General features: G+C 39.4%; 2 protein-coding genes across 2 annotated transcripts; both read left to right on the top strand.

Annotated features, from left to right (window-relative positions):
* Positions 1-20,412: 20,412 nt before the first annotated feature.
* fgf8a (fibroblast growth factor 8a) lies at positions 20,413-25,965 on the top strand. The gene is made up of 5 exons (XM_017722889.2): positions 20,413-21,122; positions 21,225-21,261; positions 21,982-22,162; positions 23,843-23,949; positions 25,428-25,965. Exons 1-5 carry the CDS (start codon positions 21,091-21,093, stop codon positions 25,701-25,703), a joined length of 633 nt encoding a protein of 210 aa, XP_017578378.1. The 5' UTR covers positions 20,413-21,090; the 3' UTR covers positions 25,704-25,965.
* Positions 25,966-32,428: 6,463 nt separating this feature from the next.
* fbxw4 (F-box and WD repeat domain containing 4) lies at positions 32,429-63,347 on the top strand. The gene is made up of 9 exons (XM_017722901.2): positions 32,429-32,854; positions 35,440-35,535; positions 37,218-37,406; positions 37,963-38,095; positions 39,365-39,459; positions 53,171-53,236; positions 60,224-60,364; positions 62,246-62,387; positions 62,486-63,347. The coding sequence occupies exons 1-9, from the start codon at positions 32,670-32,672 to the stop codon at positions 62,618-62,620; spliced, it is 1,182 nt and encodes a 393-aa protein (XP_017578390.1). The 5' UTR covers positions 32,429-32,669; the 3' UTR covers positions 62,621-63,347.
* Positions 63,348-64,344: the final 997 nt, after the last annotated feature.

The raw sequence follows: 64,344 nt of genomic DNA, 5'->3' as shown, positions 1-64,344 counted from the left end.
GATACTGCATTTGAAAATTAGCTTATCTTACTGTGATTGGCCAGTTTGCTAGCAAACAGGTGAGTGAATTGTGCTGGGTCTCTTCAGCAATGCTGCTCTGTGATCAAAAATTAGTCAGCTACAATTGTTTATCATGCTAATTTATTTTTACAGTTGAATACATAAGTGTTGAAGATTCCCTTATAAAGTGCTCTAATCATTACAGTCATGTATAAGACTCTTATACATTAGACTCATGTATATGCTGTAGCGAGGGCTTAAAGTTACCATTGTGTACTGAAAAAAGTGATGCATTTAATTTACTTGGTTTAAATACATAATTTCTGCTACTCTAGTAAAATCTCTGGATCTAACCTGGCCACCCTCTTCTAAAATCTCTAGCTCCACCCCTGGTTGGAAGCTTTTTGGTTTCATAAGCCCAATGATGTCTCAGTGAATGCCTTCTTTTATTTACTTTTATTTGCCTCAATCCAATGCACAAAATATAGTTGTGGCCATTTCAAATAATTATTATTAGGTGATAGATAGATGTGAGAGGCCTAGTAGTAACTGCTTAATAAACCCAAACGCGATTCTTTATGAGGCCTGTACAAACACAGTTACTGCTCCTTCTGATTTCCTCTTTGCATCTCGCCCTCACTCCCCTCCCTCTCAGTCTTGTTTGTTTCATCCTTTGGCATTTTTTAGAGTCACCTCTCAGCCATTCCTTTTGTCTGCATGCCAGCATATTGCTGTCAAATGTGGCACATTCTTGCTATTTGGTAGCTGAGTGAGTGAAATGACTGTCAGAGTGTTTTCTGTCCTTTTTCCCAGACACGTCGAATGAGGCCAGGCTTTAGGCCGAGAGACTGTGAGTGCCAGTTTCACTCTGTTAATCACCCTCATTCTTTTCACATACATTGCTATGTAAGTCATTTTTTTTCCAATATCCATGCATGTCTGGTTTCATTGAGATACTATGAAATGATAATTTTCAATAAGCATTTGTGTCTGGTTTCGAAGAGATTCGGTTCCTGTTTTTCCAACATTCTTTTTGAATGCCTTTGTATAGTTTGACTTTCTTTAGTGATTCAAACCTACAGGAATTTGAACTGGTTTTCTTTTTGTTGTGTGTGTGTGTGTGTGTGTGTGTGTGTGTGTGTGTGTGTGTGTGTGTGTGTGTGTGTGTGTGTGTGTGTAGATTAGCATCTTAAACTTGTTGGCCCCACCGTGAATATTTCACACAAGCTTCTGATGTGCAGCTGTGTAAAAGCTTTGTAACATCATTGTGAACTGGCTCACCTCAGTCTCCTGTATTGTCATGACTGACATAAATCCTTGTGCTCACGGTAGTTTCATTGTTTGACAGTCTATAACATTGTTAGACCAATAATGGTCTGGACATGTCACCACAACATTCAAACAGCTATTACTGAAATACACAACACCTTTAACACTACGAGTAAACGTTTAACTTTGTTCTCTTCTTTGCTTTGTGTAACTGAGTGTTAGATGCTAATGGATGTGCAAACGTCTTCTTGAAAGAGGATGAACAGTATGGACTCGTTATACCATAATACAGTTATTCAGTAGAGACTGTTAAAATCCCACTCAGTGTCACATTTGTCATGACCCAGTATGCATTTTGCATGTATTTATTCATATTTGCTGTTCGGTTTTCTATTTGTGATGCCATATTCATATGGACACTAGAGGGTGCTCAGGGCACACTCATGCTCTGTCTGCTTAGATACTTAAAAACCCATGACCTGAAGAAAATCAAAGGTCACTTTTTCCAGGCTCAGATTCTAAAAAGCAAGTATGGTAATGAAAATATATTTATCTCAAAAGGAGAAAGATTTTCAGCAGTGCTTATATTATTATTTGCTCCTGAGATTTGCAAGCTGGCCTGTAAAACTGACCTGTCACATACTTATATGTAATATTATAAAAGTGTTCATCACTGGTTTAACTTAACTTTTTTATGTTTTTCCTTGCAACAGTTGGTATAGATTTCTGGAATCAACATCAAAGGCTTTAATGTTGCTCTGCACCTAGAAGCAAATGCCAAGATCACGTATGAAACCTTGGCCCTCTCTCAGGGGTCATGAGAAAACCAAGACATCGAACTTCCTTTCATTCACAAATTCTAGGAGACATTTTACTGTCTTAATTTACAACAGCAAAACAATAAGCCAATACACAGCTAGAATACGCAAGGTACGTGTGTCTGAGACCTGTCTTTCCTTTTATACTGCTCTAAAGGGAGTTTACCTAGAAACCTATTTGATGTCATTGTACTTCCATTCTTTTTGTGTAGTGGGCCGAAATTTCAACGAGTGGTGATAGTTCACAACTACCTGTAATAGTCGAGTACACCCAGTAAAAAGAGCACACTGAATGTCTGCCCGCTACGAATAACAATAAGCACAATTTCCCAGTTTGCATTGTGCTCTGTAGTCAGTGAGTGTGAGCGGGACTCTTTCTCAATCAGACAGGGCATTTCTTTCTCTCTTCAGGTGGCACTTTACAGCTCTTTAAAGTGAAAGCAATGAAAGGCTGTAATTGGCCAGGAGTTATTAAGTGTTCTTGAAGGCAAGCACTTTAACCTTTAATGGTCTGGGTCATCTGCTTGAAATGACCCTGCTTTCTAAGTACTTTTTTTTTTCCAAATTGTATTTTGGGCCGTGTTTTAGAGGTGACCACTTCAGTTAAAAAGTGTTTTAGTAAGTAGGAGCATGGTAATGGTTAACTTATTGATGAACTGGCCTTCTGTGCCATAGCTTATAAGAGTTTAGTAGAGTAACCTACATTGGTTAGATGTTTCAACCGTCGGTCAGTTGTGGTAGTGAAGCATTGGCAGATTGGCAGTCAGTGATAAGTCACTATGGTGGGAGCACCTCAGTTGGGGAATGCATGTGGTCACTGAGTGGAGCAGCTCTGCACTGTGAAGTCTGGATCTAATTAACACAGCCAAATGGGCATTCCCACTGCAGCAGGTGCTGAAAAAATGTCCTAATTGTCTAACGATGAATGGGTTGTGTTAAGAGGAGACATCATCTGCTGGTTAAGTGTGTGTTTGTGTGTGCGCGTGTCTGTGTGTGCATAAGATTACTTATGTGTAAGTAAGTATGAGAGAGATGTGGGTGTGTGAGGGTCATAGAACATCACTCGTTTATTAGCACAGAAATTCCCATAAAGGAGAGTGAGAAGGAAAGATAAAGCCTGTCAGAGGAGAGAGAAAGCTTCATTCTAGCCTGTGTTCTTTTGCCCAGAGTATACATACAGTTCCTCTCTCAAGCCCTAGTAAGTCACAAGGTTAGGAGAAACGCAAGAATGCACCTCGGCCACATTAAAACAGACATTAAATCAGACCAACACATACAGTACTGTAGTATTTCCCATAGCTGTGAAACAAACCTGGAGGGGGGTGGGAGAGGTTCCAAACATATCGTAGTATGTGTTTACATATCCAGGTGTTTAAATAAGGCATAGACAAAGTGAATATTAAAGATTTATTTTTCTAGACGTGAAGCACCTCAAGAACTTAGCTAAAATAAAGTTTTGAAGAACAAAAGTGATGCTTTATTTCAGTGGCACTGTGTGCCATTTTTTATTCATAACAATAAAATAACTATCTTTTTTTTTTGTAGAAATTTGTTAAAGTGGGACAAAATAGCATTTAGATATAATAGCATAGGCTAATTAAGAATATTTATAACATGCTTAAAGCTTAAAGAATATATTTAGACAGCCAATCAGCAGTAAAGATTTTGTGACAAGTGTACCTGTTGGCTCAGGGATGCTTGGACTGACTTCTTTATTTAAATTCAGTTTTGAATGACACATAGTTTTTGATACTCAGTAGTTTTGAATTAATTTGGTTTGCACCCTAAAGTTATTGTATTCCAAAGGCTAGCTTTATATAAGACATTCGATGTGTATGACCTCACATCCTGACACCCTCAAACAACTGTATGTATGTGTTAAAAAAGGGTATAAACTCAAGTCATCACCTAGGTGTAGATCAACTGCGGAAGAAGTATCTGAAATGCATTTGTGATATCTGTGTCATCTTGAACAGAGAGAACTCATTCTTGTTGAAACCATACAGGGGTGTGGAGGAAGTTTTTTTGGCTATCCACTGTTTGCCTTCCAAGTCCTCTGTGTTAAAACAGATGTTTATCACCCTCCTGGTATGTCAGAGGAATCTCCCAACAATTTGTCAAAATCATCTTTTTTGGAAGTCCATCACTTGAAAAGCAGCGGACAAGTTGGTTTTACACTAGTTTTGACAGCGGCCATTGTATAATAGCTACTGTTCTGAAGCTTTAGCACGTCAGGGATTGAAACCCCAGGATAAGGAAGCCCACAGAATTGTTAGTTTTTCTTCTTTTCCCTCATTTAAATCGCCATAATTGTTTCTGGTTCTGGAAACATTTCACATCACCGTTTCACTAAAACAGACTGTTTAGTAAGCTTCTAAAGCTTCAGACACCATGAAGCTGAAAGTCTTTCAGTTCAGCAAGAGACAGCAACAACCAGAAGTTGAGGGCAAATCATTTCCCGCTCTGTTTGTACAAAACAATTTCCCAAATAATAACTTTTTTTCCTCTCTTTAATTTAATGATCTGTCCCTTTTGTGTGGCAAGGGACACATCCTTAGTGACTACACAGACTCATTGTAATACTCCCAGTTGACTTTTTTCAAAGTAAGCCTAATAACATGTCTTTATACCCAGCAGGGGCCTTTTCATGTTGTATTTATGAGCTAGCTGCGCTTTACATATTCATTCTGCGGGTGTTAAACAATTGCCGGCGGGTTGCCTCTCTGTCCCCACAGCTTTTGCAAAGCCACCTACCACTCTGGGTCACAGCTGTGGGACTGGACTGGCACATCATTCAACCAGTGGGTGACAGGACCCTTGCCACTCCTCTGCAACACTGAGCACTTAGGGCTTGTAAAACATACTCAAGCGGTGAGCAGATATATGTAGCTCTTGTTTTATCTTTTGCCGGAACTGAAGTGGATTTTGAGTTAATGAGCTTGGATGTCCGGAGTTTGGGCATCCTTGGTCTTGCACTCATAACAGTATTGATTCCTGAATAGTTCTTGGCATAAACGTATGGTTCTAGGAAGAATATATCAAACCTTACCGTTACATTATGTGAAGGCACATCTCATTTACATTAGTATTTCCTGAAAGAACCACCCTTTGAAAGGTACTTTAGGGATCAGAAAGTGATTATTCCATGACATCACTCAAAAGGCACTTTTATTTTTAAGAATGTTTCTCTCTCTGGCTTCTCCTTGTCAGTCTGCAGAGGGACATAGTTAGGTGACATATTGACGTGAAGGCGACATCCACAAACATGGAGAGCTGAGGCCAGGAGTCGCTCTAGCCCAATCTGGCTGTAGAGTTGGAGGGGGTGGGTTGCTGTAACAGCACAGCCTTCAGCTTTACAGACCTCGTTGAACACAAACAGGGCATCCCCAGGCTCCGGGAAACAGGCAGGCAGATAGAAGGCCTGTGATTGATAAGTCTCCCCTGCTAGCACACTGACAGCTCATGTCGAGGATCCAGTGAGTTCCGTATCAAATGTATCAACTACTTGCCAAAACAGGTCTTATTTCAATGACTCCCCCCCTCCTCCTCCCCATTCCCTCCTCCTTTTCCCCATTGCCAATACATCAAAACTCCCATTCAGTCTCTCCATTTGTTATCCACATCTATTTCCTGTCAATATAATGTCAGTAATAAATCAAGTTTTGATAATGATGGAAGACTATAAATCGCTACTGTGGCTATGTTACCCGCTGCACTATAGAGTTATAGTCTGGTTATTTCAAATACACCACTACAACGTTAGAACAGCTTGAAATAACTGAACAATATTCACAATATCTAAATGGTTACTGTTGTTCTTAGGACTCTATTATGATTTCTTTTTTTCAGATTCCACAATTATCCTATCTTTAGTTTCTTTCTAAGGATAAAACACCATTAAATATTACCAAGTGTGAAAGGTATGGCAGTGACGACTTGTTTGTTGTCAAGAAAAAATGCAATGTTAATATTCCTTCAAGGTGGCCACAAAGTAGGTGGCAACAAAGATTCTCATTGACCCTGGGGGTCTATTTCTGGGGACTGTGATAAGGAGTTTGGGTGGTTGGGTGGTGGAGAGGGCAGAGGGCTTAGACCCAGAGACAGGGCAACATGAGAGGGAAAGGGAGAGAAGGACGACAGGGTCCAGTGCAGGGTTATCAGGACGTTAAAATATCTGGCTCCCTCTGTCAGCAGAGCAGGGTGATTAACACATCGACAGCTTCGAACTGGAAGACAGGCGGGCACAGGGGTGAGAGTGGAGAGATAACAAGACTGATTGACGTATGAAGGGTGAGAGAGAAAGAGAGCAAGAGAGAGAGAGAGAGAGAGAGAGAATGCCTGTGGAATGTTCTGTTGTTCCCCCACCCCTCTTGCTTTTACCCTGTCCAACTGAACATTCTTAAAAGCATTCCTGACAGTTAAGCCGCTGCCGTCCTAAATAGCACAGGTTTACCTAATTAGGTATTTGGAAAGATCATGATAATACACTGATATTTCATAACTCTGGCCTTGTTGTCAATAAATTGGTGAGATTTATTTTTATAGACAAAACCATGGCGCAGTATATATTTGCTATATTTATAGTAAAATGTTACATTTATACTCTGTTAATACACTAAATCTGATGTAATGAATCCACCATCATTCCTAAATAATATAAAGCAGGAAAAGCTCCTCTTCATGATGGGCCATGTTGACACATTTAACAAGCCCCTGTTGTTTTTAACAAGCTCTCTGTTCAGTAGACAACCTAGGCCCACTTGAGCTTTGGCCTCTGTGAGGTAGCTAGTTAAGCATGTCACTTAATCTGGCTTAATAGAACTTGCCTCATATCCCACTTAATCGCAGACCAAGTCTGTGCTAGAGATAAGTAGTCTTCTGTACCCAGTGGCCATTCACTGCCTGTTGTCTGTTCAAGCAGTTTCATTCCTGCAGCCTTTCCTCTTATTATAACTAGTTCTCCGAGGTTCTGACAACTGGTTCCTTCAGGATATGTCTTTCAGCTTCCCACATCATCTTGTACTAATATTGCTGACTTTTTTGTATCATGAAAAGTTAGGTGTTAACTCAAAAGTATGATCCATAGGGTAAACCAGAGGCTTTGTAATTCAGTGGTATGAAAGTGTGTAGTGGCCTGAAGTCCTCTGGTGAAGTGTAGCTGAAGTGTGTTGAGTGAACCCTGAGCATTCCCACACCTTGGCTCCCTCCTTAGCCTATTTGCTGCAAGGTCATCCAATACTTCAGAGGTTAAGGCAGAGCACATGGGGCTCATTCTGGGCCAGGCCTGTGTCACGTCTAATTGGTTCCCCAGGTTGTCTGCGTAGGTAACATCTTGTTTCCATGCTAATGATGCTTCAGCATGGTTTTACAGCTGCAAAGAGACAGGAGGGGTTGGGGGTCAGGCGAGGCGTGAGGGTGGCAGGGCCTCACCCTGCTTGGGTTGCCTCTGAAACTGACCTCAGAGCAATGTGGATACACTGGAGCTTTTACTGCCTGAACATTTGTGTTAGCTGGTGTTAGTGGCATGGGGTGTTATGTTAGCCTGACTTATGACTTAAATAGCTATGAGTGGGAATGTGGTGGCTGTTTAGGTGTACTTTTGCAGATATTTTCACAGCTTATTATTTTAAGTAGTTTAATAGTGTAAAACGTTTTAAAATAGCAGTACATTCTTTCATCATACAATCTAGAAAAAGAACATGAATGATCAAGATTTTCACTTTCACGGTGTTTAACATTGCCTTAAAGTCCCAGTTAGGAATGGTCAATGTGGGTCATCAAACATTTAGCTTACTGGTTACTAATAAAAATCATGGACAGAATACATTTTGCTGGAATTTGATTGGTGCAATAGCCTTGTTGCTGTGCTGTGTTACTGGACGCCAAATTGAGGCTGTAAAATGAGCACTTTGTAATTAAAAAAGAATGATATGCTCCGTGTACTGTAGGGTGGCATCATATATTTTTTTCCTCCTTATGTCACAGTGAATCATAGCAAATGATTTGAACCTACATGCAGTGCTGTTGTACTTAGCATGGAAAAATAATTAAGCTATCCTTTGAAGAGGACTACATAAACACAACAGCTCTCTACATGCTGTTTCTCCTTTTTCAACTCTCCTTTCCCTCAAATTCCTGCAAGACCTGCCATTCTCTGCTTTTTCAATCTATCCATTCTCTCACTCTGTGTTTCTTATGCATGGCTTGCAACCTTCTCTCATCCCTCTCTCTCTCTCCCCATACCCACCTTTTCTGCCTGTCTATCACCCATTTCTCTTCCTCTGTTCTCTTGCTTCTGTATTGCTAATTGGGGTTAAACTTTATTAGTGTGTAGCCAGCGAGGTGTCATGCAGAGTAGGGGACATCGCAGAAGTTGCGCTTCTTTCATCTGATTGTTGCAGATCTACAGTCTATGAAGACTACAACAATTTCTGTGTGTTTGCATGTGCATATTTCGCATTTAGCTTTGTGAGGATCAAATGTCCTCATGTTAATAGGAAAACATTCATTCATTCATTCAAAAGCTAGAACAGCCTAAAATTGTGTTTTGACTACTGAGGTTGCATTTATGGTTAGGTGTAGCATTGTTCAGATATGTTATTGCATGAGTTATTGGAAAACCTTACAAAAATAGTAATACCGAAGTGTGGGTTGGGGTGGTGGAGGGGGGTCTCGTGCTTGTGACGAGAGTGTGGAGAGGCCTCCAGCTGAAACATGATCTACAGAGCGGGGATGCACTGAGACATCTCTCTCTTTCTCTTTCTCTCTCTCTCTCCCTCTCTCTCTTTCTTCTTCTCTGTTTCTCTCTGCTCTCTCTGCAGCTCAGCCAGGGATGATTGAGAGACGAGACAGACTCCCAGTGGGCCACTGAAATCTCTTTCTTCTTCTTTGCTGCCTTTTTCCTCCCAGTTTTGTGGGAGTCACCCTTACCCTAACCCTGTCTTCACAGCTGCTCTGGCCAACTGAGTGTCTGTGAGGCCCGAGATTAAAAAGGTGACTTTTAATAGGGCAAGAGAAAAGGGCTGTGAAACACATTGGAGAGAGCGAGACAGAGAGAGAGAGAGAAAAAGAGAACATGATAGGTAGAAAAACAGAAAAATTGGCTTTATTAGAAGAAACAAAAAGTGATATCATGAGTCAAGGTGACAAAGGAGTGATAGAAGCATGTCGGAGGAGCTGCCGATGAAGGCCTTTGGGAATACACATAATCCAGTACCAGAAACACTAGCGTTATAGCCTTTGGAAAAACATTTTCAGTGCCACTTCTCTTGTGTTTACAAGACTGTAAATTGTGCTTCGTTCAGGAGACTTAGACCATGTAACAGTTCAAAGAAATATCTGGCCATCTGAGCCAGGAGGACAATAAATACTCACTTTGCTAACATGGCCATGTGTTATTGAAATGTTGCCAAGGGTATATCATTTTTCTTTGCATAGTTTGGCAGCTTGTTTCAAGTTGACACAAAGACATAAAACTGCATTAGTACTGTCAGAAAAAGGAATTTGGGGTTGTAGGGTTTGTACAGACGTCCCACTCATTAAAAATATGCAATGGAAGCTTGAAGAATGGTTTATTAATTAAATGTTACGCAAAGCTGTGTTTGGGACTGCAGTAAATGTATAAATATACAATGAATTGTGCAAATGTTCAGTGATGTCAAAATAAAAAATAAATAAATTTAGAATTTACACACAGATGTTTGTCCTGAGGGTCTGACAGTTGGTCAGAACATCACAGGCCAGCCCATATCTTGATTAAATCTATGCATTTTCAGAACAGTAACTTGACCAGGCCACCTGACTTGTAAAGCTAAAGGAGAGGCTGATTAAAGCAAGACCCACTAACCCAAAGACTGAGTCAAAGCAGTAAAAGCAGAAACATTTCTGGAAAAATATTATCTGCAAAAGTATTCTACCTGTAGTCTGTGTATATTTGTACATAAAAAAGAGCCCATTTCCTACATTTTTCTTATATTTTTGTTTTCGTCCTTGAGACATACACTCTTAAAGGGATGGTTCTTCAGGAATTAGTAATGAAAATAGTTCTATAACGAACCATTAACAATCAAAGAACTCTTTGTACACTCTTTAAAAGGATGGTTCTTCAGGGTTTTTTAGTAAGGACAATAGTTCTATATAGAAACATGAATACCCATAGAACCTGTTGCATGATTAAAGGGTTGTTGCATCATAAACATTTTCTTAAGAATGTGCTGTATAAGAACTGTATAAGAATATTTTTTAAAAGGGTTCTATATAGCACCTAAAAGGGTTCTTCTATTGTTATGATGTTAAGCTTGTAACAGTAGAAGAACCCTTTTGCTGCTATGTTTAACCCTTTAAAAAGGTTCTATATAGAGCCATCTACAGCACGTTCTTCATCAGTCTGAAGATCACCCTTTCATGATGCAAAGAACCCATTAATCATGCAAATGTTCTTTATAGAAATATTTTCTGTACTGAAGAACCTGTGAAGACCCATGTTTTTTAAGAGTGTATAATAAAATTATTCTTTGCATCATGAACAGGTTTTTCAGATTGATAGAGGATATGCTGTAGATGGTTCTATGAAACCTTTTTGAAAAGGGTTCAATATAGCATTTGAAAGCATGCTTCTATTGTAACGATGTCAAGGTTTTAACAATAGAATAACCCATTTGAGTGCTTTATAGAACCCTATATATATTATTTTACAAAGCAAGGAAATGTTTCATGTTTTCCATTATATGGGTCCTCCAAGTATCAAAAGTGAAAGGAATTTGTGTTACGGTAGACACAGTGTAATATTATGTTCATGAACAAGTTAAATTAAGGAGACCTGCATGACTACAGATGTGAACAATCAACTAATTTTTTTACATAGGCAGTCACTCTTTTCTCCATAAAGGGCCTATACCAAGAAAAAATTATTTCCCTTGCTTTTTTTTTAAATCCATTTGCTGGAATTTTCTTATAGTTCATATATATGGAAACTAAACTGCAAATAGACTATTTAGAAATCATTCATTTTGTGAGGTCACAACAATCAAAAGCCTGTTTAGCCTACAGCAGTACTTTTATTCAAATAATGTTTTACCAAGAATACCTCTACTTTTACCAAATCCAGAAGTATTGCACTTTGTCTGCTCAAATCTTTACCTCCTCAGTATCTTCATCTGACTCCTGTTTCATGATAAGTAAGTGCAAAGGGTTGGATGAGGACATTGAGTTCATACACTGCCAGTTCCAATTCATTTAATTCCTTTTATTCTGTTTTAATTCAATTTCACACATTTATTGCCACTTTATTGCACTGGAGCAGATTAAATTACAAATAATTCAGAATTCACAATAATAACTGAGGTGTCAATGAAATTAGACTGAGACAGCGTCACCGACCTGCATTCCATTTTTTCAATTTAGTTGGAAGATTTTGCAGAGAGACGCATTCAGAGATGAGTGTCCTATCCTTTTTTTTTTCTTTTCTTCAATTCAAAAACCAAAAAGTGAGGCTATGGAATTACATCTCCTAACACCCAGACCAAGCTTCCGATCCAACTTCCGTGATTGCCGTGGACAGTCCCCTCTCCGGACATCACAGATAAACTCCCCAAACCACGAGGCCTCACCACAGGGCCACTCTCTGCTCAGAGCATGCAGTAGCTGTGTGTTTGATTGCACTGTAGTTGTGCTTTGGCTCCACAGGAACTGAGAGGAATATAGCCAGGAGATCTTCATAATAGACGTGCATTTTAGAACACTGAAGGCGCACACATTCACAAATAGTTTTTTGTTTGACCTAAGCAGGCAGCAGGGACAGTCACGGGGCGAGTGTTCAATAGGATCTTCAGACACATTTGGGATTTTAATCAATGAAATACCTCAAGCACTAGCTCATGCTGGAGCTCTGCACTATAGCACGTTGGGGGAAAGCGAAAAAGCTTCCATCACTTTGTGGCTTTAAACCCACGCAGGTCTGTGCAACGCCATTTGCCAGCTAGTTGGAACAATTTCCCACGCTTTTTCCCCCAGCCTTGCTCCATCTACATAAAGGGTGACGTTCACCTTTGCCCGCACAGTCTCGTTTACCCTCAGAGCCTGCTCCTCGCACCCCTGTGGCAATGTGCCTTTTTATGTCACAGCTAAGCCCAGGGAGTTACACCGCTGTAAACTGAGTCTGCCCATAGCCGTCTCAGACATTCAGTCACTCCTCACTGCTAATATCAAGAAGTGGTGACCTGCCAGTGTTTTTACAGCCTCTGCCTCTGTGCATATGTGTGTTGCTGATCATGTAGGCATATTGTATTAGCAGAGTAAAGATGTAAAAAGCAGCCCAGCAGAAGGGCAGGGGGAGTGGAAAGCCGATGGGGAATGTGAATGGTCAATGTACTGAGAACAGGGCAACACTTGGAGGGAGTCCAACACAACATTCTCACAAATGGACCCCAGACCTGAGCATGTGAAAAATAGTGAAAGAGTAATATGTAGAGCCTGGTGTTGCCTTAGACTGAGGGGACAGAGTGAGGTGTTGGTCAGGGAAGTTAAAACGTGACAGGATGATTGTTGGAGCTCCTTTTATTCAAAGCCCCTTTCCTTATAATTTTAGCCAAGGATGTCCAGTAGAACTTTATCAAGCACTAATCCTCAAAAAATGGCTTTGGCTTTTATTTTGAAGTCACATCAGACATCAGCCATATTTATGACAGGTAAATTCCCACAGCCACAGGAGCCACAGAGTCAAGAATGCCTGCCTTGTCTAAGATCTGCTTTTCTTCTCTTAAGCTCGGGAGTTCTTCTCTGAACTGCTGACAGAATGAAACAAAGTTTTGTTTCAAAGTTTTCTTTTCTTTTTTTTTTTTGCAGGATGTAACTCACTCAAACATGAGAAAATATGTAATATAATGAAATCAGGCTGACAGATTTTCATTATTGCCTTTCTAACATTAAATTCTCCAACAAAACAAGCATAATTAAAAGCCTTGGTGACTACATCCTGTTTCAATGCTCACCAACACTCAAACAGTGAGTGTAACAACTGAGAGGAGTTAGGTGAGTGATTATTCACTGTACACTCTTAAAAGTAGCTGTCATAAAAAGATCTTTTTGGAGTAGTGTCATGAAGGAATTACTTTTGGTTTCTTCAAATCCTTTCTTTAAAGGGTATTTCACAGATTTTCTAAATATCTGCATAATTCAGTCATTGAGATTTATTCAGATTTTTTAATGTGATATGCTTAATTGTAAAAACATTTTACTGATTTTTTACAGTCGTGCTGATAGAAGCCAGGGGTCACAATGTCTATGACACAATTTATTTACTATTTAAAACAAAAAGTGAATCTATATGTGTCTTCTAAGGGTTTATATTTAATGTTGATCAAGCAAAAATAGTAGTAAATTTATAATATAAATTAAATAGCGTATATGTAACAATTTCATGAAATAACTTTCTGAGAAGGAGCTTTGAACTCTTCAGGTGTCTGCTTCCTATGACCACCACTGTACACGATTCTGACTCCTTCAGTTGCAGAATGGAGCATTCCACATCAAACCACTATCAATAACCTTATTGACTTCCTAACAAATTAATTATGTGGATATTTTGAAAAATCTGTGAAATTCACCTTTACATGAGAATATATACATAAAAGTTCTAAGAATCTCTGCATATTATAAAGATTCTATATCAGCTAGATTTTTTTCTTTGAGCTAATCTAGACTGTAAAATGACAGCTCACCCAAGGGCTCAGTAAGGCATCTGAACAAAGTGAAAAGAATGTAAAGTGACTTCAGTTCCATGTTTGCAGTAAAACCTGAAACTTTGCCAGACAGCAGTGCAGATCAGGCCTCTGGTTCTGCAATGTAAAGAGTGAGAAGGAGAGGAGGTTATGCATGTGTGCATGTGTCAGGTGGTAGGTCTGACCTGATCTCTGGCTAACCGTTGGCCTTCACCCCCCCTGCCGACGAAGGCTTTTAAACAGAGCATGATGCTGCTCTTTAAGTTACCACCCAGAAGTGAGACATGCAGCCTGTCTGATGGAGTAAAACTGCCAAGCTCGCATCAGCCCAGGCCACAGCCCCTAGACCAAATACAGTGCTGCCCCCACAGAATTAATAATAACACAAAGTAGGAATTTGGAGTAGGAACCACACCAAAGTGCACATATTTGGACTTTTGATTTCAACCCATACTGAACATTCTGCGCTACGGACCACATAAGAATGTTCTGGAGAGAAAACATTAAAAAAAAGCCTCAAAAGAATAAAATGCTGAAAGAATTGTTTACACGATAAACTGATATTACAGTACAAAGCAAATGATCTTGTAACCGTCAGCATAAATTGATCTGTAGATTGTACTGGGTTGAGCAAGAGCACAAGCAGTGTGAGAGGGTAAGACAAATTTTCAACAATGGCAGAATGCTAGATGCTAAAACCATATTGTTCAACATGTTCATATGGTATACATATTACCAACATATGGCCAGTGAAAAAAAAAGGTATATTTGGGCGAACCCAGTGGGGCTATGAAAAAAACACTGACTTAAGTATGGGAATAAGTTACTGTATCTGCAGCCAGAGATTTTCATAAGTAGATGCCAGGGAAAGACCTTCCTCCATATGGCTAAATATTTTAGAAGGTACTTATTTAACGAGCTCTGTACTTGCGAAAGAGTGTTCCTCTAGTGCTGTTGCTACAGAGGGATAAGAACAAGGAAAATGACTGCTCGTTAATGGGGTGGTCAAACGATTTCACAGCTTTTATTACATGATTGAGTTTTAAAAAGTGTGTGAAGTTTTTTTTTTTTCCTTCTTCTGAGAAGGTGAGGGCTGATAGATGGAAATCTGTTTCTTTTGCTTAGTGAAGTTTTCTCTCACCAAGAAGTCATCACTGTAGACCCTTTAAGAAACTGAAATGTTGTTTTTAACCTTGTACTGAGAAGTTCCAAATAACGTACCTGAAATATCTGTAACTTTTTTATGAGATTTACTGAAAGAGCTTCCATGGTAGTGTCATGATAACCTAATGAGGCACTGATATTTGTTGAGGGGCTATTGTTGCCATGTTTGTGTATTTGGGCTTTAACTCCCACAGGCTCCCCCCACACATACATACATAAGCAGATGTGAATGGCTCCATGAAATCAAATCACTATACCTTACTTTGAAGATCATTTGCTTGCGTTGGGCCAATCTCATTCTTTGCATTCTGTACTAATCTGTGGCTCTGCTGTCGAGGTTCCTCACTATTAGTGTGTTTGTTTATCCATTTCCTTCCCTCCCTCCAATTAACATGTCCCTCACTCTGGATTTGTTCTGCCGGTGTGTGTTGCTGTGACGCCTGTCCATCACCCTGAGGCCCTCTGAAAGGACACTTTAAAAGTGAGAACAATGGTGCTGCCCCTCAGTCGGCACAGTGCAGCATTGGTACTCAAATGAGTTCTCTTCCCTGGGGTGTGTTTTGTCTTGCTGGCTCCCTCCTCTGATGTATCTGACTGTAAGCGGGTGCTGTCAAGCGTTACCGTGGCGAGGCGATGGGCGACGGAAGACGTCCAGCGTCATAGGCGACGTGCTGGATTGACGGGCGCTGTGCTCCAGGACAGGGAGTCTCTCCTCCGCCCCTCAGCCCCTCCTGTCCCGCTCTGGGCCGCTCTGGAAGAGCCATCAGGCCCCAGAGGTGAACAGCAGGTAGCCTACTCCCTGCAGCCAGGCACAGGGCCTGCCTGCCCTCCTCTTAACCCCAGGAGCATCGACATCCATCTCAAGCACCACGGGGGTCCTCCTCCAGCCCTGCCCCCTCCTTTTCTCTCTCTTTTCCTTTTTCTCTCTCCTAGTACTCTGTCTTTCTCAGAAATGATCACTCTATCTTCCTCTGTCTTCTTAATTCTCTGCTTCAGCACCAAAACTAATTCTCTCTACTTGTTTCCAGCTTTTCTGTCCCTTTTTCTGAGGAAAGTCTGTGGTGCTATGCCCTTAAGACCAGAAGTGACTACTAGAAGGTTTGATTTGGTTTGTGTTGAAAAACATCACAAGCATTCAAGAGAAGAAACACTGATTTACTGGCCAGTAATATAAAAACTGTCACCTTCACTGCTAAGTAGTTTTTAATGAACATTGTTTTGTTTTAACACATTAATACATAATACACATTCACCCTGTGTTGTGAATCACCTAATACATATTACATGAATAAAGGCAATTCCTTTGAGATCAAAACTTGTATCAATGTTTAAAAACACTGCAACAAATATTTCAGCTATTCAGAAATCACATACCAGGTAACACCTTGCCTTCATCAGACATGGTTGTCAACACTGTCAGGGTAAAAATGTGCTTGACTGGAGTCTCATTCTGGTCTGATCAGTCTCCCTGCTACATGTACACACATGTACACTTATACAGTCACCTGCAAAAGTCTGAATACTCCCTGGTCAAATTACATGTTTTGTTGATTTTAAAAGACAAAAAAGATATTTAAAGGTTATTTAAAGGATAATGCATAAGGATATACACATAGAACATATGCTCTTTCTGCAATGCAATGCATGGGATGTGCACACATTCCACAAGATAATGCAAGAGAGATTCACATGCATATCGCAATATGATATAGTTACAGTTACATGACAATAGTTTCCTTTACAAGGATCTTAAATATGGCATTTCTTTCAAATTGTGCTGCATAAATTCTATTTATTTGAGTTAATGTATTGTAAGAAATATATACCATAGAGTATAAATGTGCCATATCTTGTAGCCAAGTTGTATTTTTTCCCCGGTGTGTTTGTTAGCTGATGTACTTGTTAGTGCATCAACTGTGTTCTCTGTTAAGGAACACATTTAACTGGGGAAGCCCAAACTTTTGCATACCTACACCTATGTCCAGAAAGTACACTAAATCAGTAACAATTTACTTACTCCACTAGAAAATACATTCTAAACGCAAACATTCTAGAGTATACAGTATAGAATATGTACTCGTTTTAAAAGATAATGGATAAAGATAGATAGAACATACACTCCCTTCATAATGTAATGCATGGGATGTGCCCTCATTCCACAAGCTAATGCAGGGGAGATGCACATACATATCACAATATGATATTGCTATAGTTTACTAAAAAATTCAGCTTATATTTCATTTAAATGAAGGAAACAACAGAATATCAGTCATATAACATAAGTTATAAACATAACTAGATGATAAATGACTAATTGGCAATTTGGCAAAAAATAGATTCTATCTGCGTGGATTACGAGACATTTCATTTTCAGGGCTACCAGCTGTCACATATTGCTTGTAAGACTTATTCATTGAGGTCTAATTTCACACTCTCACTCTTCACCACTTTACTGTTAACCACCAGCTTTGCTGATGAAAAACAGTGGACTACTTGAACACAAGTAAAGCACAGCACACCAGCTAGTCAGTCACTGCCTGTCCGCATGCACATCAGATTGGTGAGGGTGGGACCGGTATCCATAGCAACAGCAAACCAATGAGAGACCTTTGTGGAAGACTAATCAACTGTGCTATTCTGCTGGTTACCAATAACAGGAGCTTTTTAACTGATCTGTGTTCTGTATTCTCTGCAATTGGACTGCATTCTGACCTCATTAGAGTAGGCTGACCAGTGCAGTGGAGAGCTAACAACAAATGATCAGGGCTGAACTAGGACAGGACTTTCAGTCTTTGCTCCTCTGAAGGCTTAAATGTTGTCACTCTTTATCAAGTCACTTAATGTTACAGACTAATATTTTAGAAGTAGGTTAAGCAACAATTCTATCTGTATATATTGATACAGCCAGGGCTGGCATGCTTAAATCTTGCTCTAACGAAAATATAAAAGTAGGCAGCCCTGCATTTTGTCACTACCAAAACTAAATAATGTTATGGTAGTGACTGTTTCGGTAGTGATCATTTTAGCTAGGTTTGAGCATAATTTAAAAACACTAGCCAGTACATGACTAGGAAATACTGCTGTGAACAGCTGTACCCACATAATATTTTATTATAGTTCATTGCAGAACCTGTGTATCGATAGAGAAATTTCCTAAGGTTACACACTGATTTTCAGGGTGTGTCTAAAATTTGGCTCCACCTATGGACTCAAACTCTGTTTGTCATTAGTGACATGATTACATAGGACTTTTTTTAAAGTTAAACTCATAATAAATATAAATATTTCAACTCCTCTTTAAAGGAGATCAAAAATTTATGTTTAAAAATTAAAAAAATATATTATTTCACACGTTAAAAATTAGGGGTTAGGGTTTGGGACAGCCTCCCAATAGAAAATATCCCATAAGTGATGATTTTGTCTATATTTAACTTTATTTTTTCAATTAATACCTATAATAATAGTATAATAATTCAAGTAATCTATAAAATAGATTATAATCCTTGTAAATATGTTAGGTCTGATTATTCAGTTGTTTTTTTTAAGGGCTGCAGCTTGAGGTAATTCAGTAGAATGATCCTGACACAAAACAACCATTGTATAAGACAGATGCCTGTATTATGGTAATTCAATGCAACTTTGTACGGACGTAGTCTCAAAGGCCAGCGTGTTTGTGTCAATGTTGTGGTACAATAACTGCTCTCTCATATCTCCTAGTACCGGGACTGTCCCGCTGCCCAGTGGGTTATGCAGCAGCAGTGCATTCCCATGTTAGTCATCCTGCTGCTTGGTTAGGCAGTGAGCGACGGAGAGCTGGATGTGGGGTTAATGGGGAGCCCAGTGCTGCCTTAGGCCATGCAGAAGTGCTCAGGCATGGAGTCAGACTGTTGACTTTAATGGGCCATTAATACTGGGCCACTTCAACACAAAACACGATGCACACACATCAAAAAAAAGGTTAAAAGAGGAAAAACAACAACTCTGCAAAGCATGAAACAGAGGAAGTAGAGAAGTGTGCATGTGTGGGCCCTTCACTCTGTTTGCTTTTGAGAGGGAATGCCATCCGAGAATTCCCACTGGAAAACCGCAGACAGGCTTTTGGGCTTTCTGTCTTTAAACCTGCTGGCATACTCATTTGTCCTGCCACCCATCTAAAAATGACCAAGATATATATTTTTTTTTTACTTTTTTTTTGCTGAATTGCTAATACATGTGAACCAGAGTATAAATCAAAGTAATTGCAACGCCATCTTGATGTGCCGCCCCCTTGTGGTAATAACACAGAATGCTTCAATATCCTACTAATCCTGCTTTTCCAAGCTGATCTCTCTCTAGAAGGGGTCAGGCTCTGTTACACACCTGATCATCTCACTGGTTTTCTCTTCATATTCCGTCTTAGATCCGCAGTAATGATGTATTTTAATTCAATCTTGACATTGGGGCCTTACATCACCATTTACTCACCCAATCTCACAAACATGTCTTGATCAAAAAAGTTTCGCTTGTAAATAGTTAACCCTTTAAATTAGCCAGCCTCTGGGCGTCGGCCATACTTCATTTGAGCTATTTAACAAACTGAATGGCTGCAAAAAGCTTATGTGCGCTGGAGGTGGCCTAATTAATGACGGGCCATCAGCAAAGGTGGAGGGTTGAGTGAAGTGATTTTATGGCGATTACATATAAAGTCAAACTGGATGATTAATTTGTGAGCGATGACCTGAGCTGACCTTTCGTTAGCATAAACGACCAAAATGATTTGGCGAGTGAGGAAAAAAACTTCATGCGTCTCTAATTTTTGCACGGTGTGATTTGGTCACGTCCCCCAACATTCACTGAGAATGTGGACTGATGTTTAGAGAAAGAGAAAAGAAGATAATAAAAGTGTGTCGTTCTTCAGGGAGCAGCTAAAGAAGGGTGACGTTTTAAAAACGCTAATCGTCTGTAATCCTTTTAATGTCTCACGCTTCTCTTTGACAATACACAAGTCTCAAGGGAGCGAGTGCTGTGGTGTGGTGGTGTGGGAGGGAGGGGTGGTGGATGTGTGCGCCGCTGCGCAGAATCCTGAGCTCCAGATCTAAATTAACTAAGCTAACCTGCTGCCCTGGTTAGTGAGAGTGCTGGGAGCAGTTCACTGTTTGGGCTGTTCTGCTGTTCTCATTCACACGCGGTCAGCTCTGCCCAGCGCCAGCAGCGCGCTGACTCGGGTATCTCTGCACAGGAGCTCAATCTGCTCTGTGCAGGCAATGAGAGGGAGTTTCATCAATATAGTCCAATTAAGCGTGAATCCCTCGCGCCCTGCACAGAGTTAGACTCCCAGATAGATCTGCTTCTCAACTCAGGTGAAATATACTTTAAATTCAGGGGGAGGGAGGAGGTGTTGGGGGGGGGGGGGCGGCTGTCGCTTTTGTTCTGTTGAAAAAGGAGGGGGCTTGTTCCTCCAGGACCAACCTACCATTTGAACCAAGGCCGTGCGCGCGAGCGGGGTTGACATTGGAGCCTGGCAGTGGGAGAAGAGGAGGGGAGAATAAGAGAGGAGGCCACTGAGTCCCAGCACCACTGCTTTTCTGAAGAGAGCCACCATCAGCACGAGATGCACCGTCCTGCTCCTGCTGCCTGACATCCAGCACACACACACACACATATATACAAACAAACACCCACACGTCCAAGGACTCCCTCCTGGAGCTTACCGACGACTCAGCGCGGAGAGGCAGCATTTTTACTGTCATTTCTGATGGACAACATGACTTGGCATTTGCTTGGTTGACTTTTTTTCACCTTCTTCGTGCAGACAGTGTACTACATCTAGTAGTAACATCACGACTTGTGTACTGTAACTTGGAAAGCTCGGACATTTTCGCATTAAGTGCACTTAGATCAGACTTTGTAAAGGAGCATAGTCGCTCTGCCTGAAGCAGCTTCTCCCCCGGACGTTTCTCCTGTCCTCCCGCTGATCGGATCGTCGCCTTGTGCCTCCGCGCTTTTGGATGTCCGCGCGCAGGCTTTGGCTGAGAGGAGCTCCCCTGCGTCCAGTGGAAGAGCCGAGCTGTTATCTGTCCTTCACATCACGCGCTAATCCGGTGCGCTGACTTTTATCTCTGCGGCCCGTTCCTCAATCCACAATGAGATTCATTCCGTCACGGTTAAGTTATCTGTGAGTATCCTGCGCGTCCTGCGCACTTTTACGCATTTAAACCCTGCGGTTTGCTCGGTGGCAGTTTATTAATCTGAGACTCTCTGTTTTGTTTTTCTCCAGATTTCTTCACCTCTTTGCGTTCTGCTACTATGCTCAGGTATGTAGATTTACACCCATTACATTCCCTTTTTTAGCTGTTATGGTACGACATGTGGCCAGACTTTAATTGCATGAAATTACACACTTTAAATAAAAGACTCTTAAAAATAGTAAAGGTAACTGTGAGTTCTGTATAGAACCATATACAACACCTTCTCCATCCATCTGAAGAACGATTTCATCGTGCCAAGAACCTTTTATCAGTGAACCTTTTAAGAACCTTCTTTGCAAGTCTGCTTATTGTACTGTAGGCCTGTTATAGTGCACGTGTAGACCAAAGCATACTCAGCATGTAAAAAAAGAAAAAGTCTGAATGGTGAGTTCCAGAAGTCCAGCACTGGTCACTGGTTACAAATGCAAAAGTGAAGAGAAAAGTGTGCGCGTGCGTGCGTAGATGTCGTTAGCGCTCAGCTGGCTCTCGCAGTGCAGGGCTCGCGCCGCACGCGCCGCAGCCCGCAGGTACCGCGCCAAGGTGAAGCGCACAGGGCGCGCGGAGGAAAAGTTTACGCAGGCAGCGCTGCGCTGGAAGACCTCAGCTAGAGCGGTTCCTGCTTTTAGAGTGAAACGCTAAGCTGTGATATTTATTCATTTCATGCAATTCGCGCTGCTGGCTCACTGTATGCAGTCCTTTTAATGTTCGCACAATTTATAGGCCTCTGCCAAAGCCTAATGAGGCAATTCTGCAGGTATTGATTATGTCGTACTTAATTTCTGACAGGTAACCATTCAGTCCCCGCCTAATTTTACACAGCATGTGAATGAGCAAAGTAGGGTGACGGACCGGGTGAGCCGGAGACTAATTCGGACCTACCAGCTTTACAGCAGAACCAGCGGCAAGCACGTCCAAGTCCTGGCCAACAAAAAGATCAACGCCATGGCCGAGGACGGAGACGCTCACGGTGAGAACCGCCTCATGTTAGCGCTTTGATCGATGCTGTGTTTTGTGCTTGGTGAATTCTGGACTTTTTTTTGTTGTTGTTGCTCTGTCCAGTTGTAATGTATAATAGACGCTGCCTACCTGTTTGGCTATGCTGTGAGGTGACGCAGGAACGCGGTCATCGAAAAAGAAGCTGAAAAAGAAATTGTGGCGTGTAAAAAAGGTTAAATGGATTCTAGATTGTTCTGAAGGTGACTCTCTAGAGAGGGAGTCTGGAAGAGCCATTAAGACTCATCTTACTCCAACCTCCTGAACATTTCCTGAATAACGTTCCTTCCTTTTTTCTGAACTAACTCTGGGTTGAAAATATGTGGGGAGCAGTTCTGGCTTTTACATGTGCATTTGTGTTGCTCACGTTTAGGGCTTTTAGTATTGCAGGAACCCAAGAAGCAAAAGCTAAATAGTCCAGCTTGAAAAAAGAGACCATTTTTGTTTATATGTTTATAACATATACACTATATGTTTATGTATTTTTACACAGCTCCTATTATCAGATAAATGCATTTTAGGAGCCATGCAGTTTCCCAGACAGGAATTAAACCTAGTCCTGACTACATAGGATTTCGAATGGAGATTAACCATTTAAAGAAAATGAACCCTTGTCTAGGAAAGCAGCTTTCATTTGTTTAACTTTAAAAACGTTTACTTATTTTCTTGATGCTCAGGGTGTTGCATAGAGTTGTAATTATGTAGGCTAGAAACACAAGTTTCCATTGCTCCTTTAATATGCGGTATGTTTGGTCTTGGATAAGCTCCAGTAGCAGCTTTCTCATATGTGGCTTCCACACATCAGAAAGCCTTGTAATTACTAGTGCTGTTGAGGTATTTCAGGAAATGCTGGCTCCGGCTTTGGTGACATCCATGTCACCTGAGCATGTTGCAGAGACAGCAGGGTTGTTAGCTCAGGCCAAAGCCTGACTGCAGCTCGTGGGCTTGTGGTTAGGCTCTGCACCAGCAGGTTATCTGACCCCCTCCGTTTGAACCGTAACTCTTTACGATCACTGAGAGCATGGGAGCTGAATCAAAGAGGGGCCGCAAGTGCTAATTCTTGGCATGAAGAACATGTATCATGGGAGGGTGACTTTCGTAGAAACCATCTTCCAGGACACTTGCATAGATGACTTATTGGATTGTGGTTGTTATTTGGATTTATTTATTTTAAGAAATGCTACTTCATTTGCACTAATTCAGCATCTCATCATTTATAGAATTTATAAGATAAAAATGTTGTCTATTATACAACTAAGTGCTGTGTACTTGGCATGAATACTTCATTTTAGCTTTATAAATGTGAATGTTCTGAATTTTAAAACTGATCATCTAGTCAAACATAGCATCTGATGAAGATGATTTCAATGTGTATGCTAAAAAGACGTGCATATTTATTTTAATAGCCTCAACAGCATTGCCAGGGTGGCTTTTTTCTTTGCCGAAGAATTGAGGTCCACCTGTTTTTATCATTTTGAAAGAATTTAGACTTGCATAAATCCTGAGAAATAGCCCCTGTGGGTTTGCGAGTGTGTATGTGTGCATGTGCAATTCTTATAGACAGTATGCTAAAAAATCTTTGCATAATAAAATGACTAAAATGCAAAGGTTTACAAATGAAATTTATATTTGTGTGTCTTTTTATATTTCACAGCAAAGCTCATTGTGGAGACAGACACATTTGGCAGCCGAGTTCGCATTAAAGGAGCTGAGACAGGACTCTACATCTGCATGAATAGAAGAGGAAAGCTGATTGGCAAGGTAAGCAGAAAACACATACTGAAGAAGCTCTGTGTCACAGCTCCTGTTCTGACACAGATTGATATTCGGCAATGTTGGGATTAAGCGGATACATTGTATGGATTGGTTGTGATGGTGAAGGCATCAAATAAATTTTGTATTTAGAGAAGGAACATTACATGGAGTAATGTAATGTAACTCCATCACATGGAGTACACATCTCCCATCCATTCATGCTATGAAGCATTATGATAGTAAAAACACAACATCCGGTGGAGAGAAAGTTGTAAGCAAATAAAAAGCTTCCTCGGACACATTCTCCTTTTGTCTGGTAAATGCTTACAGTTTGCTCCAAGGCCTTTCCTGGGTTGCAGTATGGGATATGGAGTGTAAGGAATAGGATCTTTCCTCCTTTTTTTAGCTGGGCACTCTTGTTCCAGGGTGGATTTGTGCCTCTTTCTTGCTGTGAATGGTAATAAAGTGGGATGGAGACTCGGCCCCCACCTCCCAGCACCCTGCCAGGTGGACCATCTGCTTGGCACCCCTGATCTTATGCTATCTGACATATTGGCCGCCCAACGACAGCCTGCATGAGAGAGTTTTTTTGTTTGTTGTTGTTTTTTTATTGGTGGATATAAGAGGAAATGTATTTGGTGATGGACGTAAGGTTTATTTTTAATGGCCCTTTTTGTTAAGAGGTTGGAGATAGGTTTGCACACCCGGTTTAAGGTGTTGATGTGTTGCCGATTTGGCAGGCTGAGCTCACGAGGCTCTGTTGGTATGGCACAGAGCTGATGCACTTCCTGAGAGGAGTGGATCTGTAGAACATAATGACTGATTGTGTCCATTAATGTTATGTCAGCTAATACTCAGAGCATACAGTGAGAACCCCTACAGAAGTTACAGATAACCAATATTGGATTAATTGAGAATCAGATAAAAATACATGAGATGCTGTATTTTTCCTTGGTTAGTTCTTTAAGAAGAAAATATCAGGACCAATAATGTTATGTCAGTTATTTTCACTTCAGACTATACAGTGAGAAGACAACGACTGGCCTAGTATTTTTCTTAGACATGTCTTGATAAATGCAGTGTTATGATCATAGTCGGGTTTCTATAGCCAACAAGAATGTAAAATTAAAGCATCTATGAAAATATTTTCTTCTCTAATACAAAGCTTTAAACTATTGACCTGTGAGCAGCCCAAGGTGGAAGAAACCATTTATCTCAGAGGATGAATCTGCATTGGTGTTTACCAAAGGGGGAAAGTCATTGGTTACTGCTGTCATTTCTCTCTCTCTTGATCTTGAACTATAATGACTTAAGCATATGCCGTGTGCATGTGGGGAAGCCTCACTTCTACTCTAGGGCAGACTTTCTGCAAATACCTTTCGATAGATTTTCAGAGCTCCCATTAATAATTTATCATTTTACCTTTTTTTGGACTTAAGAACAACTCAGTTTCTGAATCTGCTGTTTTCCTTTCTTCTTCGCAGAGGAACGGTCAGGGGAAAGACTGCATTTTTACAGAGATCGTGCTAGAGAACAACTACACAGCTCTCCAGAATGTAAAGTACGAGGGCTGGTACATGGCGTTCACACGCAAAGGAAGACCCCGCAAGGGCTCCAAAACCAGGCAACACCAGCGGGAAGTCCACTTCATGAAGCGACTGCCCAAAGGACACCACATTGCAGAGCACAGACCCTTTGATTTCATCAATTACCCTTTCAACAGACGGACTAAACGCACCCGTTACTCAGGAGAGCGCTGAAGAGTGAAGCAGGAGAGAAGAGGGAGACAGCGAGGGAGAGAAAAAAATACCATCTCAGATACTGAACAGAATCTCCCCTTATGGACTCCTAAAACAGTTTTTGTACTGAGCATTAACATACCTAACAATTAGTTTGTTTTTTAATGATTTTTTTAGAAAGAAAAAAAAAACACTCTGCAAATGAAAAAAAACAAGGAAAAAGAGATCTATTTTTGTACTCCAGACTTTTAGTACTGACCTGTGTAAAATTTTAGTAAAGCGAAGCACATGACTTGAGATACATGTCAGATGGCAGAGCTGACATTTTAGTAGTGTGCGGACTTCACCATCTCTCTTTTTGGTTTTGTTTTGTTGTGTTTTGACAGTTTTAGAGTAATTTATACTCTTCATATTGCTGCTCATGGGGACTTGAAGGGCCTGAGAGAATGCACTGACAAAAGAAGGCTGTGTTCGGTTACACATACAGCCAAGGCACCTCTCGACCACCCAGTGATAAGACACCCAGCTCATCTGAGTAACCTCTCTTGGTTCTGGAACGTTCTTGAGATAAACACAGTTAAAGCAAATACAGCTTTAAATCCGTTTAGAATTTGTGGCAGCTACATTTTGATAATCACATGTTTCCTACCGTGGTTTCAGCTGTAAATTCAAGGTGTATAAATGCATTGTAAGAAACGTAGGAAAGCCTTTTTGTTCTTTGTTGCATTTTGTCTGTCTGTTTTTTATACATATATAAATATATTTTTTATTTGAGGATGTGTAAAATAATTTTAATGATGGAAATATTTATTTAAAATGTGTAATAAATTTACCTTAGAATACTGGTACAAAGTTCTTCATTCTTCTCATTTTATGCTCTTTGTTTGACTGTCATGCCATCCTATCATGGCAGCTTTATTTGGGGGGAGTCCAAATAGCTTTCCTAAACTGCACATGCCTGTTTCAAATTAACATGCAAGTTAAAAATGAGCTGCGAACATTATTCTGCACAATATGCCCCAATACACTGTCTTAAAGAGTTAAACAGAATGCTTTAAATTGTTTGTGTGGGCTCTTCTATCAAAAACAAACATAATTGCTTTTTTCACAAGAACATCCAACCTCTCTTACTTAGTACTGAACAGCCTATTTTTGTTTTGTTCTGTGCTTTTAAGACTGAGCTGTGTAAATTACCTCTGTTCTGATTGGCTGCCCTGTACTGTGCCTCATTTAAAAAAAAAAAGTCCATGCTAAAACACACCTTTTAACTTTAGTGTGAGAGGGTGGGGCTAAACTGCTGTAGACAGAATAGGTCAATGTGGCATTCATGACATCACAAAAACAATTCATTCTAAAGGGGTTAGTTTCCATGAATTGACTGTACAGACAAGGAAGTGAACATATAGGCTACATGAAACTACATCAAGCTTTTTTTTTTTCAAAGGTGGTGGTGGTGGGGGTGGGAGTTCAGTTTTCCATGATAACAAATGTTTCTAAACGATTTTTGGCTTAGACTATATGGTTCTAGGAATAACCTTTAAATCATTATGTAGAGCTTCTTTACATTTGTATACAACATTTACAAAAGAGCCTCTTTATCTCATAATAAAAAAAGCTTACTATTCAATAACTACATGGCCTACAATGCAATTTGGCTTTTTAAGTTATAGTAGCATGTAATTTAAGTTGTAAGTTCTACACCTAACAAAAGTCTAATAAAACTTTGGAAATGCCACGCCTTAGCCATAAATTGAATGGTTTTTAGAGAACATGGTTTATCTATGTCATTGTTCCAGAGAATGCTTTTGCCTACAAAGAGTGTAGTCTGGTATCGAACAACTTACCATTATGTAATTACGTCATAATAAATACCATGATTGTTTGTGTAACCCTTCTGGTTAGTGGCCAGTGGAGCCAGAGATGAAGGTAGCATGTAAAGGCATCTCCCCCGGTCTGTTTGGAGTGGCTCAGCACAGGTCAACAGCTCAGTGGGGCAGTCTCTACAGGGGTCCAGCGCTGTTTGGCCTCTCCTCTAGTTGAACTGGACACGCTGCAGCTCCTCAGCCCTGGCTCCTTGCCATCAGACAGGTGTTTTTCTTTAATCTTAGACCTTTAACACCCTGTAGCTTAATCTGATTGAAAGAGTCTGTTTTGTTCGTGGATGGCAGTGTGTGTTTGCGGACAGGGTCCTAAGAAGCCAAAAGCCAAGATCAGAGAACAGAAGACACTGAGCGAATGAGAATTAGGACGGCGGTCGAGTGCCACACAGAAGAGCTGAAGATCCTTAATGGATCCTCTGTGCCTGTCACACAAATTAATGCAAAAGAATCACTCAGTTGAATAAAATGATCCATGAAATATAGATATAATGAGATGATGTAACACATATAAATTATGATTAGCACTAAATGCATTAACAGTTTGGCCCTCTAGTGACAGTGAACCATTATCACATTAAGTTTGTAATATATATCTGCAAAGGATAGACATTATGATTTCACTCAAATTAATCATTTCTTATGTTGAAGAAATTAGCAATAGTGTTAAATTAGCATTATGTATATTTTTGCAGGTATATTAGTAAAACCTGACAGTTTTTATGGCGCAGTCCACCATGTGGTCAGCCTCATGTTATGCTAGTAGCTGACCCGGGGTGCAGGGGTCAAACCTGTGGAAAGGCCAGTAGCTCAGCAGGGCTCTCTGCAGCACAGCATTTCTAAGCCTTTCTACATGTATTCTAGCCACACTCAACTCTACTTGAGCCCGTTAGTAGAAACTTACACTGACCTCTAGAATAACCAAATCCTCAAGATAGTACTTTATAGGCATAACATTTCTAAGTATAAAATACTGATCATTTAGGAAATGAAGCAGAGAATATATTAAATGTCATTATATAATGCATACATTATTATTGTACACATAAATCTAACCTGGTATGGCTATATATATATATATATATATATATATATATATATATATATATACAGGCAATCTTTAAAATGTATTGTTTTTGTAAATGCATTCCATATTAAAATAATGTTTATACATTTAGGGGTACATGGAATCGGAAAAAAATAGCAGTCTAATCACAGTAGAAGTATTTTGTCCACTGTCCATCCAAATATAGAGCAGACAGTCAATATAGGGAAAGAGAGTTATTTTTTTATTTAAAATATCTTCAAAAATACCACAGTTTTGCAACATTCCACCTCAAAATTTGAAATAAGCATTATACATATGTTTATTTTTATTGTTTAACAACACATAGATTTCCTCCACAAGAACATGTAAGACTCCCTGTAGCTTTCACATTTAAGGTGACCACTACTGATTAACAGGGCTTGATGATTTGCCACGGTCATCCTGTATTATCTGGCTGTGGTTTCCCGTTGAATTTGTCTCAGTAACCATAAAATTGTAGAAACCAGAGGGATCCAGCAGGTTGTGGGAAAAATCACACCTTCTGTGTAGCTTGTGATGCCATGTAAATGAGGTGCAATTCCACTGAAAAAAGGGGACGCAAAACTGCTTTCATCCATTTTATTGAGCTGCAACCGTCATCCTTAACCCCAGATAAACAAACAGAGCTACCTTCTTAATTTGCTTAGGGAGCAATTTAGACTTGTACAAGGCCCCCTGCTGAACCTGTAGAATGCCAGAGTGAGAGAATGGGATGACCCAGACCTCTAAGCAGTGTCTTCACATTCTGCTTTACTCTATCCATAAAATCTTTCCTGCAAACAGGAGCTCAATTGAGGAAACGTGTTTTGGAAATTATATAAGTAAACCCTTTTAGTCCAAATCAGGCCCATTCACTAAGTAAGCAAATGTTTTTTTTAACACAAAACAAACTACTAGCAAACATACATTACCAAAATCCAGAGATCTCTAAACTGTCAAAAATGGAAAAAAGTCAAGACATGTTGAAAATGTATTAACTTCAGCCATCCAAGAATAAGCATACAGGGCGTTTAAAACAATTATCAAATTATTTGTATTTCAAATAAACCAATACATCTATATAAATAAGCAAGATGTATGTTGTATGAACCAGCAAGCAGCCAAACTGAAAGACGTAATTGAAATACAAACACTGATTAAAGAGATGAGTCCCGACACTTTAATTGTTTATAAATGGAACTTATGGAAGACCTGTTGACTTTTCCAATTGGATCTGTAATCTTTGTTTGCTCATGCATTTCTAAGACTGATTGTCAGAATGTTCTGAACAATTACAGGCTAAATGTATTTGCCAGCCACACAGAGCACCCTGCACCCCTCTAAAGAGATCAAAAGGGGAGTCCCCCCTCCTTCTTCATTTCCTTTCAGTCATGTCAATTCAGCTGGAAAGTCAACCATAAATGATTTTTTAGAAGCCTGAGTATTGGGGACATGGCCATTCACAGTGCCTGAATTTCAACAGCTGACTTATTGAGCGGATGCATATTTCACTTAAATGCTGTGTAGCTGATCAAAGCCTCAAATGTTCTGTTTGCAATGACAGTGTACTTCTTTGATATGCACAAAGTCAATGATATGTGATAGAAAGGCTTCATCTTCATCACTATTTTCAAAAACGACCAACAACATCATAGAAGACTTTATTTATTTAATATTGTATTTAAACAAAAACTGCTTATAAAACAAGCTCTGATACTTACAATACAGATTCAATTAAATCAAAAATTTATAGTTTACACAATACACATCTCAGAAACTTATAATGGTCATTTCGCATATTGGCACTTTTGGAACAAAAAATTGTATCTCAAAAATGGTAACTTTCATAAAATGTTTAACTTTCAGTGCATGTTAACATAACAAAATCTTTTCCTAGCTATTTTGTGCCATTTCTACCGATTCATTCAGCATGAAAATGTAAACGTTGAGCGTTTTCAAATTATGTTTAAGAAAAAAAATTTTAAATGAGAAATATTTAGTTGTGAAGTTTTGATCTGACACTGATGATATGTTACCACATGCACTGATGACACTGGTATAATTAATGAAAGAGTAATAGAACAACAGGCCTCATTCTCCAATATCTTCTTAAGTTTCTTCTTAAATGTGTTCTTGAGAAAGGTTTTAAGAATAAGTCTACATCAGATTCATGATGTTTTCCTAAAGCATAGAGCTGTTCACACCTTTGTTCTCTAAAGTGTGTGTAGATTCTGTTCTTGCCTAAGAACAAATCTCAAATATGAAAACATTGGTGTACGTCAGAATCTTAATGAAAACTGCATACGTGGGTTTTAAGAAGAAATGTCTTCTTAAGAATTATTGGTGAATGAGGCCCAATATTTTTCAAACAAATTTTTTGAAAGCTAAACAACAAATAATAAAGAAAATAATAATACAAATTGCCTTCTAAACTAAAACAGTATAAAATAAATCTAATATAACTTTAACCTTTCATTGCTTTCATTAACTAGTTAGGAGAGAGAATGTCAGTGTCTGGAGGACACTGAACTACTTAGTCATCACATTGAATAGGTTGAGGTCAAGCTACCACTTCTTTCCGAACAAAAGCAGCTATCAAGTAGATGCATTTCTGACAATCACATACCATAACCGAAGATCAAATGGGCCCACTGTGGGGCTAATTTAAAAATGTGTCATACAATGACAAGCACTGAATGCTTACATAAGATGGACTCCCCAGTCAAAAAGGCTTGCCATACAAAAACGAAAAAGCTGAAGAAGAAACACATCAATGCCACTGATGGAGCCAAAGTGAGGGGTGGACACGGAGAGGATTTGGAAAAAAAGCTAAAATGAAGAAAAGAACAAAATTGCATTCCACAAGCAACTGAGCATGTCTTCAGAGAAATCAAGTCTATAGAAAGCGAGAACACAAACAGAGAAGGAGAGAAAAGACAAGAAGAAGCCTCGGCTACAGCCACTTTTACTGCAGAAATACTAGCTTGTATACCTTTCTACGAATAGAAGTCAAATAATTCATTTCATAATGACACCGGAAAAGCACTGAAACAGGCACTGGTTCCAGTCATTAAAATGGTGCATGTACACATGGCAGCTCAGTTTGAAGACCAGGGGCCATTCACTGCTTTCTGAATAGAATTCCATGCAAACTCATCACTATCATATATCAAATTTCCGTACACACCATGCATCGTTGTTTGGGGCAGAAAATTAAGAGATGTGAAATGAGATGTAAATCAGTTCCTGAAGAAACAGAGGCCAGTTTAAAATCAGCTTGGACTAATTTCCACTGTAGAGGACAGCACAACATCTTGTGGGTCTTGTAGGTATGACTTGCGTGTTGTTGTCTTGTCTTATTAATTAATTGTGACTCTGGATGATTTTTGTCTGTGATTTAGGTATTAGAAAAAACATTACAAATGACAATTATTATTGTTATTATTATCATTATTATTATTATTATTGTAATTATGATGATGATGATTATTATTAAGTGTTCTGGAACGTTTATGTTATATACTATTCATTTTGAGACTGAGACTGATGGAGTGGATTGCTGTTGTGTATATATAAAGTTGGTCTGAGTCAGGTAATTCAACAGCCTACGTTTTATGTGTATGTCTTCCAGTCATTTTTACATCTCTAGAACATCAGCATAATCTGCTTCCTATTATTAAACCTTTACTCGACCTCCTGACTGTAATAGGATTTAACAGCAATGATATTTGTCTGTAGCCATACTACTTTCCTTACAGTAAGGCAGAAAAGCCGAGAAAATTCAAAATCTCACAGCCTACTAACCCCCTGTAAAGTGGATGTGATTTTCTGTTTACTTTTCCTACAACACAACTCACGTGACTTGCTTTCACGAGGAATGGCTCCCACCACTGACTGTGTTTACACGATCTGAAAAAATGGGATTCTGTATACATTTGCCTAAAACCGATCAATTATTCAGCTGTAAAGACGTTAATTTACGTCGACGCAAATACACGTTAATAGCTAACGGTAAACAGACATCAAGTGTGAGAAGGAGCCGCAATGTTTCTGTTTCAGTTACCCGACGATGTTCTGTACCTCATCTTGTCGTACTTGGACTACAAATCGCTGTGTCGCCTCTCTCAAGTTTGCAAGAGAAGCCACCACTTTACCGTCCGCGATGGCGTTTGGAGGAGGATAGCAAAAGACTTTATCAACACCGGCATGACAAGACAAGGACCAGACCTGTAAGAATCTATTTCAAAGAGTGAATAGCTAGTCAGCTAGTTGGCTAACGCGGGCCTCCAAGCATGAATCACGCAGCAAGGCTCCGTAAGTTCCGTAGAGAGTGCTGGTTAACATACGAGATCCCACAAGAAACAGCGTAGTTTGTAATTCAGCATTATGTGTAGCGTTTTGCTTTAGCCCGTGTCGACCTGTTTAATAAAACAACCCAAATCCTTAATAGCTGATGTAAATAAATTAAATTAATAGCGTATTGTCGGTAGCATATAGCTCAGTTTTAAAGCTTGTCGAGTAGCAAAGCAACATAGCTTTGCTCACTCTAGCGTTACCTAGCAAAGCTAGCAGCTTAGCTAGGCTAACGTCACCCGAGCACTTAAGTTGATGACAGCAGCTAACGTGACACATTTTACGTCTAGCTTAGGTATTTATAACCGTTTCACAAACATTTAGGCAGGCATTAGAAGGAAGTGTTTCTATTTAGTTCTGCCTTCCAAGAAGCCTTTTTTGTGGTTGTTTGGTTGCTTAAATTCGTTGTGAAGTGGTGTCACTTTGATAAGCCCATGCTCCTCTTACAGGTTATATGTCAACAAGCAGGAAAGCACAGTAACAGACACACTCTAGAATGAATCTAGAATGAGATTAGCTTGAATCTCAAAGAAGTGACAGGTGTGTGGCATGACTCGTTTTCATCTGATCCCAAAATAATGTCCCTCAGGTTGATGTTTATAGGAAATCCCTTCCAGACACATTTAGACAAGTAACTACACTGACAGTACCCTTATATACTACAAAGAGAAAACTATAACTGAAGTATTATCTTTGTTAATATGACCAACTTTTCTTGGTCATCTGCCACACCCCGAAGTGCTTCCTGTGTTTGCCTGCTGATTTTCAGTTCTGTCGGGTCCTCTGACACACAAAATGAAATGTGTGTGGACACACATTTTAGTCGAGAAGTACAAAAGATTTTGGCTGTGTTCAGAATTGCATAGTAATCACATGTCTTATACATACTAAATTCATGAATGTATTGCTTCTGTATTACCCTTGGCATTTAGTGTGGTTGCATTCTGTGTTGGAAGTTGCCTTTTAAGCTCACATTGTCTGAGCAGATGATACGTTTTAGCTCAAATACTTATTAAATATTTATTAAAAGAATTTTCAAGAATTGTTAGAAATTGAAGCAATTATATAGTCTTTTGGTGTGACACAACATTACACTGTAAGGTTAAATTCTAAAATGTCTGGCATGCTTTTTGTCAGAAATGCTGGTAGATGTAGGCCATGATAAATGGCTGTATAGTAGGTTGTTCATTGAATGTAACTGCTTTTATGTTGTTTGTCCAGTTTGCTCAGTTTTTATTTTTTATTCTTTATCTCCATATTGGGTGATCCTTTCTTCTATATTACCGATGCAGCATTCCTAGCATACACACACACACGTACACACACATAAAGGGTGTGTGTGTATAAATAAATGAAAAATGAGCCAGAAGAAATTTTTTTTGTGTGTGCAAATTCCTGAGAAAAATGTTGGAGCATGGAAGTGAACTAATATAAGTATTGGATGTCTACAACAAATAAATCTAGCCATATTTTATTTGTAAGTTTGAGATGAATTTTGACAAATGCAGTTCACCAGACAGACAGATTATAACCAGTAAAAGAGACCAGAAAGGTGAACCAAGATGAATTTAAAATTTCGGCAAAATAGTTTTTGTTTGTGTGCTAGGTACGTGACCACTGTTCGGCCTAATGGATATTAGAGCTGTACTATATAGACAAAACACAATGTGGTTGTGTGGCATAAAGCTTAAGAATTTGTCAGTTCCACTGTGATTTGTTGTGTCTGTACATTCATCTGTGCGCACTACTGATCCCTGTGGGAAATCTTTTTTTAAGCAGTTCTTTGACTATAGAGCAATGTTTGTGATATTTGCATTTGTATGTCATTCAGTTTTGAAACATTTAGTAGCTTTTAAGTTGTTTTTTTTAAACTTTTTTTAAACAGAGTGACCTTCTCATCTCATGCCTTTTAACTCTCAATGAAGCTGAAGTCAGCTTCTGTGTTGTCTTCTTTCACCTCTTCTTGTTTGAATTTTTCTGTTCCACATTAAATGGCACAGCAATTACATTCTGGAGCCTCAGACTAACATAAGCATTGAAATAACTGTCACAAATGGACTTTTAAATATGCTGACATACAGTCGCCTTGCAGTTCTGTATCTTATTTTTATTTTTAAGCCCCTGCCAAAGCCAAAGCTAGTGCAGTGTAAGATAAATTAAGATTAGCGCTCAGATGTTAATCCCCAGCAGAAATGAATCCTCAAAGTTTTGACAGCAAACCACATTAATTAGAGCACTGCATGTTCGCACAGCAGGCTTGCAGTAAAGTAGGAATCAAATATGTAATATACTAGAAAAATACTTTGAAATTCTTTGTTTTTGTCTTGTGTCTTGTTGATATCATAACACTTTTGTGCACCTGTTTTCCTTCTTAAAACAGAAAGGCATTTCTTAAAATGCAGCTTTTATTATTATTATTGCCCTACAAATAAACATTAAAATCTTTCATTAATCCTTTCAGGTATCCTACTATTCTGTTAAAGGACAGAGTGAAGATATCCCAGAATTGGAGTCGAGGTGTTTGTCGTAAAGATATCCTTCTGAAATGGAAGATTAAGTGAGTTGTGTTGTTTTTGTACATCTAATAATAACACCTTCAGCAGAGCACCTCATATAGTACAACCCCAATTCCAATGAAGTTGGGGCGTTGTGTAAAACATAAATAAAAACAGAATATTATGATTTGCAAATCCTTTTCAACCTGTATTCAATTGAATACAATACAAAGACGAGATATTTAATGTTCAAATGGATAAACTTTATTGTTTTTTGCAAATATTCACTCATTTTGGGAGACAGGTCTGGGCTGCAGGCAAACCAGTCAGGTACTCACACTATTTTACTACGAAGCCATGCTGCTCTAACACGTGCAGAATGTGGCTTGGCATTTTCTTGCTGAAATAAGCAGGGACGTCCCTGAAAATGACGTTGCTTGGATGGCAGCACATGTTGTTCCAAAACCTGTATGTACCTTTCAGCATTAATGGTGCCTTCACAGATGTGCAAGTTACCCATGCCATGGGCACTAACACCCCCCCCACAGCGTCAGAGATGCTGGCTTTTGAACTTTGCACTGATGGCCCAGAGGACACAACGTCCATGATTTCCAAAAATATTTCAAAACACATTTGGTAATATCCGTTACAGAATGATGTCGGTTTTTAGTGCAGTGTCGCCTGAGGGATCAAAGGTCACGGGCATTCAATGTTGGTTTTCTACCTTGCCGCTCACTTGCAGAGATTTCTCCAGATTCTCTGAATCTTTTGATGATATTATGGACTGTCGATGATGAAATCCCTAAATTCCTTGCAATTGCGCGTTGAGAAACTTAAACTGAATCTTAAACTGTTGGATTTCCAATTAACCTGTTCACCTGTGGAATGTTCCAAACAGGGGTTTTTTGAGCATTCATCCGTGAAGTGAAACACCACATACACACTAGTGAATACACACATACTAGGGGGCAGTGAGCACACTTGCCTGGAGCGGTGGGCAGCCCTATCCACAGTGCCCGGGGAGCAATTGGGGGTTAGGTGTCTTGCTCAAGGACACCTCAGTCATGAACTGTCAGTACTGGGGATTGAACCGGCAACCTTCTGGTCACAGGGCCAGTTCCCATGACTGCCCCAGCAAGGAATTGCAAATCATCATATTCTATTTTTATTTATGTTTTACACAACGTCTCAGCTTCATTGGAATTGGGGTTGTATGTAGGCATAAAAATTTTAGGGTAGTAAGTTAAATATTCCATAAAAAGCTCTTTTAGTTTTTCTGTGCAGATACATATAATGTAGCTAACAAGTGATTACTGCACCTTTGCCTCGAACTACATTGAGATGATGAATAATAAACAGATATTATTATGGGATTTCTGATGCAGTGCGTGGTGATTGAAGTGTGCTGTTTTAGTTTCTAGTGGTTAGCGCCAGTGAAAATCTAAGGAGGCGTGTTTTGATTTCTTGACTGCATTTGTGAAAATTGTGTATATTTGTATTTTCATTGAATTATTCCTTTAAGTCATTTCCTGCAGTTAAGGGGAAACCGAAAGACATGGGTATGGAATGTGTTGTGCTTTTATTGTCCTATTGAAAAAAGGATTCTGATTCTGGGTGTGTTATTGACCTTACCAGCATGGATAAGAAATCCCTCTGTTTTTTATTAGCCACTACATCAGTCCTTAGAAACCAGATTGAGCTACATGTGTAGGAGTAATTTCCATTCCTTGATTTTTCCCCACAGCTTGTTGCCGTGGATACAGCTGGACGATGATGTGCTGTATCTGTCTCAGGCAGCAGACATTGGAGCATACCATCTCAGGGGGGCTGAGGGGGGGAGGTTCCAGCATAATAGAGTGACTGTGTTTTCAGGACACCAAGAGGATGTGTGTAGATTCACTTTGACAGACACACACCTTGTCAGTGCTGGAGGGTAATTTGCTGTTTTTTGTATTTTTTTTTTCCTTTTGTTTTGGTCCATTAATTTTTCCATTAATTTTATGGTCACTAGTTACAGTATTGCAACTGCTTCTTTGATTTAAAAAATTAGTCCTTTTCTTGTCTACTAGTTTTCACAGTTACCAATTACTGTTTGTTCCCACTACTACTATTACCCACTAATACCCACTATTTTGTTCTTTTTGCATATTATAGTATCATGCCACAGTTGTCCTTCTTTAACTCATAGTAACCCTCCAATGCAAGACAGATAATTCAGATAATATACCTGGGTACAACACCTTGATCTCTATGTTTTTTCATGTGGTTTTTAATATTTAAGCTGATTAATCACATTAACTACTATGAATTATTTTGTGTCTACTGTGAAATTACTTATGAGAATAAGGAATGGACGTCTGAAACCTTACTCGGCTCTTTGGAGTAATAAAAGTCAATTGTACATTTAATTTGTCTAGTCAGCTTGGTTATTGTTTATTTTTTGATGGACCTTTGCTGTGTGCACTTCATACATTTTTGTCTTTTCACAGTGATGGGAAGATCATTATCCATGACAGAAAAAGTGATTATTCTGTGGAGTATTATGGCCATAATCAGGAGGTGAATTGTATTGACTGCAAAGGTGAATTGATCATCAGTGGGTCAAGAGACAGGACTGCTAAGGTAGGGTTTAATTCCTCTGTTGTACTAATTTAAAGTATAGTTTGCAGTGCAACCCAGGATGTCATGATGGTAGGAGATTACAATGGGAAATATCTTGGCATGTCTTCACGAAATATTGGGTTATACCTTTTGATAATGGTGAATATATTGTGTATTACTGAGTTCAATAAACTTTGCCCTCTGTACTCATACTCATACCTGCACACACAGTACCTTAGAGGACATTGCTTCCTTCATGTAATTTATGAAATGGGACTAGACCTCACCAAAGCTTCCTGCAAAGTTCTGTTCAAAGTAATATTTTACATTAACTTTACATGACCATTAACAACAACCACTTAGTAAATTCAGTCTTTATCCATTGCTGAGAATAATCCTAATCTGGTGAATGCAAGTAAACAATTCATATGATTAGCTTTGTGTTGTATCATTATAAGATATCTGTGACCATCAGCACAGCAATACTGGGTTATGCAAAAAATGTGCCTACATGGTGATATACTAAAAATGCACACATAAAGTTCTCATAGGGGAGAACTGATATTTCAATATGTCTGCATAGGTCAGATGATTAGAGGTAAACAAAGCTATGTGGAGTGGTTTGATGTGAAATGTTCCATTCTAGAGAAGCTAATAACTCAGATTTATTTAAAGTGGTGGTAATCCAAACCAGGGGTAGCAAAATATAGGGGTACCCAAATATACCCATTTTATTTACCATGTAAAACCACCAGGGAACCTACATGTGTCTTGAGAGGTTTTAAGTGTAACGATGATGATGGTAAAATGACATTAAATCTAAATGTGCTTTTTAGCCTTGCTGTGTCCTGCTTGTACCCCCCTGCCACAAATATATTTTAGGCCAAAGCCTTGCCTCAACACTTTTGTAAAACAATGTCTCATTGATCAGGCAGCATAGTAATCACCATTTCATAATTTTTGTAGACAAGCGTTTGATTCCTATCATCACCAGTGAACAATTCTGACTCTCTAATTTTGCCTAGAACTGAGCATTTTACATCAAACCACTCTGAATAACTTTATTTACACCTGAACTATTTATGTAGACATTTTGAAAAATCACTGGAATTCCATTTTGAGCACTTATGCAGGAGCATACATGGTAAAAGTTGTCTTAACCTTGGAACATGCAGTATGATGGATTACAGTGCTGCCTGTCTGCCAGAATAAACTGATATTGTTGCAGCATTTAAATGTTTTTGTTTTAAGCAATGTGTGACTGTAACTTTTTCATCAATATATCTTTAGATATGGGCATTACGTCCAAACCAGCTTGGCAAGTGTCTTCATACTGTCCCAACCTATGATCGAGTGTGGTCTGTGGCCATCAGTCCCTCTCTATGGTGAGCACATGTTCCATTTTAACTTTGCTGCTGGAATGTATTATTGTCTGCACTCTTTCAGTTAGTTTTATTTGTCCTTAAAACTCTGAGCAGTGCTTAGGAATCTACCACAAACCATTAAGAGGTGTAAAACATAAAACTACATTGTGTGTTTGAGATGCGAAGACCGCAACTTTCGGCACATTTAACACCTTGGAAGTGTTTGAAAGTCTTAATATACCTGTATAATAATATCAGCCTTTATTATAAAGTCACAAGGAGTTTACTCTGGAGGTAATTTACTTGCTTCCATGACACTTATCCCTTCTTATTTGTGACCCATGGTGTTTAGTGCTTCATTCTTGTTGGTTTTGTTAATGCTTCTGTCAATATGAATCATCATGAGACCCCCAACATCAACCTACTGCTTTCATCGTGGTGAATTTGAGATTGTCCAAATAAAGAATGTATCGGATGGTTTGGAAAAGGGGGTGGAGGGCATCATTATGGATAGAGGGGTGAAATGGTCAGAGACATGGTGCATCAAAGCAGGTGGCCAGACCCTTTTTTTTATATGTACTCTTCAATTTATTGCCATGCAATTGCTTTGAAGTCAGTTAGCTAACACCTCTGAAATGCAGATGGAGAGGGATGGGATCCTGGCTCTAAATGGCTAGAAAGCAGAATTGTGCCCCCTCATGGTGTAGCATATATACATTTTTTTTTTTGCCTTTTTTCGTTCACATTGATTAAGCATTTGCTTTGCAGTATATTCATTAGGAATAATCATATGTAGTGATGGTGCAGTGAGTCCAGATGGTCCAGATAATTTTAATATGGCTTTGATTGTATCTGATATTGAGAAGGAATACTAAAGAAAATGCACATATATTAGAAGAATATTTAGGCTTAATGAAGTTAAACTGTCTTGAGCAAAGCTATTTTTTCCTGATGTGACTAGCTGGTTAAAAAAAGTAGTGTATAAAGTGAGACAAAAAGCAGTGAAGAAGACAAAAGGGGAAAAACTGTGGCAAGATATAATGTCAGTGCAGGGTCGCCTTCACCGCTGCTGCCTTTGATTGCTCAGCCATGTATACACCCACACACTTAATGACACACAGCCACATGAAGCTGTAACACTAGCATTGAGCCTCCACCTGCCTCTGCGTGTCAGGCAGCTGATCTGTCAAGCGCACCTTCGTAGCGGTGCTGAACGAATGGAAACATCGTGCACGGGAAGCAATGAACGGGCGCTGCTAGGCTATTCCCCTTCTTAACCCATCTTTTGTTATAACACAGGCTGTGTGTAGCTGAAGAAAGCCACATGAACAAATGCAATGGTTCAGTGCTGTTTTAGCCGCTCAGCTGAATTATTAAACCCTGGTGCCCTGCCTCCTGAACCACGAATTTAGATTTCTGAATAAGAGACGATTATCCACGTCATTAATTCTCCAATTTGATGGCTGAAATAGCAGGCCCCTGAAACAGACTGCTGCACCCAAATAATGGACCACACTCTTGCTAATATATTGACAATGGGCGAAGTTAATTAAAATAGCCAGAAATCAAGGTGTCAGTTAAGGGGCAAGCTTCTTTGGTTTGAAATGAGTGTTATTTGTGGTATGGTGGTAATGATGATGCAGGTAAAGACATGAAGTAGTTGGAGTATTTCTGATTATTAGGTTGTGATTGTAATCACAGTCAACTTTGCGGTGTCACTCTTTAGTACAATAAGTCACATGAAACCTGAAAATCTGGTATTTGTTCTCTTAAATGCTATTGGAACTTCTGTATTTGTGCTGTAGTATAAAAATAGGGCTGTCACAATTCATTAGTTACAAGTTTTTTAAGTGATAATAAGCAATGTGGCGATTGCAGTCCAATGATGTATGCAGTATTTTTAATGTTACATTTCTACTGATACTAATATATAAACATATTTATAAAATGTAGAAATTACAGAGAAATATGACGCATTTCTTATTTCTAACTGTTTGGACTTAATCAGTAGATTATCTGGTTGCTAATATAATCAATACTGACAGCCCGTTACGTTACAATAAGGATCATCATAACCCCAGTATTCCATGCTTGATTCATCCCAGTGACAATAATTGTGTTGTAGGAGTGAGAATTGAGAAGCTGAAATATTGTGAAGGTGGAGAATGGTAATGGGGGGTTACTAAATGGTGATTGCACAATGTGTGTTTTAATTTGGGAAGCTGAGTGAGGAAGAGAAGGGAGCCCCTTGTGTTGCAAATGTAATTGTTCCAGCTTCACACCTGAAGTATCTAAAGGACAGGGAGTGAGACAGGAGGCGCAGCAGTGAACGACAGGATCCAGAAGAAAGGCGGGGTGGGTGGGGGGGGGGGCAAGAGGAAGAGTAGAAGAGTGGGTGTGCTTCTGACACTGACGTGTTGGAGATTTTATTGCTTCTACCAAGAGCATGTAACAATGGTATAACAAAACTGTGGCTGGTTTTATAGTCATAACTCTGTTACACTGCTGTTATTCTGCTTCTCTCCAAATCACTATAGCTTATATCTTTCCTTTTTGGCTTTCACTTACGTCTCTGTATTTACCCTTATCAATTACCCCCCTGTCTTTCTGTCCTTTTCGCACTCTCTCCCCTCCCACCTACTTTTTTTTGTCAATTTTTCCATTGAACTTAATCGCGAGGTTCATTAGGGGGATATTGTGGCTGGAGGAAAATGCCAAGGTTGGTTCTTGGATTATCTTGTATCTCTTTGCAGTGAACATGATTGATTCCACCAGTATTGCTGCTGCTCCTTTTTCAGGAATTGCTTTTCACAGTTGATTTTTTTTTTTTTTTTTTGCCAAACAGGGTATGTCACACTGTTTTTCTTTTTCATTTTCAACCGTGCTCAGAATTTATCTGTGGTGTTTCAAAAGGCTTAGTCTTCTAAATGATAAGTGATGTAAGTAGCAGGCAGGACTAGTCCCATGCAGGCCGATATCTTTAGTGAATATAGGACCAGAGCTGACTTTGCATTGTAAACACTACCTCTGGAACTCTCTAAATGGCGTCATATGGCTCGCGGTCCCAGTTTTAACTGTGAGGCCAATCTAAAAGAGCTCTCTCTCCCATCGCGAAGGTAATGGCTGCTCTGGCTTCCTGCATTGTTCTCATTCCTCTTCAGGGTCCATTTGCTATCTCATATGAAAGAGACGGTGACCATGCTGAAGATAAAAGAACCGAAGTAAAAGCAGCTGGAATAATTTTTAATTTGTGATCTCGATCGAGCGTCCCTCCCGTCTGAGTCCAGTCTTTGTCTGTCATGTTAGGCCTCAGTCACTTTGCTCTCAATGTGGATTCATCTGCTGCAGTCTCAAAGGAAACTTTGGTGGCTACTAATGGCCTCTGATTAGCATACGTTTTATTTTGGAGGTACTGTTTTAGAACCTGGAATGACTTGTCCAGTTAGTTGATGTGGTCCTCTTTGGAGAATACAACTCTTTAAGTCTTTCAGTGCTCTAATGGGAGCTTAAGCTTGTTGACATTTTAGATTTCAATCTCTTTTCTGGGTTTACTTATTCATTTGTCTATGCATTTATTTATTTATTTATTCATTTAACAACTTGTTTTTCTAATAATTATTTCTTTTTTTTATTATTCTAAATTAAAGGGCGCATATCTTACATTATTTTTGTATCATGCTTTTTTTTTCCCCCTAAGATTCCCTTGTAATGTTTGTTTGATTTTTATGTACCCAAAACAGTCATTCATTTTTACATAACCATTTTCCAACCTCTCTGTATCTCTTAGTATTTAACAGAATATTTTCTTGTTCCTAATTTTTCTTAGAATTAAATAGTTACTGTACTTCTGAGACTGATGTATGCGAATAAGCTATGTTCTGATTGGATTTCCTGTATTCAGCCTCATTCAAAAAGGAGTCTGGATTAAAACACTCTTTGCATTTAGTGTCAGTCGGCGGGTTTACACTGCTCTCAGCTGATATATTGGCAGATATATGTAAATATGATGCTTGGTGTGACATCACAGAAACTATACATAAAAAAGGTACAAATACATAATATACAATGCAAAAACAAGGTATGAAACTGTCACTGGGCTAGTACCCCTCTTGTCACTGGGGTACCTTAGACAGTAATTATACCATAATCCATTGAAATATAGTTTCTATTGACTCCACACACCCATCTGATCTCGTGGGTTTTATTTTAATGTTCTGTTTAAAAACATTAGGTCATGAAAAGATGCTTCTTCTTCTTCTTCTTCTTCTTCTTCTTCTTCTTCTTCTTCTTCTTCTTCTTCTTCTTCTTCTTCTCTTTTGTACTGAATCTAGAATTGTAAGGAGGCATTTGTGAGTTTGTGATTAATAGTCAGCTAAATTGTTTCCTGTAATGTCAAACATGTTAGACCTTTGCTAACAAGACAGGACTTGTTGAGTCTGGAACATGCAATCAAAGAGCATGTAACACTATCTCATGTGTGTACACTCGCCACACCAAATCATACTTCTCTTAAACTCTCCTTTGGGGTCTTTGGTTAAGCTAGAAACATGTGGCCATTTGCCTATTAGTGACAAATTTGAAAATGTTGCTGTTTTTGTTTTTTTTGTTCGTTGTGTTGCACAGTTAAAAACATACTTCTTTTTTCAGATCACTTGAACATGCCTGGTTAAACTAACATACATTTAAGTTAAGAACATTCTGCTGTATCTCCTAATATTTGTTTTTATTTTCAGTCTTAAAAAATATGTTATATAAATACGCAAATAGATGTCAGAGGGAGTTAAATACATTTCAACTCTTGGACTTTTTTCGTATAGTTAGTGATGTTTTGTCCAGCACCTCCAGGCTAACTAGTGTTTTTAAAAAGTGAAAGAGTAGGGCGTAGACTATTTTTATTATATATACTCTATATTCTCTATTATTTTATATATGTATACTCTTCAATTGTTCAATTAAACCCAATGTTTAAAAAATTACAGTCTCAATGAATTGGCAGTGATATATGATGATAATACACATTTTAAATGCTCATATTCTTTTACAGTAAATAATGCCAGTAAATGAGCATGCCCATGTATATAGATTATTGCTTTAATTGTTGTTTAACCTTTTTAACTTTATTAATTGTCAAAATAATGGCTACACTATTACTAATTACTAATCAGTATTTGACAAACCTAAAATAATGCACTGATTTCTCAGACCTCTGAACTTGCAGATACACTGTACCTATTACTGCCATATTTTGCTATGATATGATGCTTTTAAAGCTAATGTGATTGTGAGAAATTCATTATGGCTGATTTCTAAGCACTCTTGCGGCAAAACAGCAGGAAAACAATCTCTGCTGCAGCAGTATTCATGTGGTGCATAAATGCTGCACAGTATATTTGTGATGTACAGTAATTAATTCCCATGAACTCGTTCATAAATTATGATGCCAGATTTGCTGCAGAGATGGTAGCAGCTTTTGTTTTACTTCATTCTAAGTTTGGTTACATCGTAGATCTATGTTGGTGCTCAAATGCAGTGGTCATATTGGTACAATTGCTGACCTTCTGATTACCACTGGTTAGTGAAGTGTACAGGAAACTCCAAGCTTTATCATTTCTTTAAGTGTGCATATTTTAATTATATCACATACTCTGCGGTACACCAGTTCATAAGCATCTCTCATTGTCACAGGCTGCTGTGCTGTAGGCGAGACTGGTAGAGCCTGCCACAGCCGATCTCTGCGCGTCAAAGGACAGCTTATACAATACCTCAGCAGTTGTAGTGAGTCCGCACTGATCAGGCCGAGGGAGATAGAGGGGGAGGGGGTGCAAGCCATCGGAGAGAGAAGCAACCCCAAGGAGAGGTGAGAAAGGGTCCTTTTTTGGGGAGCCTGTTTTGTCTAGGGTTGGTCAAGCACAACTACAAAGATGTTGCAGGGGTACTGCCTTTGAAACTTTCCAAAGAAAATGATTGTTGGATAAACCGCCCCCAAATCGCCTCTCTCTGGCAAACGGAGGGAGCATGACCTCTGACCCTCAGTATCAAAGTACAGGGAGACTCAACCCTCTATGCTGCCCAAACCCAACCCCGCCCCAATTTCACCCCCATTGCTCCACCCCACTCAAGCGCAAAAAAGAGAAAGAGGAAAAAAAAAAACTGAAATTCACATCTTTCATTCTGCCTCTCGTCCCTCTCTCTCTCTCTAGTCTAGTAGAGCGAGCTGTGTCTTAGGAGTCAAGAATTCAATTAGTTTTTTTTTTTTTTTTGTTAAAAAAAAGCAAGTGAAAGAAAGAAAAGAAAGAGGCTGCAACAATAAAGCGATAACGGACAGAATGTGCGTTCCCACACGTTAAATACAGGGCGCTTACTACTGAAAGCACTGCATGGGAGCTATAGCCTCTGACTGCAGGTGGTGTCCTGAATAATTGCAGTCAATATGCCCCTTCTATGCAGGCTTTGCAGAAGCAGATCATTAGGCACATGCCACATACAGGTGTTCCCTAGGTGCATTTGAGATGGAAACTTCTGGTACTCGCTAAAAAGCATTTTTCTCGTAGAAGTTGAATGCTGAGTATGTATACTCCTGTAGTGTTAAAGCTGTGTCAGACATGTGAAATGAACTCATGATCAGGTCAGTCTTTACATATGCACAGCTGTTATGCAATAAAAACAGCTATTGTCTGCAGCAGTTTTGTAGTTTGTAACATGCAGATGTAGTTAAGATATAGATAGAGAGAGAGAGAGAGAGAGAGAGAGAGAGCACAAAGATATCACCTCATTTTTTTTAAAACAAGAAATCCCTGCTACTACACTGCATTTGTGAGTTTATTGCTTTTATTTTAATGTTACAAAACACATTTATAGCTAATATACATAGTTTTAAACAATGTGATTTGAAGAGTAGTATACATAGTTCACACAGTTGGATGTGAATGCTTGAGCACCCCTGGTCAAATTGAATGTTTTCTTGACTGTCTGAGTGAAAATATGTACACATCCTTTGCAGAGAGAGCACACTTCTGCACAGTTTGTTGCACATTTACAGTTTGTTTGCTTAATTTAAGACAACATAAAATATGGCCTATGCAAACGTTATGGAGCCTTTTATATATATATTTCTATAGAGGTGTTCTATAGATGTTATTGTGTGCATTTATTTGTTTTATTAAGAAAAATTATTAAACATAATTTGTTTGTGTTGCAACCTGTCATGGAACTGAGCCTGTTTGTTTTTTTATTTTGTTTTTGGGTGTTTTTTTTATTATAATTATTTTTTATTATTCTCATTTAGGGGACCAAAATTCATTACAAATCCCTCTATATGCAAACCATCTGATCAAAAGCCCTTCCAGAGCTGCCTGCAGCTCCAAGTGGAAAGAAACATTCAAAAAATGTGATTGTAAATTCCAGATGGAAATAACAGTGCTGGCCAAAGTGGCATAGTGATTATCCAGAGCATTGGAGGCTTGCGTTGCACCTTGCATGTGTCATAATGAGAGATAATGAGACAGGTGACTGATGTCCTGGAGCAGTGTGTGTGTAACTAACTGGCTGTAAGGTTTCTTATGAATCTTCTGTTGTATTTTTGTCCAAACTGATCTGGGGCTGTTCCACCCAGCTAAGCAAAAGGCGGTGTGTGGAATGTTCCTCTGACCTCAGACACAGGGGACACGGACAGAAAGCCAAAAGGTCTGTGAACTCGGGTGTGAGTTGAAGTATGGGGGAGAGGGTGGGAGCACAGACACAGAGAGGGCGAGAGAGAGAAAGAGTGAGGGAGACCCTGCCTATTGTCCTTTTCAGAGCGATATAAATACATCATAACCCTTTTCAATTCGAACATATTTAGAGGCCGAGATGAAAGCACTTTTACAAACTAGATACATCCCCTTTTACAAAGCCAGGGGTCAACCATAACAAATGAACAACCTCCTCCTGGCCCAAAGCTAGCCCATAGGCTGATGTGCTGGGTGTATACTCGCTTTGAACCCCTATTTGTGTCCCTGTGTTTCTATTCATCTAGAAGGACCCAGACATAGTTTGCTTCTGTGATGAGTTAACACCATAAACTGCAGGCATGTTATTCAGTAACTACAATAAATTGTTTGGCAACTACTGTTAAATTTATGATATGTAGTTATAAGAGTATGGAATTGATGTGTGGGCCACATACAATTATCTTACACTTTAAGGAGTTAAATTAATATTTCCCACTAATATTAACCTCTGAGATGCTCAGGTCTTGCTGACAGGACCAGGTCTCCATTCCTCACTCCCATAACGTGAAGCTAACATACAGTCATGTGAAAAAATTAGGACACCCCATTAAATAGCCAGCTCTTTATTAAGAAATGTTTACATATCAATGTCCAATCTTGTTTTTGTTTATTTCTGGAAAAGAAAGTGATTTAATTGCAATTAAACAACAAAAATTAACATTGTTTTACTCATGAAACAAAAGATATGAACAAAAATGCATATTATAATGGAGGAAAAAGTTAGGACACCCTACCCTTTAATAACTAGTGTTTCCCCCTTTGGCTGAAATAAGTTCAGTGAGATGCTTCTTGTAGCCATCTACCAATCTCTGACATCGATCTGAAGAAAGTTTGCCCCACTCCTCAACGCAGAATTCTTTCTGCTGTGAGATGTTTGAGGGGTTTCTTGCATGTACGGCCTGTTTTAAGTCTCTCCACAGCATCTCAATGGGATTAAGATCCGGACTTTGACTAGGCCGTTCCAGGACTCTCCACTTCTTAGTTTAGCCAGTCCTTAGCCAGTCCTTGGTGGATTTACTGGTATGTTTTGGGTCATTGTCATGTTGCAGGGTCCAGTTCCACTTCAGCTTCACTTCAGATGGTTTCACATGTTCCTCAAGCACCCTCTGATACACAGTAGAATTCATGGTGGATTCTATGATGGTAAGCTGGCCAGGTCCTGCTCCAGCAAAGCATCCCCAAACCATGACAATTCCACCTCCATGCTTCACAGTTGGTATGAGGTTCTTTTCTTGGAATTCTGTATTTGGTTTACACCAAACATGTCTTCTGTTCTGGTGTCCAGATAATTCAATTTTAGACTCATCTGTCCAAAGGACATTATTCCAAAGGTCATGGTCTTTGTCTGCGTTCTCTCTGGCAAACTTCAGTCTGGCCTTAAAGTTTTTCTTAGAGAGCAAAGGTTTCCTCCTTGCACTCCTCCTCAGATAGCTCTTTGGATCTCACCATGGTGCTCACTCTCACTTCAACAGTCAGTGACACACCAAACACATTTTCTGAGGTTTAAATAGAGCAAGCTTCATTCAAAATGCTGTAACAATGTTCTAATCACGAGCACCTGATGTGATACACCTGTGTGTGATCTTAACTATTTTAAGTGGGACAATATGTAGGGGTGTCCTAATTTATGCCTCACCAAAAAATTGCATTCTTTCTAAATTAGATTTTACAGAAAATTGTAAAAAGGCCTTTCTTAATTTTTAATTGTTTAGCCATATTACTTGGATCCCACAGTATTGTTAAAATTGATATTAAATATCCACATGTCCAAATATGTTAAATATACAGGATTTCATAGGGTGTCCTAATTTTTTCACATGACTGTAGGTTTGTTTGTACTGTTTTCCACATAATACCTGAATCATAGGGCTTAGGATATAATAAACTTAGGATTTAAGTACTTAAACTGTAGATGTTTTAATACCAAAAAATGAAATATCTGGTAGTTAGGTTTTGTTCTGATTTTGTCTGGCTGTGAATTAAACTGTTAATAAGCTGTTGTGCTGCATTAGTTATTTGTAGTTTACATTCAGTTTTTTCAAGTCATGTGTTACTCAGTGCATATATGTTATGTTAAGAACCTACAGCACTATAAGAAGTCTTAGGTGCCTACGCTTATTATTTAAAGCCATTTATCTTCATAGTACTTTATTTGTTGCTTGTAAAACTATCATATGTAATAGAATAAATTGAAATAAGCATAAATACAGTAAAACGTAACAAGAATTTTAAAAATGTAGTTGATGTCTTGTGAGCTAGTTTGAAAAACAATGTTTGGTTCCAGATTTTTCTTTGATGACTCAAGCCATCACATGGATTTGTTAAATTCCAACACTAACACGCTTGAGTTAACTTAACGGAGTATTGATTAGCCAAACCAGGTGTTGAAAGATGCCTACAAATAATACTGAGTTGCCATGAGAAAAGGTTTGAAAATGGTTTAATTAAATCATTAACATACATTAAAATCACTACTTATATTAATGCTGTTTATGTTTATTACATTTAATTATATTTATTTAATATTTGTGGGGTTTTTTTGGAAAATAAATGCTTGCTGAACAGATACATTGTTTTTTAAATCTAAATGTTCCACAGGACTGCATCTGTATCATGATGATGTTTACATTTTCGTTATTTGTTTTTTTTTTTTATTGTTGTTATTTATCCATTTTTATTGCACTCCATCATTGCAGCTTGCAAAGTCGCAAAAATGACTCGCCTGTAACAGGCCTAATATAAAATTCCGTAATTTTCATCCAGATTGTACTCTGAGTGTCTTACATCTGTTTTCAGTTGTGTTAGAAATCTTTGATATGATCGTCACAGTAATACATGCTCCCCTAAAACAGGGTGTGAAGTTTCTGTTATGAACACTGCACATTTCTTGTGGTGTCTGCAAAATGTATCCTAAACTTTTGCAATGGTCTTGATCTGATACGTTGCGGTTGGTTGTGTTGATTTGGCCTTAACAATGTTGTTACTGTTGAAGTTCTTCTCCCAGCAGGGGCTGAATTAAAGTTTGTGTGACCCCAGCACTAATTTCATGCTACACAGTACCTCGAATAATGATGTCAGCTGATTAGGTTACCAAAATGGTTGTGTTGGCAGTGAACCCCCGACATGTTCTAATGATCTTGAGGCGCTCTGTGTTTTTTGGGTTAGAGGAGTAGTTAGGTTTGGGGGGATCGCTTAGTAGGGGTAGCGACGGGCAAGGGGGTGTCAGGGGGCTCGGAGACTGTGCTTACTCTTCGGTTTAGGGTGGGATGAGTGTAAGGTCAGGAGAAGGGTGGGGTCACATTAGGTGAGAGAGAGGCTTTGACCTTTTACAGCTATAATATCACTGGGACTCCCTTTTAGATCAGTCAGAACTTGTCTGGAGGACAAAAATGTATTTAATCGTGGTGTTCTGTTTTTCTCAAGTTCTCTCTTTCCCTTGTGATTTTTTTTTTCACAATCAGACTCGGTGAGGGATGAGTAATTGAAGTAATAGAGAGTAATAAGGGCTGGGAAGAGAGAGCTTGGCTTTGCCCCTATTGTATCTTGTGTCACACAGGTTCAGAGGTCAGGCAGCCTGCATATTCTATTAGGACACACGGCCTTCACTGGGGCAAATGAGTTTACCCAACAGTAATTAAAATGCCTGCACTGGCCCAGCAAGCTGAATATGGTTGATGGGCCGCCGCTAACCGGGTTGACAGCTGCCATGGCTGTCTTTGCCAATACGCTTGGGCCTTCAGTGAAGAAACTAACTGAAGCCATCAGAGGGAGGAACGTGGGTCCCTCTCTTCTACGCGCCATCTCTTTCCTCTGTTGTGAATGGCTTTCATATTTTGCGTCTTAGATTAGCACAGGTTTTAGAATGGGTGTGATGCCTGTAATTCTGTCTCACCAAAGTTCCTATCTCCTCATTTAGGTAACACATTTTCTCAGAATGTATTTTTTTTGTTCTTTCCTTTCTCAACTTTCCTTATCCTTCTCAGTAGTAGAAATGCCCTACTTTGAATGCCCTCATTTCTGACGGTTCGCTGTAGCCCTTGTCTTATTGGAACCGAAGTGTAAAAGGCATCATTCAAATCCTGCTCGCCTCCTCCTTCGGTTCTCACTGACTGTGGTGTAGGGTCACTGTCTCTTTCTCTGTTTTTGTGCTTGGGGTTTGGAGTTGGACCCCAGGCGCTACAGAGCTTATTCACACAGGCTGGCTGTTAATTTGAGGCCACACTGGTATTCCATTGTGGAGCCTGTTTCTTTGGCATGGGGGCGGAGAGCCCACTGCTCGGGTGTTCTCTTGAGGTATGAAAGTATGTTCGAAAGAGAGAAAGCTTCTAAGAGGCTTTGTGATTTATTATAGGCAGTGTGTTTTTGTGTGTCCTCTCCAGTCTGATACATGTTAGGTTTTAGGCAAATTTATATTAGGCTCACATTAACTTCAGGCTTTCAGAAACCAAATAAGATAAACACGGACTGCCCTTTGTGTTCATTTAGTTGGCAATAAGACTAAGAAGCCAATTGGGATATGGGGTGGGGGGACCCATCCCAGCAGGACATTGTAGGAATACCTGTGCGCTAAAGCCACCACATTCCAGCATGCTCAGTAGTGTGGGAGTCCCATTGTGCAACTCACCTCCGCACACAATGCAGGGAGCGGCAGAGGCCTGGAGCCTCGCCTGCCAATCCCAGCTGTCCAGGAGGGCCTTAATCCCTAACTATCAGGCAGGTCAAAACCATGGTACACACACACCCACACCCTCCTAACATACTCCTCCCTACCTGTTCCAACAAATTTTCACCTGTCATCCAAATCAAAATGGGCACCAAAGTGTTTTTGTTTCTCTTACTTAGCCGCCCCCCAGGATTGCAGTGAGTGAATGCATATCTTTGAACAAAGTCGACAGTCTTAACTTACCACTCAAGCACTCTTACGCCTTCCTATACTCTCCTCACTTCTTTTAAAGTTACTTTTAAGTTGTTGTGTGTGATGATTGCCGGTTTTAGTGATATACCACAGCATAGGAAACTAATCATACTTTTTTCATTTTTTAATAATTCAGGAGCATGCATATTTACATACAGTGGGGACCAATGGTCTTAGATCACGTTGAAAATCTGTGATTTTTGTTTCATTTAAGCCTGGAAACAATAGAAAAGTTACAACAACTAGTAAAATGAAAAAGAGGAAATGTTCTGTTTCTAGGTTACTATTCAGATGTTAGCAAATTTGTGACACATGGCCATGTGAAGGTCTGTACAGTATGGTCAGTTTGAGTCCTGTCCCTTTCCTTGAAGTATGTGTTCAGACAACAGTCAGGTGGATTTGGTCTACACATCAGAGGCCTTAGCTCAAATTCGTCATTAAAGCAAAAGAGGGACATACTAAATAAAATTTCGAAGATTCTACTTTTCACTCAGATTGTTGTGCCAATATCATTGTAACGAAAAGGGTTGTTTTAAATTTAAAAACAGTGCCAATTAGAAGCTTTTCACTAGCAATCTCAGACTTCTGAACCCCACTGCAATAATAATCTGAATAATGAACAGTAGTAGTGCCAGTGATAGTTTCATAATTATATTGTGTTTTGTTAGAAAGAACTACAAAACCTACAGTTAAATCCATGTGTCTTATGTTGGTGCGTTTTTAAGATTTTCAGTAAATTTTAACAATACTTTGATAAAAATGTCTTTATACTAGGAAATGTTTGTATCATCCCATCCCTTTCTCTTTGTACTAAACTTTAGGCTTCAAGATTATTTAATGTTTGAAATTGCTTCCTCTGTTTCTTTAAAGAAGGGAAGCAATGCTAAAGACACTTAATCACAAAAATGGTGTAAATTTGCTGTATATTCCTAAATGTTCTGTTGAATGTGAGAACCTCTCTTTTTTTATCTGTTCACTTGATGTTTGAACATGTGGACATAAGTGGCTTGTTGATAGTATTAACTCATTTGTCTGTCTCTCTCAACAGCACCTTTGTGACTGGAACTGCATGCTGTGAAAACTTTGCCCCTCTTCGGATATGGGACACAGAGAGGTACCTGACTACTAAACTGTCTAATATCTCTGTCATCTAACCTGCCACTTTAATTAAGAACACAGTATGTGTAGGGATGGACAGTATGACAATGTATGTCATTATTTGATAAATTATGCCACAATGCAATACAGTATGCTTTTCTGAATATTTTGTGGATCTCGTTAGTACTTGTTGATCACAGACAAACTGTGTTTCATTATAAAGAAAGCAAAATTAGTCCCATTTAATTGAAACACGGTATGTCAAATATTGAATAAAAATAATCATGCTCAGTTTTTGAAAGTATTTTTTTAAATGTAGCACTACTGGTTCTTTTTTTCTCTGTTCCAACTCATTAGATGTCTGGAAAAAAATATCCAGAAAGTGTTTGCCACCTCTAAGTACGTGTTCATATATTACTGTTAAAGCTTATGCTAGATTCAATTTAAATGCATAAAGTTCACATGTTTTCTGAAGTCCATGTGTTGTCAACTTCAAAGACCTTAAAACGTTCAGACCCATGGCGAGTGTTAAGTCCCCAGATCCTTCTCCATTTGTAATGTTAATTGATCACACACAAGTAAAAGCTGCAAGTTATCATAATGATAGTTGTTGTTCATTATCCTCTGAGCTCCCTTACTAGGTTTTATGGGAAGTTCAAAGCTGACTTCAGAATTCCCATCATGAAAGGCCTGGCTTAAACCTGATACAACCTGACTGGCTTCTGTAATTCCCCTGCTTTACCTGCAGAATTCAGCCTACTTACACATTGTCAGTCTAGGGAAAGGAAAATTAAGAAGGAAGAAAGGGGAAAAAAAAGGTGGGTTCCGGCACCAAATGACAAGGAAATTTGAGAAGGGAGAGATTGCTGGGAAGGAGGAGGAGCAATTCAGCATGCATAACCCTGGGAATCACATATTACAAAGAAGGAGGAGAAATAGAAAATTTGGCCAGGAATTAGGTGAGCAAAGGACAGGGCCTGAGTTTTGATCTGTGAAGCATAGCTAGTTGGTGTCCGGCTGATGGACGGGCTGGGTAGCTGTCTGCAGGCTGATTTTATCCATATGAGTTAAGGGAGCTGTAAGCCACTGAGCTAGCTATGCTGCACTGCTCATAACTAATGAGGCCCTGTCAGGCTGGAGACCAATTAGAGTTCTAGACAGAGGGATGTGACAGACACAGAAGTGACCCTACTTACATACTGATAATATGCTAAACATGCTTGGATGCTTTGAGGTGGTGCATGTTTTGCAGATATGGTCTCCACAACGTATCTGACACTGTGTCGTCTTATTTTTCATCTCATCTTTGTGCTGCTGCATTGGGGTTAGATGTGCCTTACCATAATGTGTTCCCGTCTGGTAATCAAGTGCACCTTGTAAAGAGTACAATGCCACCAGTCACAAGGGGGTTGAGAAAACAACCATGAGTGGAGGGGTGGTAGAATGGGGGCACTGTGTGTCTGTGTGCATGCATGTGTATGTGTATGTGTTTCTGCGACTCCTTTTTTAAGCATTTCCCAGACAGACCACCTGCAGAATCCTCAGACAGCCACTACCAACATGAAACAACGCATTAGGATGTTACAGTTGCACTGATAACGGCAGACATCAGAGCAGGCATCGCAAACGCTATTACAGTCTGTTGGTCACAACACGGGCAGGGGATAGCTGTTGTCAAAACATCATAATTTTTTAAACAGTTTTAATTTTTTTTTCATCAAACCTTGCTTTATTACACTCTTTCTGACATGTTTCAACACCCTGCCTGCAGCAAGACAGCTGCAAACTGGGCAGAACAAATGTTGCTCCAGTGAAAAAGCTTTTGTTTCTTCTAAAGCAGTTGTGGCATGGCAAAAATAAGTGTGATCGCTCTCCACAGAAAATCTGCACAAAAGCATCCCTCAAATTAAATGTCACCACACTCTTAAACACCCATGCATAATTTTGACAGGGCTGTTTTAAATTTAGAAATTTTGGTGACAGCAAACCTGGGTTATTGTAGAGGTTTTTCTAAACATTATACAGCTTGCATTTTGGGCTTTCAAATAAGTACCAAGTAGTCTATGCCTTATCAAAACAGTAACCAGCTAAAGGCATTGTGTGTTCTGTTATTCAGCTCTTTGCGGAATCTCATGTAACTTTGCAAGTGGTGGCTATTAGGGATGTGCACAGTTACTCAGGTACTCTGTTGACTGTTGGAGATGCCCATATTCCAAAACTGAAATCACTATTTGGGTATATGTTACATTTTATCACGGGTAATAAAATATACAAATCAGCAGTTTAATTTAACACGATATTTGGGTGACACATTTTGAGTGGTTTTTTTTTTTGGTGAAACGCACACTGAACAAACTCTCAGTAACAGGTCAAAAACATATGAGGCTTGGGATTAGGATTTGGATTAAGGTCAGGGTTAGAATTGGGGTCAGGGTTAGGTTAGGTTTTGTCTAATGGAAGTAACATATTAACAATACATCTACTTAATGTAAGTAATGTATCAACAGAACATCTGATGGATGTATTTAGTGCTTCACTGCTGCTACTTCACAGATATGTTGTTGATGTGTTACTGATAATCTATTGGGTTTATTGATCATCTACAAATGACCACTCCAAATAAAGTGTTACTGATGGTTGTACTCGTATTTATGAGTTACATTGCTACTCCAAAATGTGAGTGAATTGTGAAAGACATGACTGAGAAGGTAGAGATAACATGACTCTGTCACTAACAGGGTTGGGATGTAATCGAATACTAATATTCAGCATATGTTTTCAGAATAGAGGAATTATGTATCTGCATTTAGTCCAAGCTACACTTTGTAAAGGCTGTGTTCAGAATACAGAATACATTAACATTTTGGGAGAGTATTTACCCAATGAAATTTTAAAAATCACAAAATGTTTACAAAAAATACCACCAATGCTTCTTTATTCTATTCTGTTGCTTGTTTTATATCTATTATAGTATAGTTGTTTTTTCCCTCTCTGTTAATGAACTCTTGTGGATATCATAATAAATATCAAAATTAGTGAAAATGCACATCGGTGACTATCCATATTTCATTAGCATGAATTTACCATTTAGGTTCTCATGAGGTCAACTTCCTTTTTCTTAACAGTTTAAACAATAAAGAGTGTTCAACAGCAGTTGTTTGTAGGGCAGTTACAATGATGAGAGATCTTGTTTTCCTGTATTTTATTTATCTGCTTACCTCAAGAACCACTTTAAGTAAGACAAGTGCCCCTGACGTTTTTCTAATGTGTTCACAAAAGGTGGGGGAACCTTTTTTGAACAGTGCCTGTTAACAAGAGAGGGGAATGATACAAGAGGCATGTACAGGCCAAGATCACTCGCACCCTCATGTCTGAACAGCGCAGCTGACCAGCTGGTGGGGAAACAGGCTGAAGAGGTATGACAGAAAGAGTGAGCAACAGAGAGACTCTCTGTGAGAGAGACACAGATGATCCTGCTGTCGTTCCTGCTGCATTCTTTTTTCCATCCCATGACTAAAGAAAGAGCGAAATGTTCACTTTGAAAACAAACACAATGTAACATATACATAATGACTTCCATATCAGAAAACATTTTAACCAGGGGCCACAATTTCTAAAGATATACAATTCGGTTTTTACTTACCATTGTACTGGTTGCCGTGCAGTTTTAGATAAGGAAAAAAAATCGAAACCTTTTCTTTGACTTGAAATGTTTTTTTTGACCGTTCTTGCTCATCTGTATGGCCCAGAGGCCTGTGATCACCCCGAGTCCCACACAAGTGGTGCTTTAAAGGCACCCCTAACTTTTCATGAGGCCCGCGGTCATGGATAAACACAGAGAAAAGCCATCAAAGAAACACACAATTGCACAGAAATTCCTCACATTCTTTCCTGAAAGAGAGGGTTAAACGTCTGGATCTGGCAGGAGCTGTGTTTTACAAATTGCAATCTCATTGTTTTTTAAGAGAACGCGTGTGACATTTAAAAGTCTCCATTGTCCTGCCCCCTGACATTCCATGCTGGGCTTTTTTTTTTCTCTTTTTCTTTCGTTCTCTCTTGGCTGGCGGTTATTTCAACTCTTGGCTAAATTGGCTGACGAGCAGACGGCGCAGTGCAATTTTTGTTTGTTTTAGGCACTGAAAAACCCAGCAGGACTCTTTATGTACCTGTCTCACATCCTTTCAGGGCGCTGACTGTTTCCCATAGCTTCCCTGTGCCAGTTTACCCTCTATACTTAACCTTACAAGAGCGTCAGTGCAAAATGACCTTTTCTGTGGCTCCAATACCCAAAGAAATGTCCTCAGCCTCTCCCCTTTTCAGGATCCATCAATTCATTAAAGGTCCCTTTCATAAGGGGTGTGTGTGTGGCCCAAATGGCCAAAGAGAATGTGAGGACTGTTGAAGAGGCCAGCCCCTCCATTTTGCTTCATGGCCCTGAGACTATAACTCACAACTAATCACTAACACATGCCATTCTTTATAGTCCAGAATTTGTATTTAACAGCTCTTGTACAATATCAGGACATAAAAGCAGATGGACCGCCTGTCACCTGGTTTTATTAGCGTATTCAGCAAATGCAAAAAAAGGCATATAGAAACAAAAGTAATATGTTAGTCTGTTCCTTACATAACAAACATAGATGAGTTTCACTGCTTTGTGGCTTGGGCTTAAATGTGTCCAGGGGTCAAAGAGGATTAGGTTGAGGTCAGCAGCCTCTGAGGAGTGGTTTAAAAGAGCCTAGAATATAAAGCATTTTCCCTTTAGTTTGTCTCAGTGCATTTGGTGGTAATTTTGTCTGTGTGATCTCTTTAGCAGGTTGCACATCTCAAATGCTCCTAACTTGTCTGCGTGTGACCTCTTAACTCCCCCACAAGTCTGGACATTAAACGTCTCCCCCAGCAAGCAGCACAAAGCAGTCAAATAAGACATGATAAAGCCTTAATCCTCTATGCTCTTTGGTTATGCTTGTTCAGAGGAGTTGCCTGTCTTGGCTGCTCTAAAAGTGAATGTACAAAAGGGAGAGAGAAAGAGCCTTCCTGACATGTCTTCTACATATATTACTACATCAGAAGCATTCAGAAGTCGAAATAAAGAGTCTCATTCTGCTGCTGTTGAACCCATGAATTTCAAATCTGTTGATTATTTCTGTTTATGAGAGATAATCTGCTGTGCTAGTTGTTAAACCACTAGAGCGTGGTCTGATATAATTTTTGATTTCAGACACTTTCTCTACTACCCTGTATAATCAAGCCAGTAAAAAAAAGCTCCAAGACTAGTTTATACCATACACCTACTGACCTTCAATAAAACATAGGCTGTGTCACTGCTCTGTAGGTGTGTGTTTGACCTAAAAATGACATCCTTTTCAGCAAACCAAAGTCGTCCTTTTGTAATCAAAAGCTTTTATTTAGTCAAATTCTCATTCTTCCCTGTCATCATACAGCTTGGACAACCAGGTATGGTTTCACCTGACATTTCCAGAGCTCTCAGAGCTTTCCCGACATACTTTGTGACGCTGTCAGATCAGACACTGGGCTGGCTGTGGAAGAACAAGGCTGGCCGCCATGCAGATGCAGCAATTTGAAAGATTATACGGTTATCCTCCATCCTGTAATCTTCATAGGTCCTCCCAAGAAAAAAAATGGCACACATAAAACCTGTGACCTAACAATTTAAGAATCCTGGTGTTTGCTCCTCTGCATGGAACAGTGCTATTACTGGCTTTAAAATCAGAGCACAGATGTGAGGGCTTCTTTTACGACGCTTGTTTTTCTCGCTTCACGCTTTGACATTTGCAGAGGTCCAAGCAGACACCGGATGCACTGTATTGACCCGAGTTTACACATTTTCTTTAAACAGTTTTATAAAACCATGCAATGTGAATTACTGTAATGAGAAGTGTAAGATGTTTTCTTGGCATCTGCTGACAATATCCATTGTCCCTGGCTCTAGCTACAGTTCTACATAGTTGATAAGCTGCTGTTTTAGCAGTAAGAGGTAAATGATGGGCTCTTGCTTAACATAGACACCCATGGGCCATGGGGGCAGTTTGTCTTTAGGCCCACTGGGGTTTTGCCTTTAGTTTATGGAGGCCTATCTTTTAAAAAGCCTGGGTCTAATAAGACCCCCCTGTCCCCCCAGAGCGAAGGTTGGGGATTACCAGTCTGCCCTTGGCGAACAAGCTCACAGGAGTCCACAAACGTGGGGGGCGGTCGCTATGGCCATTGGGCTCCTCTAAATAGTTGCTAGGGACCAGGTATCAAAGGTCCACAAGTCGCACACAGTCACGGTCATGGAGGGAATTAAACAGCAACAATGAAATTGTTATTCTACAATAATCTGGTTTCTGCAGTGTGGGCTGGGGGCTAGGAGGGCGCAGCAGGCCTGTTCAGCCTGTGATCATAGGAGCGTGGTGCTAACACAGGCACCCCCCACCCCCCACCCACCACCGCCACTACCCCTCTCTATCTCTCTTTCTCCTACTCAGTCCCTCTCTTCTTTCTCTTCCTTTTTCTCTCCCATACACATTTAAGAATAGAGGCTAGCGCCACTCCTAATCTGCTTTCTCAGGCCATTCAGCTTGGTGTATACTTTTTTACCCTCCATCTCCTAGGACTTAATTTATCCTTTGTGTGGTGTATGGATGTTGGAAATATGGGAATATAGTGGGATTTAGAGGTAATGAGAGATTAACTGGGCAAATGAAGGCATTTGATCTGAAATGACAACTGATGAATTGGTCGACACTAATGTGTTAACTGAGAGAACTTGAGACAACTTTAAAAGTGAATCAAATACATTGAACAAATGCTGAGGTGTAAAGTAACCTCTCTTGTTTGAAATCATTTTTTTTCTAACAACATGTTTTGGGGATTGACTCCAGTGTGTCCACTTTGAAGCTTCCCCCTGTAATTTTTTTGATGTTGTCGCTTTCTTTCATGATGTTTGCCAAACAGTAGTCTATAACTTTTCATGCTTTTTCTTCTCCTCCCTCTCTCCCAGGTGTCACCTGGTGTCGTGTCTTGGCTCAGAGTTCCGCAGAGGTGCAGGTGTGTTGGATATTGTCTATGAGTCTCCTTTCCAGCTCCTCACCTGTGGATATGACACCTTTATCCGCTACTGGGATCTGCGTGTCTGCTCTAGGTACGTGGGGAGGGAGGGAAGGGAATCTCCCCTGTCTTAAAGGAATACTTCAGTGTTTTTTAATCTAATCTCTCTCTATACCATCATTTACCAAGGACAATCAAGAATATATCCCTATACATAAAAAGAACAGAAAAAATTATGACAGTTTGAATTGATGCATACTTATAATTGAAGCCAGTGGGCAGGTGTGTCATTAGTGTGGTGTGAATTACAAGTATAAATAAATTGTAATCTGTGGTAAACAAAATTGCTAGAGACAGAGATTAGGGTGCAAAATGTTGGAGTATTCCTTTAAAAGTAGATCGATCTGCTTTTGAGGCCTGAATGTGACACTGCAGCTGACTCCTGTTATTAGCAGGCCTTAAACAGTAGTAATACTACATGGCTGCTGCACAGGTTAAATTGGACTTGCGCACTGTGCTGTCAGAAGAACTAGGCTTGTCTGCAGAGAGTAATAAAGTTAGTGGATCTCTCTCTCAGAGCCTGTGAGGAAGATTAGTGTTCTCAGTTAATCTAATAAGCCCTCCTGTGCATAGAGCACCATTTAGACAAAAAAGGAGCCAGGCCTGAGTCTCCTCTTGGCTCTGTGGACACAATTGTTCCTGTGGACGACTGAAAGGGACCCCCTCTTTGAGAGGGACTCTCGCTGTAGGACTCCGACCCACCCAAGCCTGCACCAGTCGGTGGCCATATTGATGCGGTGCTGTGCATCTCCAGGGCAACGGGGTGAGCTGTGAGGATCAGTGAGCTGCTTGTGAGGCAGACTGGGCCCCTGTGTCAGACTTTGGGAGGGTGGGGAGGGGTCCCATACAATCGTATATGGGCAGTCAAGTAACACAAATCAGAGGTGATTGAAAGAGGGCCCTGGAGAGTTTGGGGAGGGGCAAATGTCGCCTCTTAAGATATCAATAATTCACAGTGTGACCAGTCAGGGGCCAATATGTGGTCAGTCCTGACTCAGAGTGGGTCGTCATCTCATCAGTCTAAAGAGGATAGTTAAAAAATGTACTCTAGATTAATTGTTAATGACAGGCGCAAGTGTGAAACAAACAGTGACAATGTATTGTATTGTCACTGTTATTACACTAATTATGGCCTTTTTCCAGACACATTGTACTCCAAGTTTGAAACCTGCAAGTCACTCCTCAAAGTGTATGGTAACAGTTATTTGCTGATTAAGAAAGAAGAGGGAATCAGTGATCTTTTTTCAAAATGCCAAATTATTTATTTTGCTTCCTTTTTTTTTTTACCCAATCTTGAAACTGTGCCCAGTTCATATTTGTTTACATCCTGCCAGTAATAGGTTGAGAGGTGTCAGAATTGATTGTTAAGAGTGTGTATGTGAGTCTGTGCGCATGGTGCGCACACTCCCTGCAGAGAGTGTGTCCAGACATCTCCTGTGTGCTCCTGCTGCCCTGATGTCTGCCGCACACCCCAGCCACACTCCCTCCCCATGATTTATTCATTGCCACCATTAATGGAGAATTGATCTCTATTGGCCTAGCACACACGCAAATATTTTCCCTAACCTTCCCAACTCTATTCTAGGCCTGCATTAAAACACGAAAGCCCATTTCTGTAAACAAGTGATGAGGTTTCATCCTTGCCAATTTAAATAAGACACTTGTCTTTAGGCTGTACAGAGAGGCAGCCACAGTGGCTTTGGCCCTAAGCTAAGGAACTGGCCAAGAAGTGTGATATGAACTGTACTGACAGTGAATGTTGTTCCAGTGTTTACTTTGCTCAGTCATTGGAGATTAAGTGTGAGTAGTGAGATTTTATGTTGCTTTATGTCATTTTACAGTTTTGGATTGCAGAGAATTCAGGCAAACTCAAACTCAATGCAAGTGTGCATATTAAACATAATTTCCTTAACAGAAAATGTGTGATGGAGTGGGAAGAGCCCCATGACAGCGCACTTTACTGTATCAAGACCGATAAGAATCACATGATCGCCAGTGGCTCCTCCTACTATGGAGTGGTGCGTCTGTGGGACAAAAGGCAAACTCGATGTTTGCAGGTGAGAGCATTTATGTGCTGAAAATATTTCTACACTGTTTGATTTTGTCTATTCAGATTGATTTTGTACATATCTATGTGTTCCATATAATATTCCAGATGTTCCAGCTCACCTCCAGCACCAGCAGTCCAGTTTACAGCCTGTGCTTCAATGCCACACACCTGTATGCTGCCCTGGCCTCAGCCCTCTACTCCCTGGACTTTAGAACTTCAGGGCCCAGACACAGGAGATAGAACAGCTCACAAGCTCTCTCAACATGCACCTTTGGTTTAATCCCACATTGCACACCTCCAACAGCTCCAGGAGCAGGTCTTTGACCTTCAGATATTTTAACTAGACATATCTGGAACTCCATTAAAAATATCTGTACCTTTTGTTGCCTTGTATTGGCATGCAGATAGTTGTCAATTCTCCAGCTATCTGTGTCGCTAGCTGCTGAGAGGGACTGAAGGGAGCAAGGTTCACGACCTTCTGTGGCCTGAATCTTAACGGACTTAACACATTGCCAGCGACCTGTGGGACTTCTAAAACAAACAGGCTCAGAGCTGCCAGAACATCCTGTGGAGATTTATGCTGAAACATATACACTATGATAACATGTTTTTTTTTTCCCTATTGTGTTTGAAATGTATATTTTTTCAACAGTGAGTCAGTTAGAAGGCTTTGGCTTGGCTTTGTGTTTCCTGATTCTTCTTCTAGTCTGTCATATGGAATTGTGAACCTGCAGGGTTTTTTTTCACTCAGTAATCGTTTATTCTGGATTGATACCACACAATATTTACATCATTTGACATATAAAGGTTTTAGATTATGTGGATAAGTCTACCAAATTAGTTCAAAGCCAGAGTTCACATGCCATTTTAGACTTTTAACTGACTTGGACTTTAGACTAAAATGATTTTTCTTTAAGTGACCTTATGCCTTAATGATATTTATCAAAATAAATGATTGATAATTCCATTTTGTCAACATCTAAACAATCATAACAATACTAAAACTTAAGTAGTTACTGTTTCAGTAGTATCACTTTCACATAGTTCAAAAACAGTAGCTAATACATGGCTGGGATAATATTTTTCACAAAAAAATTTTACTTAACTGCAGAAAATGTGTTTGGGAAGGGACAATTCCTAATGTCACACACTTCAGTTTAAACAATTTAAAATGTTTACCGTGTGGCCATGAGGGACAGGGATGCAGTCTCACTTCCTGTGCTAAAATTCAAGGGTGTAGCTAAAATAAGGCCTAAAACTCTGTTTTAGTAGTGACATGAAATTGTGGGACAGCATTTTTTTAAATAAAATTTTCCATTCGTAATAAACTTTATTCATGTATTAAACTGATGGTAAATCTAAACCTTTCACCTTACTTTAACATAAGTATTATAATCACAAGTTTGAATTTAGGTGTTAGAGTTTGGGACAGGCATCTCCCAATAGGAAGTACCTTATAAATGATGACATCGTATATATTTTGCTTGTTGCTAAATCTTTTAATGCCTTGAGTTTAAATAGATCATGACATAATCCTTGTAAATATTTAAAGTCTGAACACTTTTTAATTTTTTTTTTTAACTGTGAGACCTCAGTTTGAACTAATTTGTTAGAATGATCCATATACTGAGTTAAGTCAGGGGTTTCCAGCCTGTGTCTCACATCTAGTGACCAGTAGCATACAGGTATTTTTTTCATCATGTAATAGGTTTTCCTATGATGATCCTTAATTTGTGCAGTTTTCCACATAAACCAAAGCCCTCCACTTAAGACAATTCAGAAAATAGTGCACTAAAATGCAATTTTGGTTTTACTAGAGAAATATTGTGATTTTAGTCTAGTACATCCCACTATGTGAATGCAACAAGATAATCAGAAATCTGTTTAATAAGGTAAATAGAATGCTTGCTTACCTCATTTGCTGCTGCTAATGTAGGGTTCTTCGGGTTTGTAATGTATATATT

The sequence above is a fragment of the Pygocentrus nattereri genome, chromosome 5, assembly GCF_015220715.1.
Source record: "Pygocentrus nattereri isolate fPygNat1 chromosome 5, fPygNat1.pri, whole genome shotgun sequence".
Lineage (NCBI taxonomy): Eukaryota > Metazoa > Chordata > Actinopteri > Characiformes > Serrasalmidae > Pygocentrus > Pygocentrus nattereri.
The sequence above is the reverse complement of the archived record's forward strand: the minus strand, read 5'-3'. Positions and strand labels throughout refer to the sequence as shown.

Coding starts and splice junctions, on each gene's coding strand:
- fgf8a (XM_017722889.2), top strand. CDS start 21,091: ATGAGATTCATTCCGTCACGGTTAAGTTATCT. Junction 21,262..21,981: donor CGTTCTGCTACTATGCTCAG/GTATGTAGATTT, acceptor AATTTCTGACAG/GTAACCATTCAGTCCCCGCC. Junction 22,163..23,842: donor CGAGGACGGAGACGCTCACG/GTGAGAACCGCC, acceptor TATATTTCACAG/CAAAGCTCATTGTGGAGACA.
- fbxw4 (XM_017722901.2), top strand. CDS start 32,670: ATGTTTCTGTTTCAGTTACCCGACGATGTTCTGTACCTCATCTTGTCG. Junction 32,855..35,439: donor ACAAGACAAGGACCAGACCT/GTAAGAATCTAT, acceptor TAATCCTTTCAG/GTATCCTACTATTCTGTTAA. Junction 62,388..62,485: donor GGCAAACTCGATGTTTGCAG/GTGAGAGCATTT, acceptor ATAATATTCCAG/ATGTTCCAGCTCACCTCCAG.